Below are 72,089 nucleotides of genomic sequence, written 5' to 3' on the forward strand. Positions count from 1 at the left end.
TAGGTTGTTGCATGGCATCTCACCCAGATCAATCCTGAGTGAAAGTCATCGCCACCTGATTGTTTTATAATGGCCTATGTGAAATGAATGGGTGGCTGTTGATCGGTTCTAAATGGAAAGGTGTGTACAGCAGAGAAGGACGGATGGTCCAGTGGTTAGAGTGCTAACCTGTGACTTGGGAAAACCCGCCTCAGTTTCCTGCTCCACTGCAGACTTCATGTGAAATCTTGGGCACGTTACTCAGTCTCTCTGTTCGCCATCTCCAAAATGGAAATGATAGCACTTCCCTACCTCCCAGGGTGCTGGGATGATAAATACACTAAAGTTTGCGAAGGGCTCAGACGCTAAGGTAATGGGGTTGTAGAGAATCAGAACTAGCAGTGATGGCACTGTTTCTGACAGTTGCAGCCAAGAGGCCAAGGATTGAAAAAGCCATAGAGACAAAACTAACCTTCCCCCTCCCCAAGAACTAACCTTCCCCCTCCCTCCATGTCATGCTTATGGTCCACTGGTGGGAGGCCTCACACTGCAGTTCCTCATGTCGTACATGTGCTGTGGATTGATGGAGGATTTCAGTTTCCTCGCACCATCACTATAATTCATCTAGAATATCGACACCTATTTTCTGTCTCTTTACGAGGTGGTAAATAGGCAGGAGTTCTGTGTGGACTGGCGGCGAATGTCAGCAAGCATCTGTTTCCATGGGATGACAGAACCGGGCTGAAACGGAAGCTGTGGGCACAGCAGGGAAAGCAGTTGATAACACCCGCACAAAAAGTGAAATGCGTGAGGTTTAAAGATCACAGCAGCCTATTGGCTCGGAAAATAGATTTCTTCAGGGAGTGAAGTGTGTGGTGAGATGGGATGGGGGAAGTTTGTGTTTGGTGGCGCATAGATGGTGGGGTCGTGTTACATCTGTGGGGCGTGGTGGGGGTGGCATCGAGATGGCAGTGTGCAGGCAAGATCAGAAGAGAGCTTTCAGTTTGTGAAGAGAGTGGTGTTGGTGGGTTTTTTTGCAGCTAACTGTCTGGGTCAGGAGGGCAACTGTGATGGAGGCAGAGAAACAGCAAGCAAAGAACCGTACTCCCCATATAAAGAAGACTGGCATGCTAGGGCTCCCCTCAGCTGGTAGCCAGCACCAAACTCCCTTGTCTCCACCCCACCTGCAGCCATTGGGGAGACAGGAATTCACCCAGAAATCACTCCAATGCCTTTACGAGTAATAATCAATCACCTTTGTCAGCAACAGTCCCCCCTGTCAGCAAACAGACAGCCCCAGTGCCCTCTGGCATCAGCTCCTCAGTCACTGAGGAGGGAGCTTCCTTCCCTTTGGGCTCTGGCTGATTCTCACATGTGATTTAAGCTCCCAGGGGCAACAAAGACAGGCTGCATCCTGGGCCTGTTTCTAGGGTTGCCAACTTTCTAATCACAGAAAACTGAACACCCTTGCCATGCCCCCTTCCATGCCCCTTCCATGGGGCCCCGCCCCATCCCACCCCTTCTCCAAGACCCTGCCCCCTTCTCCATCCCCTGCCCCCCCACCACCATAGCTTATTCTCCCCCACCGTCACTCACTTTCACTGAGCTGGGGTGGGGGGTTGGGGTGTGGGTGGAGGTGAGGTCTCTGGCTGGGGTGCAGGCTCTGGGGTGGGGCCAGGGATGGGGGATTTGAAGTGAAGGAGAGGGCTCTGGGCTGCGGTCGAGGGGTTCAGAATACGGGAGCGGGCTATGGGCTGGGGCAGGGGGCTAAAGTGTGGGAGAGGGTGAAGGCTGGGGGTGTGGGCTCTGGGGTGGGGGCTGGAGATGAGGGGTTTGGGGTGAAGGAGGGGGCTCAAGGCTGTGACAGGAGGCTGGGGGCAGGAGGGGGTGCAGGGTGCGGGTCCCAGGAGGGATTTTGGATGCAGGATGGGGCTCAGAGCTGGGACAGGGAATTGGGGTGTGGGCTCCAGCCGGGTGGTGCTTGCCTCCCAGCCAATGGCAGCTGCGGAGCCAGCGCTCGAGGCGGGGACAGAGCATGGAGCCGCAGTAGCCGCCCCTGTGCCTAGGAGCTGGACGAGGCGGCTGCTTCCAGGAGCCGCGCTGAGCCAGGGCAGGCAGGGAGCCTGCCTTAGCCCCACTGCACTGCCGATTGGACTTTTAAAGGCTCAGTCAGCAGTGCTGACCGGAGCCGCCAGGGTCCCTTTTTGACTGGGCGTTCTGGTCGAAAACCGGATGCCTGCCAACCCTACCTGTTTCCCCTGCCTTGTACTCAGGTTCTTGGCCTGCTGTGTGCCAGCTGCAGTACATGGCCTCTCTGGCAGGCTGTGCATCCCTATCTCCAAAATGGCAAATCTCATCTTCCAATCATAGGAGAATTGGCAGTAGGAAGTAGGGCTGGAGCTGCAGCCAGCTCTTTCCAAGGGCTCTGTTGGGGTAGACAGACCAACTTCCCATGTCTGCTCATCCCCCTGCCAATCGGGGACCCAAGGACAGGGCCAGCATCCACAGCACTGGACTGGGAGTGCCACACATTTGCATTAACTATTATAACTCAGATTGCTATGGTTATCCATAGACGTGTCCGGTCCATTTTGAAGTAGTTGATGACAAATGCAAATCACTTAGTCTTTAGCTTTGTAAAAATAGCAATAAGAGTGGCAGGTTTTTACTGCTGATGAACACAAATCCAAGCATTTCTATCCCTCCTCTAAGGCAGGTACAAGTGTAAGCAAAGGTGGCCCTGGGCATTTATTTTTAATTAAAAAAAAAATCAATGTAAATGTAACATACAGACCATTAGTTGCCAAAGAGTCTCTCAGGGTCACAAAGTTATGGTATCGGTATCCTTGCTTTAGCCAGCAACCTACCAAAAGGCATCAGAGCCAATACTGCAGTGTCTGGCTAGTCTAGCCTTCGATGTATTTACGAGACTGCAGCCAGAATACTAGTCCTGAAAAGACAGACTCTGAAAGCCAACTTGCAAAATGAAATTAGAAGAGCCGTTGGCTAAATAACTCAGTGGTACCAGCCAATCCAAGAGAAATGGCTTCCCACTAGAATGAGCAGGTTTTGCTTTTAAAGCTGAAGGATCAAATTCCTAGGCCAGTTTAAGCGACTATAAGTGGAGTGGGAAGAAATTTTTCAGTTAAATAGTAAATTTGCTGAAAAATGCAGTTTGGGGATAATGGAAACTGTCATAGTTCAGGGCAACTGCACCTCTGCTTTCCGTCAGTGGCCCAGCAAGGGCACCCACGCTCAGGTTCCAGCTCCTCAGCTGTTCCCTTTCTGGGTGGTGACCCATGTCTCACTCCCTCCTGACTGGGTATTCCAGGCTGAAGAGTTGCCTGCCTACACTGTGTATTTCCAGCAAAGACAACCTGCCCAGACAGACCTGCTTGCTTTGGCTTCAGAGGCTGATAACAGAGTGATTGCTACTGATACAAGTTACCACACAGTTCCTTCTGAGCAAGCCTGCTCTATTCTTAAGTTAAACAGCATTACAGAGAAAACACAAGAAAAGAACACACACACATGTTAATAACCTTACCAGAATTTACCCTAACATGGATTCTAGGCAGGCCGAGTCCTTCCAAGCCTATCCTAAGGATTGGGGCCCCCTATGGACCAGGGTCCTGCCTGCTGGATTTGGAAGAAGGCCCTCAGTCCATTTAAAACCCAGGCTTCGCTTTATCCAAAACTCTCTTCTTTGTCTATTGGTCCCTGGAGAATCCAGTTTGAAGTAGTATATGCAAACCACTACTCCAGGGAGTGGCGTCAAAGGCTAATAAAGGAAGTTCATTAGCAGCCCTCCCCACTAGAGAAGGTACATACAATGCTACAAGAACACATACACAATTGCATTTTTAATACAACATACCCACAAGGTATTAATCCTAATTGTATATGGTTTAACTTAATTCAATAAAGTTTATCTTTATTCCATAGGGTTTACTTAGGACATTTCAGGATATTGTCAGTCTGTCACAGAAACTGTTTACAAATTCGCATCAATTTCAATGAATACTTTTGGCCATTTTGACATTTGGGAAATGAAACATTTCAACTTTTCATTTTGAAACAATGTTTTGTTTCAAAACTTAGCTAGATTGGTTTCATTTTTTAAAAAGGGCAAAAAACACCCTTTAACAAATTTAACAAATCACCCCCACTCCCCAAAAAATTTTTTTTGGGGTCAATCAAAATATTTCATTCAACCCAAATGAATCTTTTGTTTTGTTTTTGTTTGGTTGGTTATGGTTTTGGTGAGAAAAACAAAACAAAATAAACAAAAAATCAATTGCAGTTCAAAACAAACCAATTTCCCCCCCACTCCCAGATTTTTCAGTTCAGCCACCAAATGAAAAAATCAATTATTTGCTCAGTTCTAACCCTGAATAATGCATCTAAGTTTGTGTAACTTACATGTTCTTCTGGAACACCACATGGTTGTCACATCAACTGAGACTTCTCCTAAGATCCCTTAGGCTTTATAGTCTAATGCAAATATAATGGAGTGGGGACAGGTTCTCTGGACTGGCTGAGCTCTGCTTAACACAAGGCTGGGGTCAGTGTGGGACAAAGGTGCCACTTTTCCATGCCACACACCTTAGGCCCGACCAGGCTCCAAAGTGAAACACAGCATAAGTTAGAGCAGCTCAAAGGTGGTGGTAACTTAGTCTGGGCTGATCTAGACCCTAAGGACTGTTCTGCCAGCTGGAGACCACCAGGGTGTACTTTAGTAGAGTTATTCTGAGTTAACACCAGTGTATGTGAGAGGACAGGCAGGCTCAATATTCACAGTGAATTGTCTACTTTTTAATAATCAAAGATGAAAGCTTGATGGCTCCCCTCCTGCAAGGCCCATCAAAGAAATGTCTTCCAGTATGTCGTCCTTCCCAAGATGAAAGCCTGGTGTGTCCTTAAAAGAAAATGACTCTTAAATTCCATCCTCTTCCTTGGCTGAGAAATCAAAATTTTAAACAAAGAGTATAAAATAATCTACCAAAGGCAGGAGGACTCTTGATGGGAAATGTATGTGTGGAGCAGGTTCTGCCAATGCATGCAGTCATGTTGCAAAAACGTACATTGACAGCTGTCTGAACTGTGGTGCTCTTTTTTAAATTCTGATTCTGAATGTCAAATGTTCTCTTTTAGGGTGCCTGTTCCAAAGCCCATTGAAATTAATGGAAGTCTTTCTATTGACTGTAGAGGGCTTTGGATCAGGTCCAGGGTAAGAGGAAGAGCAAAGCATCAAACCAGAATGGCAGCCAGGGTGGCTTTTGGGTTAGAGTAGATAGGCCTCTGTGATGTTTTGGGGATCACTCAGACCAGTAAGGAGTTCTGTCGCTTCCTGCCTTGTAACACTGGGTGCCTTAATGCTGTACTGCAAGGGCGGAGAGCCCTCGCACCAGTGGCCAGCCCACAAACATAAAAGTCTCACCCTGGCTTCCATCAACCTACTGACTCCTCGCAGGGTGACTCCAAAAGCCTTCCTGGTCCTGAGTCTCTCCAAATCCATTTACTCCAGGTTCTTGAAAATCAGACGCTTGGACTCTGACCCTCTGGTTCATCACCCCCGAAGGTGTAAAACCAGCCCCCCAGTTATCAGCTCACTTTGGCACACACATACTCTACACAACAGAGACCTGCTTGGCATGAAAATTAAAAAAAAAAAAAGTGTATTTAATAGGAAAATTACAGCTTCCAAGATGAAATAGGAGGGGAAGCAAACACATGCCAGTTGCAGAGAAGATACACATAGAGACACAATCTCTGGCTTTACACCTCTATATCTGATAAAATCCCTTGTCTAATGCAAGTCAGCTATTGTCTTTGAGCAGTTTCCCAGCATGCCCCCTGTCACAGAGAGGATCCAGCATTCACAGCCAGTCCTCTGCCTTCAAGACTGTCCTTCAGTTCTGGATACCTTTCACTTCAAACCTCTTCCCTTTTAACAGGGGTTGCAGGGCTTTTTTCTCTCTCTCAGACTACGGTAATTCATGGTTATTCAGGTTCGGGGGAAGTAGGGGAAGGAGGCAGGGGGTTCCCTCTCAACTTGATAGCCAGGGCATCTCAGTGTCTTCCCTTTTAATTGTAATGGTCCTTCATTTGTCTTTTCCTGGGTTGTACCATAGATAGTTACTTGCATCTGGTTTTGTGTAAACACCTGGCTTGGAAGGAGCCCTTCTCTGCTGTGAGGTGTAGTTGAAATTGTAGTACAGGTCATGAGAATAGTATTCTGTACACAGAGTCATAACTACAGTCCATATACATCGCATAATCCCCATCAAGTTCAGAACATTACAAGCTTTCATAAAAGACCTTACTCAACATATTTTTATACACACTTACATTATGTACATCTGGTTGATTCAATTGCTTAATCTTTGGGGTCGAGACCCTTTGTTTTCCCTTGAGGCTTCTGGACCCTGATTGTTACAGCATACACCTAAGCCACAATTCATGGGCCACTGTGACTCTGTATGATTTTCGCTGCAAGAAGACATGTAGAGGACGTAGCTAGAGGACATCCAGCACTCCAAGGGTCCATCTTAAAAGCATGAATTAAAGGATGAAGGCTGCTCACTTCCTCAAAAGGGGAAAGGAAATGGAAATAGGGAGCTTCAAGGTAAGGAACCAGAGATGGGTAATTAAACGAAGGCCTTTTGGTTCAACAAAACACATTTTAACTCATGTTGAATTGCTGGAATTCTGCGTTCCCTATAACTTCATACTCTGCCCTGCTGCAGGCCTTTCCACACATCGCTAATGCTCTCCATGAAAATGTGTTTCGGGCGTCTGGAGTGAATTTGTGCTCTTTAAACTCACTCTTAATTGAATCCTCCTGATCTTTATAAGCTGGTTCAGCTCATATTGGCACCTTGTGAGGTCATCACCTAGACACACTGAGGATTTAATGTACGTTTGATCAGTTGACATGCATCAGTCATGACTGGCCAAAAGAAGCGACAGATCTGCCACCTGTTAAACGTGATGCCACTGAGTGCCACAGTGAAGAACCCGAGTATATAGTGCAGAGCAAGCCACCTTTGGCACCTGCATTGAATATGGTTTTGTCTATTTGCAGCTAACGGGGAGGCGGTCGGAAAGCTCAGCTGAATGATGTCAAAGTGCTGCTGTTCAACTAGGCCATCACCTGAACAATTATTTCTAGTCCAGTGATAACAATATTTTACTTACATTCAGTAAAACAACGGAGAATCAAGTGAGCCATTGAGCAACATGCTATATTAGCAGTATTTTCTCTGATTGATTAAACATCACTCATTAGAGCATTAAAAATAACCAGTAAGTCCTTATAGTCAATGTGAAACATAAGACAATGGCCTGTAGAAAACCTCTAAATAAATACACAATTCACTAGTACTAGTACAGCAGGTTTGAGTTTTGCTTATTTTTTAGACACCCGATGTGTTCAAAGCACGGGGAGCGTTAGAAGCAAAGAACCGGAGATCAAGCCTCCTGCTCTCTGTTCCTGGTTCTGGAACTGAGGTCTGGCTTGTGGGACCTGCAAAGCGCAGGGTCATAGGTTTTGGGGAACCTCTGGAGGTCAGCACTAATCTCACCCTTCATCGTAGTAAATAAATATAGTGAGTCTCAAATCCTTTTGGTTGTGGAGGGAGCCTCCGAAAATGAATCCCATCCCTAGAGGGTAAAGTTGGTCACCTCATGGGTTATTCACCTCCCCTGTCCGACCACAGTTACAGATTGCACAGAGCTGACCTGTGTGAAAGCCTCATGATGGCCAGGGGTCCCTTTATTTTTCAGGAAAGGAAAGTCTGGATTGGTTAGAGGCTGGGAATGGGAGGCACCCGGACTGTCACTGACATGACCAAGGCTACAGTGTTCTCTCTTTCTACACCTGAGCTGGCTCCTCCACACAGCTGTCAATGCCGTCTCCTGCCATCAGGGTGCAGACAGAGGAGGAACGGAGTCACCTGCAGACAACTGGCACAAAGAGGCCCCAATTATTTTCTTTCTGACCACCAAATGTACCTCTCTCCACCGATTTTTTACTTCCCTAATGTGGACTGGCTCAAGGCCGGCATGTTACAGAGCATCACAGTGGTTAGAGTGGGGAGAGACAAGGGTATCCCATCCATCCCCAGGCAAAGCCAGGAGTATAGTCCTCTGATGGACTTTGTCAGTTATTACACTTGGTCTCTCAGCCAAGCTCTGTTTATGTGGAGCAATGAACATCCAGACCATGGTTATTTTTGGAAATGCTCTCACATCAAAAGAAAGTGTATAAAGTAAAGGAAGGACATTGATTTTATAGGGTGCTACAAAAGATTATGCCCCTGGAATACTCACCATTATATGGACACTAAAGAGACACTGTCAAGACAAAAACTCAAGCTCATGGGATGAATTTGTCTCCATAGGTAGAGATAATCTTCATCTGGTTGATTATGCATGCATTATTACAAATGAAAGCTTTTTTACAAAAGAAAATTTACATTTTACCATATATGCTCTTTCTTTTACCTGTTTGTACTTCACTCCCCCGCCCCCCCCCCCCCCGCCCCCCCGCACAGTAACACTAGTCTGGTCTGTTTTACTTTTCATGCCTTGTTAAGAAAGCAGTGTCATCCAGTGGCTAGAGCCCTGGGCAATAGGATTCATGAGACCTGATATCTGTCTGATCTTGGACAAGCCACTTTGCTTCTTTTTCACTGTCTGTCTTGTTTTAGACCTGTGGGTCTCAACCTGTAGTCCATGGACCCCTGGGGATCCACAGACTATGTCTAAGAGGTCTGCAAAAGACTTAGACTGAAAACTGACTGAACAGAATTCAACTATATACACAGACAATGGATTTCCAAAGGGGTCCGCACCTCCATTCGAAATGTCCAAAGGGTCCACAAATGAAAAAAGGTTGACAACCACTGTTTTAGACTGTATAAGCTCGTTGGGGAAGGGATTGTCTTTTACGCTACATCTGTACAACACCTAGCACAATGGGGCCCTGATCTTGATTGGGACCTCTAGGTGCTACAAATTATACAAATAATGCTAGTCAGTTTCACCAGCTTCTGGTCTCAAGCAATAGGCCTGTGCTTAGGTCTCCAGCATAGCAGGGGAAAATTTAGGACCATCCCCCATTCCCAAACTGTTTTCATTTTAATTTGTTACAAATCCTATAAGCATGTTCTTATTGATGAGGTTTTAAAAAACTTGTTTTTCTTAACAAAACCCAAATGAAGTTGACTGTGTCCCTTTAAGCAGTTCTTTTTCCTTTTCCTTTAAAGAGATGTTTCTGAAAGGCATCAGACCTGATCCAACCACCAGAGAAATCAATGGAGGAACTCCTGCTGGCTTCGGTAGAGCTGGATCAGGCCCATTATACAAACAATAAATCCAGATGGACCATTTATAAAAAACATCCAGTAACATTTTCAATTACAGTGCAGTTGGAAGATATTAAAGCATAAAACACACATCTCAAAGTGCATCGCTGCCTGACGCCAGGTTCTGCCCTCCCTGATGTATGTGCTTGTACTCAGTTAATATGACTCACCTTATTATAAATGAACACTGATTATTAACCAACATTTAATGTAATTTTTTTTGTTGGCTACTTGTAGACAATGTCACTTCAGATTGAGCAAAACACACCTGCCAAGAAAAGGTAATTTCTGTGTGGTGAGAAGTTTCCTGCCCCATTTCAACAAGCAGCAAATATAGTGCTGGGCAAAAGCTTTAAGAAAGGTTTTGATCATCCCTTAGTAAATCTCAGAAGGTTTAGTTGTGTGGGGATTGGTTAGCCCGGTAATAGCCTAATGCCTGTAAGTCACTGGTTTGAGTTCAGCCCAGTGACCTATGAGAAAGGTAGATTGGTTTATGTATCTATCATTCTTGAGGCATTGATATCTCACTCGTTACTGGGGGAGCTGAGTGCCCAGTACTTGCTTAAGTTTCCAGTGGCCAAGTATCCACATAAACAAACCACCTATCACCACAATTGGAACCCTGTACCATTTTTGGCAGACTCATTAGCCAGGCCAAAGATAGAATGGGATTTTCCCCCAACCCCCGCAACCGCGCTGAGACATGTTGGAAGAGCAGGGACGATTTCAGTCTCGAGGGATGACAGTCCAGCCATTTTTGTGAATGTTAAATGTACATACACTTTATGATAATTTTTAAAGGTCAGAAGTTTTAGCTGAGAAGCAGCTGAAATCTATCCAAGCCTCTTTGGGGTCTAAAGTAGGGCTGGAAATCATGCAAGGATAGTTTTTCCTCTATTTTTCGATTTTTAGTTGTTTGCCCCCACAACTCCTATGGGGAGGCTGTTCTAAAACCTCACCCCCTCTGACCATTAGAAATCTTCTTCTAATTTTCAGCCTGAATTTGTTCACGGCAAGTTTCTATCAATTTGTTCCTGTGCCAACACTATCCTCTAGCTTAAATAGCTCTCCACTCTCCCTGGTATTTATACCCCCTTCTTCCCCCTACTCCCCAAGTGTATGTCTAGAGAGCAATCATGTGTCCTCTCAGCCTTCTTTTTACAAGACGAAACAAGCCAAGCTTTTCCAGTGTCTGCTCATAGGATAGGCCCTTCATTCTCCTAAGCATCCTTGTAGCTCTTCTCTGCACCTGTTCCAGTTTAAATTCATGTTTCTTGACTATGGGTGATGAGAGTAAAATTGTCAGAGTTGGCAACACTGAGTAGGTTACAGAAGGAAATGAGAGATGAGATGTGTCATGACTTCATTAGCAATACTGTACCCCACTCAATGTTGCCAACTCTGGCAAGTTTACTCTCATCCTATTGGGTGTTTTTCTTAAAGCTCCAGCTGCTGGAGTCATGCGATTATGTGAAAATCTCAGCTTTCATTTTTTAAAAAAGTAAGTTTCTAATAGCTGGGTGGGAAGTGATTTTCCTGTCCCACCAAAATTGAGATTTTCAAAACAAAAAAAGCAAACAAACAAAAAAATCCATCACAAATCAGGATGAAAATTCAAAATCTTCAACATTTTTGTGAACCAAAAATCCAACTTTTGTTTTGGTTTGGGACAATCAAACCATTTTGTTTTGATAATTTCAAAACATTTCATTTAGTTTATGACAATTTTGATTTTTAATTTTTAATTTTAGTTAAATTTCAAAACAAAAAGTCATTTAAAACCAGAAAATTGGTTTTTTTCATTTTGAAAATGTCAAAATGACACATTTTTGACAATTTCAAAATTTTCCTTGCCTCAAACATTTTTGAATTTTGGTGGGCGGGGGGAAAAATGACCTTTTCTTGTGAAAAAATTTGATTTTGATAATTTGTCATTTTTCAATAAAAAAGTGTTTTGTTGAAAAATTACCAACCAGATCTAGTTTCTTGCCCTCCTGGTTGTGGAGAATAGCTCAAAAATGTGATCAAAGAGAACCCTAAAAATTCAAACCAGTAGGCAAAGAAAAAAGACCCCAAATATATTTTAAAAATCTCATGCTTTTTTGGGGACCAACATTATTTTTTAATGTTGGGGTTGATAATGCAGCTGTCTGTGCAGTGTGCATTACGTGTCCCCTCTCCGCCAAGCCTGATCCACAGAGGGTATAGTCTGTGACTACTCTCTCCTTCAAAGGTTGTCTCTTTATCTCAAGATGGATGAACTGATGCTTTCAGCCTTAAAGGCTCCTAGTTTAATCCCCGGTGTTGAACAAGAGGAAGGCGGTCATGCTTCTACCCTGCCCTGCATCTGCTCTTTTCATCTTGTTGCTTTGTGGGGCTTCTCTACCAGCTCTTACCTTTCTGCCTTTCCTAGCGCTTCCCCATGTGCCTGAAACATTTCCTTTGCATCAGCTGGCCTCAGTCACCTTCTTCAGATCTCTCTTCTTCAAATACCTTCCAACCTTTGTGATGCTGGCTCCAACTCCTGTGCTGGGGATGCCTCTGCTCTCACCCCAATTCTGCCTCAATTTAAAAACATCAGAATGTCAGAGATTTTCTCACTGTGTGACATCATAGATCCTTATCTCTGTCTCAGCTCTCACTCCGCCTTTCCCTTTCTATGAGTTGCCTTCATTTCCTCTCTTTATCTGATTTAGACTGTAAGCACTTTGTGGCGGGGACGATATCTTTTTAAAATCTCTGTAAAGCCTATTCAGCGTTATGGTTATATGACTGTCAGTAGAAAAAGCAGTACGTTGGAAGCGGCTGCATAAACCAAGAGGAACACTGCAGTCAGCAGATTAAAGCTGGAATTTTCAGGGAAAAGTCCCCATGCTGTAGATGAGGCATGCTTTGAAGCTGTGTTCTGACAGCATGTTATTATTTCTGGCCCAACTTGATCAGCGAGTGATGATTTTTTCTTTGCTTGATGCTCCATGGAATGGAGCCGATTGAAAATATTCTGTCAAACCTTTTTTTTTTTTGGACGAAAAATTGGGTTTGCGACAAAATATTTTTTTTTCACAAAAACGGGCTGCTGTTCTCAAAACGGGTTGATTTTTCATTGCAAAACCAACCCCCTCACCCCAATGGATTTTTATGTATGTATTTATTTATTTTGGGGTCTTGGGCAATTTGTTAAATAAAAAGCTGAAATTTTCCTGTGAAAATTCAATATTTTTAAAATTTTTTTTGCCAAAGCATTCCACATGGACCCCCCCCTCCACATTTTTTTACCAGCTCTGCTATCAAATATTGTCTATGTGACTCTAGTTTTGGGGCAAATATTACGTGCTTTGGCCCACATTTTCAAACGCATCTGCACAAAGATGCTCATAACTAGGTAACGTGTGCAAATTCCCAATAGGTTGAGTGTGCATCAGGCATTTTGTTCTGTCTGCATGTATATTTGTGTGGCTGGCTTTGAAAATCTGGGCCATTACAGTTATGCGATGTAGTTATTGAGGAATTAAAATCCAGCAACCTGAGGGTTCCTCCAATTTTGAATGATGTGTTACTGGGTGTGATACCATCAGTTAAAGCTTTCCCAGGATGATTTCAAGTTACGGAGAAAAGTTGATGTTCAAGAACAAACAAGTCAGGGGACCCATTTAGATATTGCTAGAGGATGAGAAATATGCACTCCTAATAGCCATTTGCCCATGGAGCTGGGCCAAAAAAATTATTTGGCATAGTCAGCTCCAGAAAAATGTCTTCCAAATACTGTGCATACCAGCTGGTGATGGTACATACAGACTTAGCTGCTGCTCTTTGAGCTCAACAGACAGGAAACCAATGGGGATGACCAAAGGTGACAGGTGGGCAGCTTCTACACTTTGTCACCCATCTAAAATGGTACCCAGGTACCAGCGGTTGGTCAGATCCCTTTCAAACCTGCTAACATCTGAAAGAGCCAATCAGAATATTTGGGAAAAAAGATGAGGCAACTGAAACCAATGGAGGGACCCACCCTGTTTAACACAATTGAGATACATTTGAGGAGGACAGCTTTAGGGAGGAATACGGTGAAACAAGTTTCAGCGCTTTGCTGAGTACCTCCATATCTGACCTATCCGTCCTCGTCCTCAAAAGAAACTTGCACGCCTTCAAAAGATGAGTTGGGAACTTGAATTCATAACTCTGTATTACCCTAAGCACCCCTCAATGCCCACGAGCAAAAAGCCCACTGTACGGTAATTCATATCAAGGCTGAAACAATCAGTACCCCCAACACATTATTGTCATAATATTTAGGTAAGAGGTGTCATGTAGGGTATCATATGTAAACTGGTGACACAGCGGTCCCGAAAATCATTGTGTGATGTATGTATGGGTTGGGTATAAAAAGTTATGTATGTGTGCTGGAAATACATTCTAAAAATGTGTTTTGGAGGCAGCGCATAAATCAAATCTGTCCTCGAGAAAGGAACATGGATTTACTTGGCTGACCAGCTTGATTACGGGCAGAGGACATGGAGGTACATTTACACATAAGGTAATCAAAGCCAGCAAGCTAACAAACTGTGGAGGAAACAATTTACTGAGCACACTAGGGGTCTGAATCCGCACCCACAGGAAGTCTTCTTGGCTCTTGAGACACAGACATTGGACTTTGCGGGGGAAAAGGGAGCAAAAAGACACACTAGTGATCCATCACTTAGGAAACAAAGGGAGCAGCACCCTTGGATTCTGTGAACGTTGGATCCCATGGCCTGGAGCGGTAGAGATGCTGAAACCTTGATGTAAGTGAGAAAACTGCTCAGGCACAGATTGCAACTTGCTAAAAGTAAGTTCTAGTCCCTGGAAAACATGTTTTCTTTTGTTTTGTTTGTAACCACACCTGTCTCTTTTTCTTTTGCCTAGTATCACTTACATCTCTGCTCTTTGTTCATAAACATGGTTTTATTGTAAAGCATCTCAGTGCTGTTATATTGAGATAAAGCAAAATTAACAGGCTGGTGTGTTCTCTGTCTCTTTGGAGGCAGTAAACTTAATACTTTCTGTGAGTGCTCAGTGAGAGGGACTGGGCACTGCAGAGAGCTGTCTCTGGGGAACTCGGCAACTGGAGTTCAATTATGGTTACGTGCAACGCAAGGTAAGGACTGGCAGAATCTTGAGCAGTTTGCTGGTGAGGTAGACAGACTGGTGTGGCAGGGAACTGACATACAGGCTAATTTCTAGTAAAGCTAATTTTTGCTAAGGCAGAGGGGTAACACAGTGGTCTACAGTGCTGGGTGTCCTAAGCAAAGCGCCACATTCTGCTAGCTACTAAAAGTCATGGCCCCAACAGAGACACTGGTTTTATGGCTCATTACAAAATTTGTAACCTACTCACCCTCCTTTGTCCTATGACTGAAAAGGTGTTAATAACCTGCTTCTTGCAACATGTGTTAACCCTTATGCTTAACAATATGTCCCACCTTGTATTTAGCTGTGACACTCTGGTTACCTTATCCAGACCTGAATAATTGCCCTGTGGTGCTCGAAAGCTTATCTCTTTCACCAACAGAACTTGTTCTAATAACAGATATTACCTCACCCATCTTGTCTTTCTCATAGCCTTGTACCAACATGGCTACAACAACGCTGCAAACTCCTAAATGAGGACATTTGTCAGGTAAGTATTAGTAATGGTCTTAAATTAAAATCGAGATCTCAACACTTCCCAGCTTTAGGGTATTTGAGATCTGGATCTGAGTTTTGAACTAGCCTTTGTCTTTAGAACAGCCCTTGGGATGTTTAGAATTGGTATACAGATCTGAATTGTGCATTTTGGGCCCCTCTCTAGTTTGCATGTGGAAAAGTATATTTTAAAATTTGTTTGGTAAAGAACCAAGCGTGAAACCCACAGTTGTGCCCAGGGGTCACATTCCCAGAGATGGCTATTGTTTTTACATTTGTACTGTAACTGGGGAGTAGGGACAGGGGTTCCTCAGACCAAAGCACTTCCTTCTTCCTCTTCCACTTATGTCTCCCTATTACATAAAAGTGCTCATCCATGCTGTGTTCGTCAGCCACAGATCTTGCTCTTGTCTGCAGCCCTGTCAGGGATTATACTGTGTTTTTCCTACTGATAAGTAGAGCAGGTCAACCCACACACCGATAGCACGTTTGCTTTCTAAGGCTGTTCTTGAAAGTCAGACTCCTAGCACTGGAGGTGACAGCGAGAGTGATGATGCAAGAATATAGAGTGCGTGACATTTTAAAACATGCCTGAGAACCGTTCAGAAAAGAAACAAGGCTGACTAGAGCATCCAGAGGGGGATGGATCTGAGGAGAGAGTTTTCCTAGTCTTCAGATTTTATTTCGCAGTAGAGAAATCCATTAAATCATGGATTCAAAAAAAGTTGCATGGAGCAAACTCTCTGGAAAATGAAACAAACTTACCAGGGCCAAAACCATTCCTGGTGTAAAGCCACTTCAATTGATGGACTTACAGCAGAGATGGAATTGGCCAACTCTGTCACCATTGGGATTTTCTTTGTCCTTCTCTCTGGAGCTGTTTTGTCCAGACCATTTAGTTCATTTTTCTTGTGTGCCCAGCAAACCTTGAAAGGATGGGGAGGGGGTACGTGCTTATGAATAGGGCTGGTTGAAAGTTTTCCATCCATATGGAAAATCTTCTGTGAAAATCTTCACTTGGTTCTAAAATATTCCCGTTTTCAGGAAGTTATTTGGGATTCAATTCTTTGTCAAGAAAACTGGGAAATATTTGTGAAAAAAATTGGAAAAATCAAAATGTTTCATTTTTTCCCCCAAAATTCACGAGGACAACACTAGCTCTTTTCCAACCAGCTCTAGTTAGTGCTTCTCTTTGTGTCACTGTAGCTATTGTGGGGCCACAGACTGCCTGAAAAAGTGGTGTCTGAAATCTGTGTACGTGACTGCGTGCACCCAGCTATTCTCTGTGGTACTTATTATTTCAGACCAAATCTAGGTGTCCCTGAAATCAATGGCAACTGACTTCAAGGGACCAGGATCTGGCTCTTTTATATATATATATAACAGTACTGAAGTACACTGTGCTTCACAGTCAAATGAAAGGAAGGGCCCCTGCCCTGAGGCGCTCACAACTTAAGGGTCCTGCACATTCTTCAGTCACGAGAATAGTCCCATTGGCTGAGTGGAGTGTCTCTGGAGATGCGCTTGGCCCATGGCTCCTCAAGACCAATTCTAGTAGGTTACACCAGTACAAATGCAGAGGATCTCCATTCAACAGGATTATTCTGGATGTATATCAGTGTAACCATCATTATAGTCTGGCCCTTGGTAAGTCTAGATGAGTCTAGTCTTTAAGGTCTGTCAGATAACCACCAGCCTTTCTGCGTATATAGGTCCCGATTCAGCAAAGCACTGAAGCACATGCTTAAGGCTTACAGAACTGGGGATAGGGAATTGAGAATGGGTCTCTAGCTAGCAGGTGCTCCAGGGCTGCTGGAACAGCAGTGCCTTATGCAGCCGCAGGTCATGTAAACCACCATCATCCTGAATCATCCAGTTGCCCCAGCGACCATAATGGTGAAGGAACAAACGTACCTGGAGCTATAATTGACCAGTCCCCGCTGCAAGTTTGTTCTCCATTAAGCAGAACAAATGGGATTGATTGACCATTGTTTGATGGCTCCTCGCTTCTTCTTTTTTAAAGTGAATATAAGTCAGGGGAGGCTTGTGTTCTGGGAGCTGTGGGAGGGTGGGGATCCTGCCAGCTAAAAATCCCTTCACCAGCCAACTCCAGATGGTTTCCCTGGGCATGTTTCCTTAATGAAGCAGCCCCAGTTGCTTATCTGGGAAATGTGGTTTAATATTTTACTGGTGCTATTTGTTCTTTCTCCCTTGTCTGACCTTTCAGATAAGGCACCAGGCACAGATCTGAACTCTGAATGCTGCAGCAGGGGTATGCTCACAAGCCTTGGCCCTGGGTGTGAATCTCCCCACCTCATCCCAACCTTGCTCTCCCCACTTGTGCTGCAGGCCCATCAACGACCCCCATGCAGCTCTGACCCTCGCAGAGAGCAATGAAAGTGGGGGAAGGGAGCAAATGTCACCTGCCATGGGAGCAGGTGACACCCCTTTCTCCTATGCAGTAAGGGTCATATCACAAGGGGATGATGGGGAATTCATGGGAGGTTTGCCTGAGTAAAGACTAAGTAAAAACTACTGAGTAAGGAGCTCAGGGTTTGACCTTGGGTGCCTGTCTTTGCATTGGCCAGCACAAATCATCAAAGAGAAAATCTAAAAATAAAGGAGTTAAAATTAAATGATCAAAAAGAGAGCTACAGGGAAATAAGGCAAGCAAATGAAGCAGCCTTGGCTTGAGGCAGACTGTGTGTTACTCTGAACAATGGAGCAGCTGTAAGGTGTGATTGACCACATAAGCCCCCCATTCCTGCAAACTGTTCCGTGTGAGCAGAGCCCTGCACCCACACAAAGCCCCATTCACTGTACGGGGATGCCATGTGGGTGCAGAGACCCACCCACACAGTGCTGCTTGCAAGATGGAGAGCTGTGCAGAGCAGAATGATTGACAGGAGTGGACAGGGCTGGATAAAAGAACAGAAAAGAGATGCCGCCAACTAGGTGCACCCAGACTTCCAGCCCACCAAGCCCCACTCCCCCCAGCACCCAGATCCTCCTGCTCAGACCCCCACACCCAGATCCTTCCTCTGAGACCCGACCTCTTTCACCTGGAAGCCCCTGCAGAGTCCCATTGGCCCTGTACCTGGAACTCCCCCAATGAGCCTCTGTGCATCCAGATCCCCCCTCACCTAGACTCCCCACTGAGCGGCCTGCACCCAGGTTGTCCCACACAGCATCTCTCACCTTACACTGAGCCCCTCCACACTCGGATCCTGCCTGGTTGACCCTGCCTGTCCCACACCTGGTGCACCGAGGGCAGGGCCCCAGAGTGTTTCTGGGGTAGATCCAGACCTTGTGCTGTGTCAGGGTCGGGTGCAGCCTCACCAAGTCCATGTCCCAGGGGTGGGGGATGGGGAGGCTGCAGAGTGATCTCCCACCTTCGTGCTGCCAGTGGCCTGTGCTCCCCACTGCCATGCTGAAGCTTCCACATTTATTTATTGACAAATAAAGCTTGCAGAATTTTGCAACATTTTAAAATACTGTGCACAGAATTTTTAAATTTTTTTGGTGCAGCATGCCCTCAGGAATAACTGGTATCCTCAGACGAGAGATGCTATAGCAATTCAATCTAGTATAACTGTAGTACCTTACAGACTAAATCAAAGCACGCTTTTTTATTAGAACTGACTTCAGTGGCGCTCTGCTGATTTACACCGGTTGAGGAGCTGGCTGGTCCTTAGCATTTTTCTTCACCTTGCATCCTAAGCTGATGTTGACCATTGCTCAGGGGTGAATGTCACTGAGGACACTTACTGGTACGGGGCTGGGGCGGGGCTTCAGGAGGAAGGGGCGGGGCTGGGAGTCAGTATCCCCCAGCCAGCCCTTCCAGGCTGCCTGGCCCGCGCCGCCTGGGGCTCCAATGTTGATTTAAAGGGCCCGGGGCTCCGGACGCTGCTGCTGGGGTAGCAGCAGTGGCATCCGGAGCCCGGGCCCTTTTAAATCGCCGGCCCCAGGGCAGCTGCTCTCGGTGGGAGAACCGGTTGCTACTCGACATATGTGGAAGAAGTGATCCTTTGCCTACAGGCCCTCAAAAGGGACATTGAGACTACTTTTGTTAATGTGTCTGGGGTGAAAGATGCCGTAGAAATGCAAAACACTAGTAGTAAAGGCATCTTGTACAAGAGTTCAGAGAACAGGCCTGATGGCAGTTAGAGCCTCCTGTTTACTGTACTCTGCTGAACAATGGAGAACACTGAGAACAAAGCCAGCAGACCAGGTGTGGGTTTGCAGCATTGAGGAAAAACACTGAACTGGAGGGGGTTAAGAAGAGAGAGGAGTAAGCCCTTGGGACACCATCTCAGTAGCGATTCCATAAGCTGACAAAGGAAACACCAGTTCACCCACCTTTGGCAAACAACTGCAAATGGAGTTGTTATTCTGTTCAAAAGGCCTTTCTTGCTTCTCATTCGGAGGACTCCGATTCATGTTTGTTAGCCCAGCCACTCCCTAAAGCCCATCTCAGGATTTAGAAGGGAGAGAGCATTCCGTCTCCAATCATTGGAGCGTGGCTTGGGAAACTTCACACTCACAAAGCAAGTACGCATTGAATTGCCAGCTCCCCGAACACCAGCCCCCTTCTCGGGTGCAAAGGGGATGAGATGGCTGGAGGGACCCTGCTGGCGTCTTTCCCGCCACAGCCTTCCAATGCCCTCCCTCTCAGGGTACAGCTACGCTGCAGCCAGGGTATGTGTGACTGCAGCCTGTGCACACATACCTGACCTCGCTGTAATCTAGCTAGCTCAGGTACCAATAGCACGGAAGCCACAACAGCACGGACTCCAGCGCGGGTTGTACAAGCCTGCCCAGGACCCGGAGCGTGTATGCGGGTAGCTAGGCCGGGATGAAACCTGTGCCTCCATAGCTACACTGAAGGAAGCTCGGGAAGGTCTACATGCGCTGCAGCCACACCACCGATTGCTGTGTAGACATGGCCTTAGTCACAAGCCAGTGACCACAGAAACTAGCTCCTTTGCGAAGTAGCTTGGTCTTTAAACTGAATTTAGTGCTGTTGAAAGGCCCTAGACTGAGAGCCCTGAAGAGCTTCCTTCCTCCACAGAGTAAGTACAGCACGTGTGTCAGCGAGGCTGGTCCCCTGCCCTACCCTGTCAGCATTTCCTGAGCCCTGTCTGAGAGAAACCCCCTGCAGGAGCAAGAGTGGAGTTAACAGCGTCCCTAGTCTGTACAGTTCTTGGACCCTTGGCTCAAATGTGATGGTGGCTTTGGTGACATACCCACCAGTTCACTAGTAATTGGCTAGAGGCCCCCAGATTATTTCACACCGAAGGGCTGTCAGCTTGTAATGAATTTCAGTCACTGTTGACTCGGTGAATTCATACCAATGACACTGTGATGAAAATCTTTATATCCCATTGCCAGCCCCCTCAGCCGTCCAGCGTGCCAGTCCCCAGCTTAATCCAGGATCTCATAGATTCATAGATTCATAGATATTTAGGTCAGAAGGGACCATTATGATCATCTAGTCTGACCTCCTGCACAACGCAGGCCACAGAATTTCACCCACCACTCCTACAAAAAAACCTCACACCTATATCTGTGCTATTGAAGTCCTCAAATCGTAGTTTAAAGACTTCAAGGAGCAGAGAATCCTCCAGCAAGTGACCCGTGCCCCATGCTACAGAGGAAGGTGAAAAACCTCCAGGGCACTCTGCTGGTGCTAAGATACGAGTTTGTTATTTCCCCATTGCTCAAGGGATTCTTACCAGCTATTTCTGGCATCCACCGCAGGTTGTGCTTTGTAACTCTCCTCCTCCTCCTCCTTTGTTATTGGCACCAAATCTGGTCAGGTGCACCCTGTGTTTTCACAAATAATACACCACCATCACATCGGGGACATGCTGTGCTTTGAGTGGGAGAACCCCAGTGGAGTATTTAGCAAGAATCTAGTAGTAATTCAGGGCAAAAAAATCTGCTCAATGACACCAGGGCCAGCAGCACCAGCATCACCGAGAGCAGAGTGTAGCTCCTACAACTCCCCACGATCATTGCTTCAGCTGACAGGGCAAATGAACAACAGGCAATCTCAAGTGAAACACTTGGGGTCTAGTGGCTAGGTTGTCCCTTGTTCAGGGCTGTTTCCTAGAGCTACAATGTGTCTGTGTATCACCCTAGGGACTCCCTGAGAGACTCAGAGAGGCACAGTGCCTCCTGGAAGGAGCAACCCTGCATTGACTTGAATGGATTTACTTTGGGGATAAATTTGACCCATTGTCTTTTGACTTGTCATCTGAGCACATCTGACCTGGAGCCAGCGAGAGGGAAGGAGTGTTCTCATTACATGCCGTTCCTTGCAGTATTATCTCGGCCTGGCACCTCCTTCACTGTCCCATTTTACATAAGCTTTCAATGGCTCACTGACCATTCACTCCCTGTGCTAGTCTGCTTTTGTAGACTTTAAAGGATGGTTCTGGGTGAAGAGAACATACAGCTCGCACCACAAAGGTTGCCCATAACACCTAGGGAGCACAAGCACAAAGACACTCATGCATGCAACACTGTCCACCCCAGGCCTCCTGGCGAACCTTTTACACAATCCTTGGCTGAACTGGCCAGAGAACAGGAGCTGATATTTGTTTGGCCTGAATCATGAGATGAGCATAAACCCCCTAGGTCACCTAGATCTTCCAAGGTGTGACACTCGTTCCAAGCATCTGCCTTAGCTCTGCTGAAAAGAATTTCCATGAAAATGGAGAAATACAGCCAGTTCCCATAAATTTGGCTACTTACGCCTAAAGCCGCTGGGCCAGATCCTCAAGTCCTCACTCAGCCAAGCTCTGCGATTCAACCGCATTTGCTCCAACCCCTCAGACAGAGACAAACACCTACAAGATCTCTATCAAGCATTCTTACAACTACAATACCCACCTGCAGAAGTGAAGAAACAGATTGATAGAGCCAGAAGAGTTCCCAGAAGTCACCTACTGCAGGACAGGCCTAACAAAGAAAATAACACAACGCCACTAGCCGTCACCTTCAGCCCCCAACTAAAACCTCTCCAGCGCATCATCAAGGATCTACAACCTATCCTGAAGGATGACCCAACACTCTCACAAATCTTGCCCACAGACAGCCCCCCAACCTGAAGCAAATACTCACCAGCAACCACATACCACACAACACAACCACTAACCCAGGAACCTATCCTTGCAACAAAGCCCGTTGCCAACTGTGTCCACATATCTATTCAGGGGACACCATCACAGGGCCTAATAACATCAGCCACACTATCAGAGGCTCGTTCACCTGCACATCCACCAATGTGATATATGCCATCATGTGCCAGCAATGCCCCTCTGCTACATACATTGGTCAAACTGGACAGTCTCTATGTAAAAGAATAAATGGACACAAATCAGATGTCAAGAATTATAACATTCATAAACCAGTCGGAGAACACTTCAATCTCTCTGGTCACGCAATTACAGACATGAAAGTTGCAATATTACAACAAAAAAACTTCAAAACCAGACTCCAGCGAGAGACTGTTGAATTGGAATTCATTTGCAAATTGGATACAATTAACTTAGGCTTGAATAGAGACTGGGAGTGGCTAAGTCATTATGCAAGGTAACCTATTTCCCCTTGTTTTTTCCTACCCCCCCCTCCTCAGACGTTCTTGTTAAACCCTGGATTTGTGCTGGAAATGGCCCACCTTGATTATCATACACATTGTAAGGAGAGTGATCACTTTAGATAAGCTATTGCCAGCAGGAGAGTGGGGTGGGGGGAGAGAAAACCTTTTGTAGTGGTAAACACCCATTTTTTCATGCTTTGTGTGTATAAAATGATCTTCTATACTTTCCACAGTATGCATCCGATGAAGTGAGCTGTAGCTCACGAAAGCTTATGCTCAAATAAATTGGTTAGTCTCTAAGGTGCCACAAGTACTCCTTTTCTTTTTGCGAATACAGTCTAACACGGCTGTTACTCTGAAACCAGTCACTTTTTATTCAGCCAAATTCTCACTGATGCCAATGGGAGTTTTGCTTGAGTAAGGACTCAGTAAACATTGAGTAAAGATCTCAGGACCTTTTGCCCTAGAGATTAAGTTTCATCTAGTCCACCCTCTGGTGAACCCAAGATTGTTCCCAATAGCATATTCCTCACTGCTTTAGCCCCCTCCTGTTTTAAGTGACTCAAACACTGGAGCTTCCATGACTTTTCTTGGGGGATTTCTCCGCAGTCTAACAGATCCGTGCCATTAGGAAATGTCACCTGAGATTTAACCTACACTTTTATTTTGCCCAATTTCACTTGAGAAAGTTTTTACTTTTGTGGTATTTCACTCTCCTACACGGTGGTACCTTAAATCTGAGGATGTCAAGACGGTTTACAGGCATTAGTTAACTTCATACCACCATGGGGCTGACCCCGCTCCGTTGATGTCAGTGGGAACTTTGGGGATAAGAGCAGGGCCCCTGTGAGGTTGAGAAGGATTATTATCCCCATTTTCTTGGTGGGTAAACCCAGACACAAAGGACAGGATTTTCAAAAGCGCTCAGCATTGGCTTGACTCAATGGGAGTTTCACTATGGACTTCAGTGGGAGCAGAGGTAGGCCAATGTAGAGCAGCACCCAAAGAGAAGTAGTGACCTCTCAGAGGCCAGACAGAGCATCAGTCAGAGGCAGAGTTGGGACTGGAACACAGATACCACCACTCTACTCCCTCCCCACACACTGAGCCGTAGCTTGAAGGATTTTGGTTTCCTCTGGGGAACTTTAATTCATTTCTCAGCTCCTCAGATTTGCAAGGCAAAAAATACCCATGTGTAGGTTGGTTTGTTCTAAACACATTCTTCTAGTTGTGTCAGTGGTGTGGCAAGCTAAGGTCTTTTGTTTGTCTTGTCTGCATTCTGTCAGGGGTTAACTAATGATTTCATGCCTGGTGCATTGCTACAGTATGTCAGCCATGGGGAGCATAATAAACTGCTCTTAAATATTGGCTGAAAGCTCTAACTAAACAGGTGGGTGGGAGTGGTCATAAATCAATGCGGGGCTGCATTAAGAAAACATTTCAAACATGCCGTAAATGGAGTGTGCCCTCCTCCTCCATTGTTGTTTCCCATAAACCGCCTGGGGACTTATTTTTAGGCTCTCTGTAAGGTCTGCAATGCCGTTTTTTCGTTATAACCTTTGTAGATGATTCTTGCTTGCTTGCTTTTTTTTAATTTACTTTTGAGCAAGTTCTAGCACTGATGAAGGTTGCTGCCTGATGCTCCTGGCAACAGAAGTCCTCTGTTCAACTACAGAACCACGACAGCATGGTCAGGGGCAGTCCAAGATTCCCAGAGTCCCCCACCCTACCCCTACAAATGTTCTGGCCCAGAGACCACAGAGAGTGGCAAGAGTGTCACTCTATCCTTGTGGCCCATCATTCCCTGGCCTTTTTGCAGAGGCTGCCAGCCCTGCAGCCAGCTGGTGTCCACGTCTGATGGTGGTGTTAGTGATTTGGTTAGTGAGCACTGGAATGAGATCTATCAGCTGGTCTCACGCAGTCTAATGTACATGATCAGCATTAGAGGAACCATGAGCTCCTGTCAGATGCATTTTTTTCTCAATGAAACAATTGATCTGCTGAACAAAAGACTGATTGTGGCTTCACCACTCCCACTGTTTCCATTTGCTCCCTTCCAGCCTGCCCATTGTCATCAGTGTAAATGTCAAATGGCTTTAGAAATGAATCAGAATACTATTCCAACCTCCACTGGAAACTAATCACCCCCATCTCTGTACTAACCAGCTAAATTCCACCCCCACCCCCAATCAATCAAAAGAAAGCAATTTTCTCCCTGTGGCTGGACACCTTGCTGCTTTGTGAATGGCTGAAAACCTTTTTGTGGGGGCAAATCCAGCCCTCGCAGCTGCAGCTGCACAAGCTGCCCAGCAGCAGAAAAGGTGTGGGTCTACCACCCAGGGTGTGGAGGGCTGGATTTGGGAGACTATGCAGAGTTCACCTCCACCAGGGGCTCCCTACAGGGCAGTGTAAAAAGGGTCGGTTAGGGGCTGGTCAGAGCAGCGGCAGAGGAGGGACTAGAGCAGTGGTTCTCAAACTTTTTTTTTGGCGGACCACTCGAAAATTGCTGAGGGTCTTGGCGGACCACCTAATGATCTTTCCAAATGTTGTTTGTTCGGCCAGCTAACTATTGTAAAGTGCTTTGGATAAAAGCGCTATATAAAAAAACTTAATAATAATTAACTTTTTTTTGTTCTACAAATAAAAGCACACAACTCATATTTTAATATCAGTAGTCTTACCTTTCTAATGTGATGGATATGCCCTCTCTCCCCCACTGTGGCAGCCCCTTCCCTGGGGCTGGGAAGGAGCAGGGGGGTCTCTTCCTCTCTTTCCTGCTGCAGCAGCCCCCAAGCTGGGGCTGGGAAGGAGGGCTGTCTCTCCCCAGCAGCCACAGCCCTGGAGCTGGGGAAAGTTGCCTTTTTCTCTGGCCACCGCAGACCTGCATATCCCAAATCCCCTCCACCCCCTCTTCTCGCCCCATTGCCCCCTCCCACTCCTTTTCCCCCAAGGCCACCACCTCACCTTATATGTGCGTCTTCTCCAGGGTCCAGGCACCTAATTAGCGGAGCCACGCCTGCACGGCTCCACTAATTAGGTAGGTGGCCTTTCATTCTCTCGTGTGTGGCTGCCCAGGCATGCACCTTAGAGGGAACTATCCGCGGACCACCTGAATGGAGCTCACAGACCACAGTTTGAGAACCTCTGGAATAGAGGATTTGCTGCTGCTGGGAAAGTTCTCCAGGTCTCCCTCTCTCTGGGGGCATGCTGTGGTCATAGAGGATGAAGTTAATCTTTGGGCTGAAGTATCCTCTACAGAGTGGCTCTGCAGCTCATCATCTCTAGGAGAGAGGAGGCTCCCCATTCTCCCAGTAGGCCAATATTCAGCACACAGCCTGTTACCCAGGCTGGGCATTGGCTCCCTGGATTTGTCTCTTTTTTTTTAGAGGGTGGTTTAATTTTCTTGTCCATAATCTAGTACCTTTGGCATAAAGGTCAAGAATGTAGGGCCTGCCAGACACACTGTCAAGTAATGGGCATTTTTTGTGATGCAGACACTTGTCCATTAAGAAGGGGATTGAGAATACCATCTCAATTGACACAGGCCATTGAATAGCTATCAGGTATGCTCCAAAAGGGCCAGTAGTGATGTGTCCATGCCCAGCAAGAGAACTACTGTAGGTACATTGATTGCATGAAAGGGCTGGTTTTGCTTGGTCAGCAATGTTCACATGGCACCACTTGGTTCTGGCAGAACAATTCCGGCGTATCTATTTACAGCCTGCTTTAGACTGGGTGCATTCTGGGACTCCTTCTCCCAGAGTTCCCAACACAAATGCTGGGTACGGGGGCTTTGAAGGTTTTCCAGACCTGAGGCACTGAGCTATGAGCAGAGTTAGGAGGACCGGCAGAGCTATTGTAATACCAGCTCTTGTGGCTTCCTGTTCACACTGAGGAGGAACAGGTGTAGGCTGTACCATTTCAGCAGGATCTGAGCTAATGGCCTTATCCCAAGCATTTCAACCCAACAGAATAATCAACATTTGTAAAACACACAGGTGGTTGCTGTACAGGCATTGCAAGTGCAAGAAGTTCTAACAACATTTTTGCAATGCTGTTCTTCCTAAAAAGTAAGGGGAGCCCATCCCAAAGTGCCAGACTAGCATTGGGAGCTTCAGTCACATGGGGCCAGATCCTCAGTGTCATAATGCCATTGACTTCAAAGGAGCTATGCTGGTTTTACACGTGGTGAGGATCTGGCTATTTATTGCCACGTCCGCACAGGACAGTCCAGGAGAGGAAATACGATTTCTTTTGTTTGTATTTTTTAAATGTTCGAAACAATTTCAAGGTCTTTTGCTGGAGCTTTTCGAAAGCATAGGCCATCTTACACACCTTTCTCCCTGCCCACATCACAGAGGCTAGCTGTCAGAACGGAAACAGATCTACAGCCAGCGTAAGCATCGATTACATGCAGGATGGCCTTGTGAGTATGGCAAAGGCATGAGCTTTTTGGGAACTCGGTGTTCTAGTCCTGACTCCACCGCAGACTTGCATCATTTAATCTCTCTGTGCCTCAGTTTGCTACAGCTGTAAAATGGGGACAATGTTTGCCTACCTCACAATGTTGTGAGGCTAAACTGCTGAATGCTGAAAAGGTGAAATAGCATTGAATAGATATAATTCATCCTTTATGAGTTCAGAGCAGAAAATGTACATTATTTCTCAGGGGAAAAGGGTTTTCCCCTACCAAGAGTGGTGTGTTACTTATAGCACATTGTAGTGAATGAGCCAAACACACACAGAGTTTTAATAAAGCCTTTATACACAGATGAGTATTGGTTATGAGGGGAAAACCCACAGAACAAATAAACCCCAAGGATTCTCTTTTGGAAAGTTCAGCGCGTGGAACTTTTTTGACGAGTGGGTGTTCACTGCGAGCCATACCGGCTGATGTTTGTCTCCTGGCCCCAGAAGTTTTGTATTCATTTGCCTTCCCACTGACACGCCTCCACTCTCAATGGTTCACAGAGTGAATATCTGAGGAAAAAAAGCCCACTGAAAGGAAAATATTTCCTCTCGCCTTGTGTCATGTCCAGCGTGAGCCTCAAGTTACATTTCATGCACTAGATGAGGAGCAGTTGCTTGGTTTTGTTTTTAGCTGTACTGTAGTAGTTTGTGGAGCAGGATGTGGCCACAAAATGGCCAGCTCATAGTAACCAGCATGAGGCTCGGCAGCAGGCATCGTCAATGGCGTGGTTAGAAAGTGTGACAGCTCATCTTGTACCTCATTTGAGAGGTGAACGACAAAGCAACAGTTCGTTTTAAAAAAGATGTGCCTTTTACTGTTCTTTAGGAAGGGGAAAGAAGGCCTCATAAATGTCTGGGTTCTTTTCTTTTCTTTTTCCCAAAGAAGTCTTTCTTGATTATAATTTGTATTTTAAAGATCTGGGCCTAATGTCTCCTTCTTTTTGCTGGAGGACTTTGGCAAATCTTTGGAAGATCTGGATGGTAACATCACAGCTCACGGCTTCAACCTATGGTGGATCCATCCCAGCCTTCAACTGCGTGTTGTTCTGGTTTTGCTTACTCTGGTGTTACACGGCTGTAACTCAGTTGATTTTAATAGAGTTATTCCTGACTTACTCTACTGTAGGGGAGTTCAGAGTCTGGCCTGTTGAGTCTTAGGCAGTCAAAAACCTCACCCAGTCCCATCCTCAGTTCAAACCTGGGATTGCTGCAGCTTATTAGAGCTGTGATGTTACCTTTCAGGTCCTCCAAAAGTTGATCAAAGTCCTCCAGCAAAAAGAGGGATATCAGGACCAGATATTTCTAATATAAAATACAAAGAGAAAAAATGGTTTTGAAAAACCTTCATGAGGCCACTTTCATACATCATAAGGAGCAGGAAGCACCAGAAACATTTTTTTTCCATTCTCCTTTGTGTATCTCCACCCTCGCGCTTTATTAAAGGAGTTAACACTATGAAATCATCTTCCTTCCTTGCTTTAGTTTACTCTAGCAAACGGTGTTAAGAAAAGTTCAGTGCATTGGTGATAAATGGTATGTGCACCGCAAATTAGCCCAAGCTGCAAAATTAATTCTGAACTTCTACAAATCTTGAAAGAAGAGAGGGCCCATTACAGAGATAATCTGTTTCTGAACCTCCTTGTAAAGTCCATGGATGCTGAGATCTAGTGTGTTGGTTCATGTCCATCTCTAATTTCCACAGAAACTCTTTACACCTGGGTAACAAAGACTCAGTATTTATTCTGCACTCTATAGGCCTTGTTCTGTTCCCAATGAAAATCAATGGGATGCAAATTGGCTTCCATATCTCAGACATCGTAGAGGAGTCATGCAAGCATATATTAAACTTAACCTGCTTTCTCTGTCTCATTTGGAAATTAAAGAGAAAGAAAGAAACCCCACAAGAGGATGAGGGTGAGGAAGAGGAGAAAGAAAGAGGAATAAGATAGGATGAAAAAAGGAACAGGAGAAGACAGAGAAAGTAGCACCTTCATGGACTCGCTGTACCATTAGTTTTGCAAAGTGCTTAGCTAGCTTGCTGATGAGCACCTTGGATGTGCCGAAAGTAGTTCAGATTGTGTAAGATTAGCTAGATAAGGTATCTGAGACTTCCTCTTACAGACTTGTAGCAGCAGACTGTCAGACCACTCATCAAGACACGGTACTGAAACTGAACAAGAGAGACTGAAGATCTCTCTGGTATGGAAAAATCCATGTTAACGCCCGTACAGTGCTTTGAACATACAGAATGCTATATAAGCGGTAAGTATTATGTTCCAGTATAGTCACTTGACAATCTGTCAAGGGAAGTTATGGAATCACCGTCACTGGAGACAGTCACAGCTGAGATCGGACAACCATTGCAGTATATAGGAAGGTTTAGATGACTCTATGACCTGATTGAGGCCCCCTCCAAACCAGGTTATTCTGGGCCTAATTTTTCATACTTAAATGCCATACTTAAGACTTCAAAGAGACTTAATCACATGCTTAACTTCAAGGAATAGTTTAAGTGTTTTGCTCAGCAGGGATGGATTTAAGCATATGCTTAAAGATAAGCACATACATAAGCCCTTTGCTGAATCAGAGTCTAAATGGTGAGGAGTAGGACCTACAGCAGTGAGGCATAACAAGCCAGATGGGATGGTACAAATGGAATGTCAGCAGTGATCTTATAGAAAGGGAAGAAAAGGTGGAAAGGTGGAATTATACATCAAAAGCATTTACAAAATCAGTGAGATAAAATTTGACTGGAGGTGTCAAATAATGGAAGAAAGGAAAAATTGATATAGAGTTCAGATAATTATTTGACCAGTTATGAACTTGACAATGAATAATGCAGCCGCAAAATACAGTGATAAGGATACAAGAAATGAGAAAAAGGAGAAACTTAATTGACGTGGGCATCTGTAATAGGACTGAAGGGAGATGGCAGAAAGGGAAGGCAAGAGGAGTGGGGGAGAAAGAGAGAGACTATGAATGAATCAACATATAGAAAAAGGGCAGAACCTCTGCTGATATAAATTGGGGTAGGTATATTAACTTCAGTGAAGCTGTTCTGATTTACAACAGTTGAAGGTCTGGCCCAGAATTCCTAAACCAATTAATGAGGAACCAATTAACAAAGAAGTTGAAAGCAGCCAGGATGCCATCTTATGGCTTCGTCCTGCCCTGTTGAAGATAATGAGAGTCTTGCCATTGACTTCAACAGGAGCAGGATCAGACCCTTAATGGGGGGGCACCAATTACTCAGACATCATGTGGGTAACAAATACTGATCAAAGATGTTTTTTATGCAGAGGTTTGAATTGTACACAAGACAATTTAATGACGTGACATAGAAAGGAAAGAATCCATCCAGAAGAGAATAAAGAGGAAATGAATTGAGAACGTAATGGCATTACAGAAGATTGGTGCTTATGATTATTTAAAGAATCATAGAATCATAAAAATGTAAGACTGGAAGGGACCCCTGCACTCAAGGCAGCACTAAGTATTATCTATTTATTTGAATCTAATGTATTAAGCAGAGCTGATAGGAAATCATTTTCCCATGAAAAAATTCAATGAAAATTATTTTTTTTGTTTTCCTCAAAATTGTGCTGATTTTTATTGAAAACCCCCAAATGAAAATGGTTTTGTTTATCAGCAGCCAAGATTCCAAATGTTTGTTTTCATTTTTTTTTGCTGACAATGTAAATTTTTTTACGAAAACAGACATTTTTGCAAAAATGTTCATTTAGTCGAAAAAGCCATTTTCCAAAAATGTTTTGACAGAAAAATATTGACGAGCTCTAGTATTAACGCATAGGTTAAAAGAATAGCACCAGGATATCTGATTTCAATAAAGAACATTCTGGAATTTCAGGTGCAATGGAATTAAATATTAAAATCCAGGAGTGTGGAAGTAGGCAGATGGACACTTAAAGATGCCATAATGAGGAATATAAGTGAACTTGTTGATAGATTGTATAGTCAATTGCTTGACCACACATTGGTTCATTATGACATATACTCAAGAGACCAAATAACCAATGTCAGTCAGGTTTATTAATATGGTACAGGAGAATTTAGGCCACTTAGGTGCTCAGTTACTATGGTGATAAGTATGATATCAGCATCTATATAGAACAGAATAAAACAATTAAATTATTATGATACTAGGCCCTATTCTACTCTCACTTACACATAACATGAATGTTCCCATTGCCTTCAGTGGTGATGTTAATATGTAACTGAGAGTAGAAGCTCTCAGTTAAATAATAGTTATTCCAAATTTGCTTGTAATCTTAGTAAAAAATCAAAGCAGGGAGTGTGATATAGTGATAGAACAGGAATGATCCCAAAGACTCTATTACTGGTTCTGCCTCAGATTTGCTGTGAGATTCTAATCCCTTGGGTCTGATTTTCCATTTCCTTTTTCAAGGGCTGTCATGATTCACACCTTTGTGAAGTGCAAAGTAAGTGTAGCATGCTACCACATCAGATGGTAGCATTTTACACCCACATAACCTTTTGCCCTCACTTTGCATGCCACTCCCCACTCCGGGCCTCAGTTTCCTCATCTGTAAAACGGGGATGGTACTACCCTGCTTCACTTTGGGGATAAGAGGTTTGTTTTTGTTAACGTTTGTGAAGAGCTTTTCAAACCTAAGATGGAAGGTACTACAGAAATACAAGCTTTTTATGAATTATTAGCGTTATTGCTAGTCATTCTGGATACTGCCGGTAAGAGGTTGCCTTCTCTACTGTGGCTTCTGTGATTATGCTTTTTGGTGTCATGGAGGATTTTGTTGTTTCTGCTCTCCGAGGGCACTGTTGAATCTGGAGCTTTTCAGTTGCTGGCTTCTCTCTATAAAACTTTATATGACTGCTGTGTGTATGCACAAGTTTGTGTCTCTGTATTTCAATTAGTGTCAGTTTATTTCGATTTAGAATAAGTGCCCATACATCACTCTGGGTACTTTTACAACGACTTAAAATGCACAGTGCCAAGTACAAGTTAACCAATAAGTAATGGATTGATGATATCAATCAAATTATTAGCCACTGTTAATTAATTATTGGCATTTTTACTTATCTAGTGCTATTTATTAGTAATTGTTATGATCAGAGTCCCTAGAAGCCCCAAACAGAGATCAGCCCCATTGTGCTAGGCACTGCACACATTTATAATGAAAGAGGATCCCTTTTCCAAAGGGACAGATTTTTAAAGGTGTTTAGGCATCTAAAGATACAGACAGGTGCTTAGTGGGATTTTCAAAAGCACCTGTCTGCACCTTTAGGGGTCTAAATACCTATAGAAATCCGGCCCAAAGAGCTCAGACAATCTGAGTATATGATAAGAGACAATGGATGAATACAACAACCAGTCAAGGGGAGCCCACAGTAACAATGAGACCCATATTGAGCAGTGGTCACAGAAATTGCCTAGCTGTTGCTGAACATTTTGTCATTATCGTGGCTGAGGCGAGTTTAATAATTAACTACTTAGCAATTTAAGTAATTAAAGAGTCCTGCAATCACAGCATATATTTTTGTTCTCCCTCTGTCCACCTTCTCCCCAAATGTCTGTGTAAGAAGATATCTTCCACTGTTGTATGCCGTGTTGTGATAGCTATGATGGTCCCAGGATATTAGAGAGACAAGGTGGATGAGGAATATCTTTTATTGGACCAACTTCTGTTGGTGAAAGAGACAAGCTTTCAAGCTTGCACAGAGCTCCGAAGATGTTACCTCTGTTGCCTGCGGAAAAAGATGGTCTTTGAAATGTAGCCAGACTGTTCGTAAATCCAGGGCTAGTTGTCTCTTTTAAACTCAAATTTACTGGATATCCAGTTTGCTTTGGTAGATGTACCACATACTGGACATTGTCACTTTGCTTCGTGCCAGTGCATTTTCTGAAGCATTCCAAGTACACTGTGATTAAAGCTGAGTGAATAACTGATCTTTCAAGTTGCTGGCTGTTCTGAAAAATTGAAAAAAAAATTGGGTAAACCCAAAATGAAACATTTTAGAAATTTTTGATGAACTGAAAAGTTAAAAAAAATCATATCGGATTGAACATAACATTTTGTTTTGAACTAGAGCATTTTAAAACTTTTTTATTTAAAAAAAATCAATAAAATTTCGAATTGATAAAATCCTAACATGTTGCTTAGAAAATGAAATGTTGAAATAAAAATGTTAACTTTGGGGGATTTTTAAAAATCCCTCCCCACACACACCCCCAGGAACAGTTCAGCAAATCTGAAATTGCGAAAAATGTTGGTGTCTCTGTATCTACATTTTTTGCCAAAAAAATTTTGTCTGAAGAATTTCACCCAGCTCTATCTGGGTTGCGTGGCCTTCCAAAGTTTCATAGAAGCCTTCTGCAGTCTGGTTGCTTATATGAAACATACCCAGGTTTCTTGGGCTGAAAAGGAATATTAGGAAAAGTATTTTGTGTATTTGTAGCTGTCTTTTTAATGCAACTTAGCAGCTAGAAACAAGGAACTCCACAAATCTGGTTCTCCTTTATACCAAGCCCCCTTTACATCTTTCTGGCAGTGTAAAGTGGCCTTAGTGTAAATAAGAATTGAATCCCAAGTGTCCTACCAGATCCCCTCAGATCATAGACTATTGTCTGGGAATCTGTGCTTTGCATTGCATCCTGTATCAGCCTATGAAACTCCCCTCTGAAAACAGATCCCGGCTGAGGAACACCAGCTACACAGACTGATGGCCAAAGAGCTACTAACGCCTGCTGAAAGGGAAGAGTCTGCCCAAAGAGATGCATTTTGCTTCACAACTTAAAAGCGGTGAGACTTTGGCGCTGAATGAGCAATGACAGAAAAGGAAGACTTCCAAACCTCATTTCAGGGGAAGTTCTAAAAATGGGTAAAGGTTTTGGGGGAGGGAGGTTCTCTTAATCTTTCTGAGCTGGCTCCCCAATTCTCTGCTGGTGCCATACACTTTCAGAGGCAGCTGGTGACTCTACTAGAGCACACCTTTGCAAAGGTGAAATGGCTACACTGGGTGCAAGGTAGAGAAGAACCGGGCCTACAGCACTCAGTATAAACATGCATATTCACAGACGACAAATAATGTGCCCTCTAGTCGTAAGAGACCATAGTGGGGAGCAGAGGCGACCCATGCATGCTGATAGTTGACGGGGGATGGGGAGGCGGAGTGAGGGCAGCCGGCTTCAGCAGTGTTACTGAGCATGCTCTGTCCATGTGAGCATGCTCAGTACAAGCCAAGCAGCAAATGTGTGTGTGGGCGGGGAAACCTTGCCCACCCCCTCTCCAATGCGTCTCCTCTGTCGCAGAGGGATGGTCTTGTGGTCGCAGCACAGGGCTGGGACTCAGGAGAGCTAGGTACAGATCCTAGGTCTGTCACAAACTTTCTATGTGAGTTACTTAATCTCTAAAAAAGAACAGGAGTACTTGTGGCACCTTAAAGACTAAAATTTATTTGGGCATAAGCTTTCGTGGGCTACAGCTCACTTCATCGGATGCATAGAATGGAATATATATATATCTTCTTACTATATATTCCATTCTATGCATCCGATGAAGTGGGCTGTAGCCCATGAAAGCTTATGCTCAAATAAATTGGTTAGTCTCTAAGGTGCCACAAGTACTCCTGTTCTTTTTATGGACACAGACTAACACGGCTGCTACTCTGAAACCTATTTAATCTCTGTGTGCCTCAGTCTCTTACCACCAGGAAGGAAGATGCTTCCGCTGCTGCTAGGAGCCTGTCTATGCCAGTGTTATCACCATGGCTACCAATGGGGGAGTTTTAGAAATAGTGGGAGGGGATTTTGAAAAAAGTGTCTAGTGCAGGTCTGGGGCCCTCAGGGCATAGTTCAATTTCCAGAGCTGGCACAATCCTGGACTTCTTTGCTGAGGCTACAAATGGAGGTGCTAATGAATGTGAACTGGACGGACGACCATTTCCTTCCACCGGTGCAGCATAGATTCCAACGCACGGCTGTAGAATGTCTAAAAAAACCAAACAGTTGGTGTGGAGTAACGTTGCAAATGGGGGACTGTAAAATAGATGCAACTGCAGTGTAGAGAAGACCACGGAGAATCCCCAAAACATGGCAGTAATACTCTGCTTTAACAAGGATCTAATATAAAAATGTCTTTGTCCCCAGGGCTCTGGGAAACCATAGTTAGAGCCCTGTTATCAATACTGTGTTTAAATATAGTTGCAATGAACTTGGATTCTACTCCCACTGTGGACTGGGCCTATGAGCGATGAGAGATTCTCCTCTCTGACCCCACATGGAAGGTCTTTTGTGCTCCCTTGTTTATACCTACAGGAAGCATGACAGAAATGATTCCTAAAACTCTTTAAAGCCACTTTGGCCTAACGCTGTTCACTTCTGCTTCTGCCATCTCTGGTGAAGGAGGCAATGTGGCTGAGTGCAGCTATTGCTATTCCTCGGACCATATTCAACATAACGACATAAGAACAGACATACTGGGTCAGCCCAATGGTCCACCTAGCTGAGTATCTTGTCTTCTGACAGTGGCCAATGCCAGGTGCTTTAGAGGGAATGAACAGAACAGGGTAATTATCGAATGATCCATCCCCTATTGTCTACTTCCAGCTTCTGGCAGTCAGAGGTCAGGACACCCAGAGCAAGGTGTTCGATAATAGCCATTGATGGACCTATGCTCCATTAACTTATCTAAGTCTTTTAAAAACCCTGTTACAGTTTTGGCCTTTACAACATCCCCTGGCAATGAGTTCTACAGGTTGACTGTGCAGTGTGTGAAGGAGTGAGAAACCTGATAATGTCTGACACAACCATGATGAAACCAAATTAGAAACTGCTTCTGCCAAAACAGGACCCACGCCCTGCAAGTTTAGACTAGAGCCTGTTTGCCAGATTCTCCCACACAGGATATGGGTAACTCATATGGAAGCTAGTGGAGTTACTTGCATCTTGTTACTTTGTGCATTTGTTCTTTCTGTCAACATGCCCCAAACACCTAGGGACATAGGCGCTGAGTCTATGGGCGCTCCAGGGCTGGAGCATCCACAGGGAAAAATTAGTGGGTGCTTTGCACCCAGTGGCAGCCAAGCTCCCCTCCCCACCTGAGCCCACCGTGTCCCTGCTCCTCTGCCTACCTCCCAGCGTTTCCCGCCCGGCTGCTGCCAAACAGCTGTTTGGTGGTGTTAGCAAGCTCGGGGGGGGGGGGGGAGGGCAGGGGAGGAGCAGGAATATGGCACGCTCAGGGAAAGAGGCGGGGCCGGGGCAGGGATTTGGGGAAGGAGTTGGAATAGGGGCAGGGAGGGGGCAGAGTTGGGGCAGGAACTATGGGGTTGGAATGGGGGCGGGGAAGGGGTGGGAAGAGGCGGGGCAGGGGCAGGGCCTCATGGAAGGGGTGGAGTGAGGGTGGGGCCAGAGCAGAGGGGGGTCGAGCACCCAGGGAAAAGAGGGGAAGTCGGCGCCTATGCCTAGGGATATCAGTGTGGCGCCTGTACATGTAAGGGGAGAGCAAAATAGCTTTAACAAGATCCACCACACAGAATGGGCAGGAAATATCTCCCTTTTACTATACCTGCCATATCTTTAAGAGCCACTGTGACAGTCTGTATCCCTATGTTCACCCTTTTTACAAAACTAGAATAGATTTTGTACAAAGTATGCCTTGTGAGGTACCATACGAATACTCATAATTTGATGATCATTATTGTCCTGGTAAAATATGTGTGGCAACATTGTATGTAAAGTTATAATATTCTCCTCTATAAAATTATTGAGATATGTATGTTCCAAGTTTAAAAAAGCAGGCACAAACTGGTTCCTCAAAGACAAAAGGCAAACTGATACCTCAGCCAGATGTCAACAAAATCAAATGAACTATCATCTGGTTAAGTGGCCATTGTTCAGCAGGAAAAAGGGTATGCGTGAGAAATCTACATTTTTGGCAAAGAAACAGCTGGAGGTTCCTATCCCCACAGATCTTCTGTCTCCTGAACCTCAGCTGGAGATGATTTTCAAAGAAGAAGAGAACTAAAAGAAAGAGGAACAGATGCCCCCTCAAACACTCCTCCTTTTCCCTCTGCCCATGGCATCAACAACACCTGAGGGACAAGGAAATTAACACTGAACTGGGGGAAGGGTCCTGAGCTGAAAGGATTCCAGCCAGTAAGACTGCTGTAGCATGTGGTGTCAGAAACCTTTGCTTTGAATTCATTTAGCTTGTTAAATTAGATATTCATTGCATTTTACCTTTTATTTTCTTTGTAACCAATTCTGACTCTTATGCATCATTACCTGTAATCACTTAAAATCTATCTTTCTGTAGTTAATAAACTTGTTTTATTGTTTTATCTAAACCAATGTGTTTGGATTGAAATGTTTGGGAAACTTCATTTGGGATAATGGGATTTGTGCATATCATTTTCTATTAATGAAATGATGGACTTTATATGAGCTTGTATTGTCCAGGAAGGGGCTGGGCAGCACAAGACACACATTTCTGGGGGAAAGTCTGGGACTGGGCATTGCCTGGAGTGGCCCTGTAGTGTAATTCATGGGTGGCTGGCTAATGGCTATAGCATTCATACAAAAAAGCTGGGAGTGATTTACATGCTGGAGGCTGTGTGTGAGCAGCAGAGGTACATTAAGATTTATTAAAAAGAAAAGGAGTACTTGTGGCACCTTAGAGACTAACCAATTTATTTGAGCATGAGCTTTCGTGAGCTACAGCTCACTTCATCGGATGCATACTGTGGAAACTGCAGAATACATTATATGCACAGAGACCATGAAACAATACCTCCTCCCACCCCACTCTCCTGCTGGTAATAGCTTATCTAAAGTGATCATCAAGTTGGGCCATTTCCAGCACAAATCCAGGTTTTCTCACCCTCCACGCCCCTCCCCCCCCCCGCAACTCACTCTCCTGCTGGTAATAGCCCATCCAAAGTGACCACTCTCTTCACAATGTGTATGATAATCAAGGTGGGCCATTTCCTGCACAAATTCAGGTTCTCTCACCCCCTCACCCCCCTCCAAAAACCACACACACAAACTCACTCTCCTGCTGGTAATAGCCTATCCAAAGTGACCACTCTCCCTACAATGTGCATGGTAATCAAGGTGGGCCATTTCCAGCACAAATACAGGTTTTCTCGGGGGGGGGCGGGGTGAGAAAACCTGGATTTGTGCTGGAAATGGCCCACCTTGATTACCATGCACATTGTAGGGAGAGTGGTCACTTTGGATAGGCTATTACCAGCAGGAGAGTGAGTTTGTGTGTGTGGTTTTTGGAGGGGGGTGAGGGGGTGAGAGAACCTGAATTTGTGCAGGAAATGGCCCACCTTGATTATCATACACATTGTGAAGAGAGTGGTCACTTTGGATGGGCTATTACCAGCAGGAGAGTGAGTTTGTGTGGGGGGAGGGCGGAGGGTGAGAAAACCTGGATTTGTGCTGGAAATGGCCCAACTTGATGATCACTTTAGATAAGCTATTACCAGCAGGAGAGTGGGGTGGGAGGAGGTATTGTTTCATGGTCTCTGTGCATATAATGTCTTCTGCAGTTTCCACAGTATGCATCTGATGAAGTGAGCTGTAGCTCACGAAAGCTCATGCTCAAATAAATTGGTTAGTCTCTAAGGTGCCACAAGTACTCCTTTTTTTTTTTGCGAATACAGACTAACACGGCTGTTACTCTGAAACCTTAAGATTTATTGGGGCCCTGGGCACCAAGAACATTTGGGCCTTCCACACCCCAGGGGCCCAGGGGTGCCAGAATTGGAGAGGGGTCGGGGGGCCATGCCCACCCACTTTTTAATAATAATAATAGCCTCAGGCAAGCGCAGAATGGAAGTGGCAGGGGAGCCCCTGCTTCTCATCTTCCCCAAAGTCCATGCCCCCTGGCCCCGCCAGAAGCTGGAGCAGGGCAGTGATAAGAGTCGCCTAGGGAGCCTGGGCCTCAATGGGGAACTCTGGACCCTCCAACTGCCCTGGGTGGTACACCCCAGGCGGTAGAGACATGGGGCAGGGCCTGCTCTTAGGCATCCTGGCTCCCTGCCTAGGTGGAAGGTCCTGGGCTCCCCACAGTGGCTTGGTCTCCCTGGCTGGCTCTTACTACAGCCTGGCACTGGCTTCTGGCCTGGCTGGGGGCAGGGCCCCAGGGGAAGAGGAGTAGTAGGATAGAGCCACAGTTCCAGTGCTGATGGCCCCCTCACTTCTATACAGGTTCTGGTACTCTTATGGGGGGCCCCAAATTGACCAGGGGCACTGGGCACGGGGCCTATGAGTCTGTGAGTTAATCCATCACTGGTGAGCAGACTAAGAATGGTTGCTCTCACAGCGAAGCAGTGTAAAAGGCATCCCAGGTTGGAAAATTGAGGTGACACAGCTGTCCATCAATCCAGATTGTACCCAGGGTAATGTCACAGCCACCACTGACGTACAGCTGCTAAGGACAAACCAATTGATTCCTGTTTCCATTAGCAAATGATCCTCTCTTGTAACTCATGTTTCCCTTTTAAGTGGTCCTGGAGTGACCTAGCTCTGAGCCATCACTCTTTGCCTCTGTGGTGGGTTATAATTTTGAATGCTCATAGCCTAGATATCAAAGGACAGGAACATTACTGGTTTCCACTGCAGAAAGGTGACTTTTTTTTCAGCCTAAAATAAGACATGCTTTCAAAGTGTTAGCAAGAGGCAACCACAGCTCAGTTTGTGGCAGGAAAAAGCTTTCAGAGGGGTCTAGCAAGGGAAGGGAGGAGTTTTCTGCACCTTTAAAAAAAGTACTGATTGCTTCTCAAAATTTCCATCTCTACTCACCCCCACCATGACGCCCCTTTCATTGAGTTCAGGAAGTGAGCTGACCATTGCAAGATATATAAGCTCGGTGAAAGGGGCTCCGATTATCATTTTCAGCTCTGCTACTCCAAGGAAGCCATCAACAATGAAACTCCACGGCACAGACATCCTGGTCATTTTCTGTCTCGGCCTCTTTACTGTGAGCACCGTGAGAGGTAAGTTTTCAACTCAACAGAAACGTAGCAATAGCCATACTATATCAGCCCCGTGGTCCATCCAATCCAGTGTCTTGTCTCGGGCAGTGACCGGTACCCAATATGTAGGAGGAAGGAGTGAGAAAACTGATAGTGAACAGTTATGGAATAACTTGCCCACAGGAGAAGTTTCTTCCTAACCCCTATCAACTGGTGATTGGTTTATGCCCAAGAGGGCTTATATCCCCTGCAAACCTTTGAGCTTAACTAAAGCATCAATGGATGCTCTCATTATCCATATAAATGTCTAAACCTTTTTTGATCTTCCTGATATATTGCGGTAATGAGTTCCAAAGGTTGATTATGCATTTTATAAAAAGCATGTCTTTCAGGCAGTTTCAAGGCTGTTGGCTTTTAATGTTGTTGGTTGTGCCCTTCTTCTAATGTTATGAAAACTGAGAGCTCCCAGTTCATTTTCTACAGTCTGTTCATTACTGTATGTACTTTTGTCTTATTATAGCTGGGTTCAAAAAAGAACTGGATAAGTTCATGGAGGATGGGTAGAGCCCTGCAAATCTGTGGATATTTGCATCTGAGGGTGCGAATATCTGCAGATCATTTTTGCAGATTGGATATGGATACAAATTTTGTATCAGCTCAGGGCTCTAAGGCTAGGTCCATCAACAGCGATTAGCCAACATGGTCAGGGACACAATCCCATGCTTGGGGCAACCCAAAACTTCTGACTACCAAAAGCTGGGAGTGGAAGATGGGGTGGATCACTCCATAATTGCACTATTCTGTACTCTCCTCCTGAAGCTCTGGTATTGACCTCTGTCAGAGACCGAATACTAGGCAAGATGGACCATGGTCTGACCCAGTATGGCAGCTCTAATATTTATCATGTCACTTCTTATTTGTCTCCGCTCTGATTTATATAGTCCTGGTCTTTTAGTCTCTCCTTGTATGGAAATCTTCCCAAGACTCTAGTAATTTTTATTGACTTTCTGTGGAATCCTTGTGTATTTGTGCTAAATCCTTTTTGAGGTGGGGTGGCTAGAAGTGAAGACAGCATTCAAGACTACATGACACCATTCATTGATACAATGAAATTATGATATTTTCAGTCTTATTCGCTATTTCTTTCTTAATAAGGTTTACACACTTGTTTTGTTTTTAGGAGCACAGCTTCACATTGGTCTTTTAAATTAACTGTCCACAGCGACACTTACATCTTTTTCCTATTAATCATGAACAATTAATCGACCACGACACTTGTAATAGATCACACTTGTTGCAAAAGCTCATCCACACACACACAAGCACATGTACAAATACACATAAACAGATGCGTGCAACAAGAACAAAAAAAACACATGCATAACCACAGTCATACCCAGTTCAGGTAGAACCACAAGAATACACAATGATGAGTATAAAAAAAGTACCTTCACAAAACTCCACAAACCCCAAACACAACCCCACCTACACAAATACAAAATAATCTGCACTAGACATCCAGAGGGCTCACCCCTGTAGTGTGTGTCTGTTGTTGCTGTTCCAATCCTGTGTCCCTGACAGTATAATTTGCCATAAAATGTAGCTGAAACTTTCTGTAGAAGGACCGTGCATAGCAGGTGATATGTGGGGAGATGGGGCAGAGATCAAAAGTCTCAGGTGGTAGCCCCGTTAGAAGTGATTCTGTGGATGTGAGCAATTGGGTAGAAGATACAGAACTTCCAAAGGCAGGTGAATAGGAAGGGGGAGGAAAGAGGCAAACTGAAGCATTTGATCTTCCCCCCACTGTAGTTATTGGTCCTCAAAGTGGGTTTGATTTTTAAAAAATTATTGGAACAGAGGGAGACAAAGATTTTGCTGGGAAGGAGAGTAAGAGCCCCAGGGAATGGAGTGGAAGAAGCGGAGCAACAGCAGCAGCAAAGTGGGGAGAGAAATGAAGTGAAGAGGAAAACAGAAGGCAGCAGGAGGCAGAAGAAAAGAATGGAGTAACATAAGTATGTGGGAGACAGAGAGGAAAGCGGAGAGGGATGTGAGCTGCATAAGAGGGATCAGAAAGGGCAGTGTTAAGAAATGGGCAGACAAGGGAGTTATAGGCACACATCTTTGCATCAGAAAAGCGGATATCCACTCAGACCTCTTCCAAACCACTTAAAGAAGCTCTGCTTGTATAGGGAATACGCTTTAGAGCCAGGTGTGAGAGGGTGGAAATAATCCCACATGGGCAGGCAGTAAATCCACTGGCCACATTTGGGGATTGTAATTCAGAGTCCCCAGATTCTAATCCCACTCTGCTTCTTACACCTACTTTTTCAAAAGTGGCTACTTTTGCTGGTTGCCTGGGTTTTTGGGTGCTTTCAAGACTTTCTGGGTACTCCACACCTCTGAAAATCAGACCCAGGATGTCTCAAGCTTCATACCCTAAATCAGAGTGCCCCAGTTTCTTCTTCTGTGAAACGGGGATGATAATACTGATCTTCCTTGGTAAAGTAGGTTGAGATCCTCCCAGCAAAGGTGCTACGCAAGCACCAACTCTTAGGATTATTACATGCACACACCTGGTTGCAGCATGTGATGCACATCTATTTCCGAGTGAAGCTGACAGGCACACACGTGCTCACACTCCCACTTTTAATTAAAGTATCGCAGATTCATCCAGAACCTTACGTCCCAGAAGAACCCAAAATGCTTTAGATACTTTATGTACACAGATTGCTTCAAGCCATCTCTGGGAACCCAGCAGCTCTCTGACAGCGAAGCACTGCTATGTGACAGTTTAGGAGAAAAAGTGAAGAGCAATGGACGCAGCTGAAACTGCTGAGGCAATTTAGGAAGGCAGAATGTAATTACTATCCACACTGGAATTTGGCCAAGACATTTACTCTTACAACAATTGCCTTGGCTTTTTAATGATCTCAGATGATCAGGAGTTTGGTTGTATAGCTCCTATGTAAGAAGCATACTTAGGAAATGGATCCCAGTTCATACATCTATAGGTATTTCAATTGTAATTTAACATGCAATAATTTCCACTTAGTGTAAAGAATGAGTGTTCATTTAGCATTAATTTACCATCTATTTTTTTCCCCTGTAGGAAGTGTTGCAAGTCAAATTGCGCCCAGAAGCTCCTGTGTAGACCTGTCCACACAGCAGCTGGACATCAGACGACTTGTTAAATATGAGAACCAGAACATACCAGTAAAAGCTGTGATGTAAGTATCTGGACCACTCTTCATACTAATCTAGAGACACATGCTGCTGATAGCAGGAGAGGAAGGACAGGGGTAGAACTGAATCACAGCAAGCATGAGGGTCTTCAATCTGACCAAAACATACTACTGAAGAGCATTCTTTCATTTCAAGCATGTAGTAACTGTTAGTGGATGAACCTCCAAAGGTCTGGAGGATTTGTGCTGTTCAGAGGAGCATCCACAACTTTGATTGAACAGACAAACCTTTTTGATCAAGAAATTGGGAGGAAATCTCACAAAGAGCGAGAGCTGTTTTGAGTGGCATGCTGGGGAATAGCAAACGGTGCTGTGAATTGGCAATGAGGTGCATTGCGCTGAGCTGTGTGAAGGAAACGTACAGAACAGCAAAGTGTGATTATCCCTCCTTCTAGAGGATGTGACCAGTCCTTCAATCTCATGAGCATCTATTTAATTTTGGTTCTTGTGGGATAAATGAGGGGCCAACTCAGTATGCCAGGTGCTTAGCTCTTTTGAAATTTCTGGCTATACAGCATATGTCTATGTATGTATATGAATACACTATATATACACACACACACACACACCATGTATGTAGAGTTGATGTCCATACCATACTGCAGAACCAGCTCATTCCTGGCTTTTCCACTCTTTAGTGATGCAGCCATCCCAAATGCCTGCAGACAAAACCTTTGTACCACACCACATAGGCCACAGAATAGAAACATGCACAGAGAAGAATTTTAATGGCAGCCTGGTTTTCCTTTTCTTCCCCTGCAGGTTCATCACTAAACGAGGCATCAAGATCTGCGTGCAGCCTGATCTTAAATGGGTGCAGGATGCCATAAGATTCCTGGATAAAGGACCTGTCCCCAGAAGACCCAACAAGAAGCCCAAGTCCAAACCCAAACCCAAGGCCAAGCCCAATGGCAATTAACTAAATGGATGTACCAGCCCGACCCTCAGCAACTGCTTGTAACTTCTTCTAGGTGTTGATTGGAAATAAAATCTGTGAACTAACATGGGCACATTAGAATCCATTCATCATTAGGGCAGAGCTGACTGAGAATCATTCCCTTTTATAGCTGGACTTTTCTGCACTGTTTTCAGGTTTATTTTCTGAAATGTTCATTAATTATTTATTACTGTGTATAGGCATCCCCCCCCTCCACCTGGATGAACTTTTATACAGTAAGGACAAGGATGTAGGTAAAACTACTTCATAGAGGGTTTGATCAACCTGTGGAACTCACAGATGAAGGAGGTCGGTGTCAGACACTGGGGCTGGACTTTAAAATGGGTCTGGATAATTTTATGATAATTAATAACTATATAAGCTATAAGTAAACAACCCTCATGCTCCAGGGCATCATCTGATAACTGCAAAATTCAGGAGAGAATTAGCTGGATGTATTGGGTCTGATTCTCCTCCCACTTTGCAACAATGCAAATTCATTGGGACAGGTCCTCTCCCAGTATAAGTGATGATCAGTCTAGAGAGTGTAACCTGATGCAGATTTACACCAGTGGAGGATCTAGCCCACTGACTTCTGTGAAGTTATTCCTTATTTATATTGGTATGAGATAGATCTGAAACAGCTGCTTTATTTCATTCCTTTGCATTGCTCTGAAGCATCATGTGTAAGCCATGGCTGGAAGCAGGAGACTGTGTTTGATGCCAATCCTATATACCAATCTCTTATTCTCCAACTAGTGGAGAGCCCTGTCCAAGGGGCTCAAGAATATTCAGTGTAAATGTAAATTACATTTTAGAAATGAATGGATTCTAATAAATGTGGTTTCTTTTTTTTTTTGTAAATTAATAAAATTCTTGCAACTTTATGGTCAAATGGTATGTGTTTGCATGTATGTGACATGTATGGAGATCATGCAGTGGGGGTATGGAGGTTATAGCACAAATCCAAGATTTTATTGTCAGTCTAGGAGAAATTACTTTTCCAGCAACATGTTCTGCCACCTTCAATAGCTAACAGTCAATAGAGGCATCCAAGCTTTCATATACTCTGTATTCCTATATTGTATAGATGAGTTCACATCACTCCAGCTCTTCAATTCTCTCTAGTTAACACTGCAGAAAGCATTCCTCCCCAACCTCTCATTCTGTGTCACTGTTCTCAAACTGGGGGATGAAATGTGTTCTGGGTGGGGTGGGGGTGAGAAGCTTTCCGGGAAAAATGGTATTGTTCACATTTTACCCACAGCAATATGCCACCCTTACTTCTGCTGCTGCCTTCCGGCCATCCATCTCTGAAGGCAGAGACGAATGATGGCTGCTGACCGGGAGCCCCGCTCTGAAGGCAGTGCCACCACCACCACCAGCAGAGAAGTAAGCGTGGGAATACCATACCATGCCACCCTTATTTCTCCACTGCTGCTGGAAATGGCACTGACTTCAGAGTGGGTTTGATAGTCTGTACCCCCATATGCACACTTTTTACAAGACTATGATAAGTTTTATACAATACATGCCTTGTGAGGTATCATTTGAAAAACCTCATAACCTGCTGAACATTATTGTCCTGTTGAAATATGTGTGGTGACATTGTATGTAAAGATATAAACTTCTGTTGCATGGTCCTACTGAGACATGTTACAATTCTGAGGAACACACACACACCAGAACCTCACTGATGGAAAAGCTATCCAACGCCCCAGCCAGGTGTCAATGAAATTGTGAGTGAGAAATGTACATCTTGACAAAGGAACAGCTGGAGGTTCCCATCGCAACAGACTTGCTGTTGCCTGAACTCCAGCTGGAGATCACTCTCAAAGAGGCGAGAAAGGTACAAGAATAGAGAACAAACACCCCAGCTACTCCTCCCTTTCTCTTTGCTCATAGCAATATATACTGTTTATCATTCACTATAACAGCGATAGTGAGAATCAAGTACTCTGTGAGGTTCCTAGTCCAAGTCAGCTCTTCACAGCAAGTCTATAATCCTCCAAGGCCTGGTCTACTCTGGGGGTGGGGATCGATCTAAGATACACAACTTCAGCAATGAGAATAGCGTAGCTGAAGTCGACGTATCTTAGATTGACTTAGAATCACTTACTTCGCGTCCTCGCAGCGCGGGATCGACGGCCGCCGCTCCCCCATCGACTCCGCTTCCGCCTCTTGCCCTGGTGGAGTTCCGGAGTCGACGGCAGAGCGATCGGGGATTGATCACTACCCGCCGATCCGGCGGGTAGTGTAGACGTGGCCCAAGATTGGCTGGCTTTGCCTTCACCATTGTTTAATGAAGCACTGCTTACACTAGTCCTTACGCTGTCTCTAGCTCTTTCCACATAGGCAGTTGCAAATGATTTCCACCTCTGTTGCTATGCGCACCCTAGTGGTTCATAATGAATAACTACTTTGCCTTGCTTTGGCACTTCCAAGGCTCTCAAAGAGCTTTATAAAGGTCAGAACGATGATTGCCATTTTATAAAAGGGACCCTGCAACACAAGGAGATTAAGAGCTGGATTGGAGCATTACACTGCCCCACAAGCAGACCAGGGAGGAAATTTCAACTCAGAGAGACATTTTGCTCCTGGTTCCCCCTTGCTCTTGTGGGGAGGTAGCTTTCTTCTGCTCTGTGACAGCAGCAGATGAATTCCCCCTCCAGGCCAGCTCAGCACTGCTCTGCCAGCTGATGTATTGGAGGGGGACGGTGCCAGAGCTCTGCCCATTCCCTGCCTGTCCATTCTCTATATCCTTCCCCCCCTCCCCCGTCCATACCATGCTGTGACCTGTCATGCAGGTAGTCTGTGCAGGGGAATATGGCAGGACTTTGCATCCCTTACTCTCCTGTGTTCTGGTGTAAGGGCAGGTCACGATCTTACCCTAAGTACTCACCCTGGTTACATAACAAGTCAGCAGTAACTCCTGGCCCTAGGCCCTGGCTATTAACTCTAAAAACACTAACCGCCACCGGCGCTTGTAGCAGATAACACCTCTGGATATGGAGCAACCCGCTCACCCACAGTCAGACACCGCGCATGTGAAGGTCCTTCTTCTCCTGCAGGGGTAAACACTGGCAACACGCAGAGATCCTTCACAGGAACAACTGTGCTAGGTGACCGGAGCCCTGGACACAGACGGGTGCCATGAGGCAGCTCCTCAGCCAGTGTAAATTGTCAGAGCTCCATTGACTCCAACCTTTCCACCATCTCGCTGCACAGAGAGGGATTCGTCTAACTGTAGTCTGTTTCTTTTTCTAACAATTTCTTTAGGACTTCAGCAACGGTGGCATTGAAAATTTACGCACAAACCAGTACTAGTAACCAACATGCCTTGAAAACAATATTAAACCACTCAGTATCCGAGTCCTCCTATAACCACTGACGCTCTGTTGCTTCGGATGCTGATTAACCAGGTTTATTATGGTAGTGCCTAAGGACCAATCAAGCATGGAGCTCACTGTATGCACACAGGAGAGCAGAAAGTCTCTGCCCCAAGGAGTTTATAATCTAACTAGACTGGGCAGATGGGGGGGAAGGGGGAGCGGAGAAGGCTGAGCACACATGTTGATGGCTGTTTTAGTTGGCCAATGAGCATTTTATTTGAGTTTTGCTTTATGCGATTTCAGGATGTTTTCGTTGCTTTGTGTCATTATAATTTAACTGTTTGCTAGGCGCCTTATGTGGAGAAGCGTTGATAGATAAAGGTATGATGCATGGCTGAATAGCATAATAGGACTTGAAATTACATAGCAATAAAGACAAAGCTTCACTCCCCTCTCCCTCACTGCCCCCTGCACCAATGCAGATTGTAGACTTTAGAGAGAGAAGAATCTTATTTCAGATCAAGACTGAAAAATACAAGTTTTCGGGCTCAGTATAAGGGTAACTGGGTGAAATTTAAGGGATTCTGCAATACAGGAGGTCAGACTAGGTGATCTAATGGTCCGTTTTGGCCGTAAACTCTGTGGCGCTATGAAAAGCAACTTCCACATGATCTTTAGCCTATTTATTCATTTAAACATTCACCAGTAACCAGCGTGTGCTTTGGATTGTAGCAATCCAGTTCCAGCTGACTTCAGACCAGAGGGATCGACCTTGCCTGAGCAGCTTAATGATGGAGGGAAAGAGAATCGAGGTCAAACAAGCAAAAGTCAAGTTCTGGGCCTTGATGATACAGCAGTTGTGCCTCTGCGGCTCTTCGCAGCATGGTTACTCTGAGGGCCCAGTTCTAACTAGAGCTTTTCAGGACAGGAAAGTGGTGAACTGGAACACAGGTGGTTAAATATCGATGGAATGTACCAGCCAGAGGTAATGTGCTAGCTTCTTGGTACGGAGAGAGAAATTATTTTCAAACCAGTCAAGTAGAAAATTAAATCTACAGAACAAAGCACGTGTAGGAACCTTCTTTCCAACACAGCAGCAGCTGAGTGTTAGGAGTCATCACCTTATCAAGCTATTATTTGATACAAATGCTCATTATGTCTGGTTTACATTTACAGTTCTGAGATATTAGAAATCCCATTCTCCTCAACTCATTCCAACAACTGGGCATAATATCCAGACTTCATCTTGCAGTGCCAGCAGCATGCTACAATGTCAAGGCTTAGTAAAGGGTAGCTTACCCCTGTTTCAAACTGGAGTAAACTGCAGAGGTACTTTCCCCATCTATACTAGGAGTGTGCAGCTACCAAAGGCTGAAATCCCCAGGGCAGACGAGGCCTAATAAACAAATGACACAGCTACAGAACAAAGTCAGGATCAGTAAGTTTGGGGGAAACCATTGTTAATCCCACCAGAGTGATTTTCACTTACATTCCCATAATGCAAGCACAGGTTTTATCCCGTCATTTGACTCATGCAGAACTATCAATGGATACACTGTGTTCACCCTGTGATCAACAGTGTCACAGACATTTTCCCTAATAAACCAACCAGTCTAGCCTCTATCTACATACTTTTAAGGCACTTAGCAGAATGGCATCTAATCTGCTCCAGAGGCAATGTTCTGCTCCTTCTTCATGAGTGAATAGTAACCGCTCACAAAAGAGAGAGTGTGCACCGAATGTCACTGAGAGTTATTCATATCTGAAGAGGTTTCTCAGCCTATCCCTTCAGTTGCTTCATTTTTGTCATCTGCACCTGTATGTATGAGTTCCGGAATGCCAGGAATGAGACAAGTGCTTGAGATTGCACCTGGCATCATGAGATTTGAAAACGCTTTACAACACAGTGGCCTGTTTTACTGCCCCATTTTACACAAGAGTAAACGGAAGCATGAAGGAGATAGGACTCAACAAAGGTCACTTTAAAAGAACAGGAGTACTTGTGGCACCTTCGAGACTAACAAATTTATTTGAGCATAAGCTTTCATGAGCTACAGCTCACTTCATCGGATGCACTTAGGGTCACTTAGTGACTTAGTGAGTCACTTAGTGAGCCAGTGGTGGAGCTGAGGAGATAACCCAGCTCGCCAGACTCCTCTCACTCCCCTGCCCTAACTACTAAACATGCTGCCTCCTTCCATAAGGTGGAGGTGCTAAAAAGTGTGTAGAGAAAGGCAATTTGACTTAGTATTTTCAAGTCGTCACTTGCAGTCAAGTCACTTGCTTTCTTTATGCCTTAACCTCCCCATAAATTAAATGAGGACAATGATACTTTCTTTACCTGTCTTCTCTATTGAGACTGTGAGCTCTTAGGGGAAGGGGTTGTCTTTTAACATGCGTTTGTGCAGTGCCCAATATTGCCAACCCCACACATTTAAAAATCATGAATGAGGCCCCAAAACCATGAGATTAGGTTAAAAATTTGATTTGTTTTTAATGAGGAGTTCTTTCTCTTTGCCTTCTGGGTTTTGAGATTTCAGGGTTACATTCAGTCACATTTTCAAGCTTTTCTCTACTACTGTGAGGGCAAGAAACTTACATGTTAAAAAAATTAAAGCTGAACTTCTCACCTGATCAGATGCCTCCAGGAGCTGGGGCTTTAAGAAACACACCAAATATCATCACACTCATGATAAAAGCGCGAGAGCAGGCAATGCTGCGTGTCTAGTGGTAGGGGGTCTATAGGGGGTCTATAGGGGCTCCTGTTATATAAAAAAAATTACAGCTACTGTATCCATGGGGTTCCCTGTAGCATTGCCTGAGCAAATAGATCCAAATGACATAAGAACTGACGTGAATCTTAGCCCCCCCAAACTTTCATCTTCCATTATTAATGGTGCCTCAGAAATACTCCGAGGTGGATATTTCCATGCACATCATGCCTTGGCGCCGCCCAGTAGAACAGCTGTGTTGCTTTGGGTTCATTTACATTGCAAGTAAAATGTTGTTTTGAGTCGAAGATGGTAAAACCTGGAAGGGCTAGAATTCTGCCATTAGCCACAAAACTAGCCAGCAGGAGCTCAGTCTTCCCTGGGGCCTGTGCTTCTCCTATCACCTGCACTCTAGGGTTCTCCGGGGCTGGCTGATTCACTCATATTCCAAGGAGAGGCTCTCCAGAGGGACAGCTGCTTGAGGAGTAGCCAGCCCTAGGGAATGCTGGGAGCCCACCCCCAAGGATAGGTACTATGAGGAGACTGGCTGCTTATATAAAAGCTTATGCAAGAGATTATTAGAGTGAGGGTTCAAAGCTGACATTCCTCCCACTTGTAGCTATCTGTTACACATTTGCCTGAGTGTTCTGTGCCTGCCCTTTTTATTCCTTAGCGAACTTAATACCTAAGCTACTGTGCACATTAGTGATGCTTCACTGCAGTGCTCTGGTTCTGCATTTCAGCTTGACAGCTCTATTACTAAAGGGAGAATGCCCTTGGTCTGTTTCTCAGCTGCTCCCTGCCTGGGAAACTACATCTTGTGAATATCAGTTACCAACCAACCAATGATTGCAAAGTGTCACTCTGTGGAACGCTAGAAAGAAAAGGCCATATTATGGCACCCAGCATAACGACTGGGTAATCCTACCCTGACTATAAATAAACTTGATTAACAGAAATTGCTACAGTGCAAGTTGTGATGAAGGGATCTCTCCTTCAGAGGCATTCACTTAGCTGGACTTGACCTACTAGAGTCAATTAACTAAGACATGCGCTAAGAAGCCATGCTCCATGGAGTGTGCTACATGGGTGGCCTCAGAAACAGAGGTGAGCTAAATGGTTCTGACAAAATGAGGTACACTGCCTTCCCCAAAGAGAGCAACATTCCCAATGCTGTGCACTAATTCCTTCCTTGCACTTTGATTGAAATAAGTGGCTGGATTGAGTTATCTGACCACCAGGGGGCACATGGCCACTTACAGAGCAAACAGAAGCACCTGAGCTGTCAATCACTTGTGACTTTTAAGTCAGGACTACACACAATTTTTATAATGGCATAATTATTTCCATTAGGGTGTCATTTTTTACCAATATACTTATACACGTACAACCTCTAGTGAGGATGCAGTTACACGAATATACATGGGCTTATACTGGTATAGCTTATTCCCCTTCCTGATGGAAATAAATTATACCACACTATGCACATTTATACTGGTATAACTGCATCTACACTGGGGTTGGGGGTGGAGGTGTATAACTAATTATACTAGTATAGTTAAAATGGCACAATTTCTGTGTGTAGATAAGCCCTTACACAGCATTTTAGTTCTATTATTATTATCATCATCACCATTATTATTAACATTTATACACTTACATTCCTGTACATAGAATCATAGGATTGGAAGGGATCTCGCGAGGTCATCTAGTCCAGTCCCCTGCACTCGTGGCACGACTAAGTATTATCTAGACCATCCCTGACAGGTGTTTGTCTAACCTGCTCTTAAAAGTCTCCAGCGACGGAGACTTTACAACCTCCCTAGGCTATTTATTCCAGTGCTTAACCACCCTCACAATTAGAGAGTTTTTCCTAATGTCCAACCTAAACTGCCCTTGCTGCAATTTCACTCCATTGCTTCTTGTCCTATCCTCAGAGGTTAAGAAAAACAATTTTTATCCCTCCTCCTTGTAACAACCATTTACATACTTGAAGACTGTTATGTCCCCTCTCAGTCTTCTCTTTTCGAGACTAAATAAACCCAGTTTTTTCAATCTTCCCTCATAAGTCATGTTTTCTAGACATTTAATCATTTTTGTTGCTCTTCTCTGGACTTTCTCCAATTTGTCCACATCCTTCCTGACACAATACTCCAGTTGAGGCCTAATTAGCGCTGAGTAGAGTCGAAGAATGACTTCTCGTGTCTTGTTTACAATTCTCCTGCTAATACATCCCAGAATGATGTTTGCTTGTTTTTGCAACAGCATTACACTCTTGACTCATATTTAGCTTGAGATTCACTATGCCCCCCCAAGATCCCTTTCCGCAATACTCCTTCCTAGGCAGTCATTTCCCATTTTGTATGTGTGCAACTGATTGTTCCTTCCTAAATGGAGTATTTTGCATTTGTCCTTATTGAATTTCATCCTATTTACTCCAGACCATTTCTCCAGTTTGTCCAGATCATTTTGAACGTTAATCCTATCCTCCAAAGCACATTGTGACCCCTCCCAGCTTGGTATCGTCTGCAAACTTTATAAGTGTACTCTGTATGCCATTATCTAAATCGTTGATGAAGATATTGAACAGAACTGGACCCAGAATTGATCCCTGCAGGCCCCCACTTGTTATGCCCTTCCAGCATGACTGTGAACCACTGATAACTACTCTCTGGGAATGGTTTTCCAACCAGTTACATATAAAAATCCCTCTTTTCCCACAGTTAGTTTTTGCCCTGCAGGCTGAATTCCAACAAAAAATGAGTTCCTAGTAATAAAAATCAGACATTCTGTCCTGAAAAAAAATCACAAATTACTTCACCCACCATTGAGATGCTGCCACCTCTGTGTTGGAATGTGGCAGCTGTTTAATAGCATATAGCAAAGCAGAACAGTTATGAAAAAAAGTAAAGAAGACTATTTTAATGCCCAGTCATGATAAGGAACTTGCTTTTACAGCTCACCAGAAAATATGAACTGCCCGCAGCACCACCCCCTTTAATATTTTACAGAGGTGCTGGTTCAATGTTTTTTCTGAAGGAAGAGAGCTACTCACTAAACCACCAACACTTCTGTTTGCTGTGCATTGGTTTTTCTCAGAGGTCTCCTCCACTTACTGCCACATTTAATCTTCCTTTGTTTTTGAGACCTGAGCAGATCCCAGACTAGATCTAGTGTATTGGAGTATTTTTTAGAAGGTTGTCTGACTAATTCTGAATTTATTTATTTTTGATTAATTCTGAATTTATTTATTACAGGTATTTGAACCTCTCAGATCTCTGTGTGGAGTTAAAAAATTTCTTGATGGTGCATAATGGAGTTGAATAAACTTCTCAGGCCTTGCGTGAAGAGTCTGTAAACTCTTCAAACCGAATTGCTTTGATTCAACGAGGGTACAAGTTCTGCAGGCATTGCCAGTATAATTTTGAAAGCCAAAGTGTCTGTGTAAAGGAAATTAGGTAAGTTTTGAACACCAGAAATTGAATAGCTTTTGTTCAAGTTTACAAAACTCTCCCAATATAGCCAGAAGAGTTTTTAAGCTCCTTAAATGAAACCAAGGAACTCAGGATCAAGCAACACAGAAGCATAACAGACATGCCAAGCACAGCTTGCAAGTTAGGAGAGCCAAATAGCAGGTGCCTATTTGTACTCAAGAAGTGAAGTATCTTGCCACTAGAAACGTTCAATTTCCACAGCCATAGCTGGTCTTTTATGAAGTCCACAGGCTTATCATTCATAACAGTATTGGGGCAAGGATTGTCTTTTTTCTTCTGTGTTGGTACAGCACCTAGCACAATTGGGTCCTGGTGTATGACTGGAGCTCCTAGGCATGATGGTCATAGAATAAATACATAAATAAACTAATAATAATAATAATAATGTAAGATGTAGAATTCAGAGCACTCCATACGCCAAATCTTACTTATTTACCACAGAGGAATGAAGAGAGTCAGCATCTCTGCAGAATGTATAGTATTTCCTTCTTACCTGTAGTGAACAGAGCTGGACGAATAATTCAACAAATCTTCCCTGTGTGATGGGTTCCACCAGGGGTGCCACCTGGAACTGAGGTACCCCTGAACCCCCTGACCCACCAACCTGGGCTCCTGATCACACTGTACTGCTGTGACAAGCTACAGAGCCCTCGAGCTTTCACTTTCACCAGCATACATACAGGTAGGGACACACCCAGCTGCAGTTACAAGCAGGCTCACTGACTAGCCCCTGCAGGGGAAAGCTACTACCAGCTCCTCAGGCACACACCCCCTCTGGAGTATAAACCCAAGATTATACCATTTTGTGCTGCACAAGGAACTGCACAGCATAAGCTCATAAAATTCACCCCCTCCCTCAATGTGGAGAGGAACATGCAACAGCCTTTTGCCCCTGAGTTATGATTCCCACACACTGGTTTAGATAAAGCAAAAATAAGATAGATTTTAAGTGATTATAAGTGATAACAAATGGATCAAAGCAGATTACCTAGCAAATAAGCAAAAAACACAAACTAAACTTAATATACTAAATAGATTGGATATGAATAGCAGTTTCTCACCCTAAGAGATGATACAAGCAGGCTGCAGATTCTTAAGGCACAAGCTGTACTTGCTTGCAGCTTTGAATCCTCAGGTGTTCCATTCACAGGCTAAAAATCCCTTTAGCATGGATCCAGCACTTTCCCCAGTTCAGTCTTTTTTCCTCAGGTGTTTCCAGGAGTCTTCTTGTGTGGGGAGTGAAGAACCCCAGATGATGTCACTTCCTGCCTTATATAGCTTTTGCATATAGCAGGAACACTTTGTTTCAAATCTTGGTCCCCAGATTGGCCTGTGGAAAATTACTTGACATCCCAAGATGGAGTCTAGAGACATATGGTCTTATCACATGTCCATTACTTAGAGGCTCTCTATAGCATTCTCAGGAAGGCTTCCAAGGTGGGAGATAAGCTTTTCCTAAGGCCTATTGTTTTCCTAATGGCCCACTCCCCATCCACTGTATAGAATGATAGCATCTTGTCTAGTAGGCATTCCCCAGGTGTAACTACATTTGAAATGCGGAGACATAGTCAATATTAATAACTTCAGATACAAAAATGATACATGCATACAAATAGGATAATCATATTCAGCAAATCATAACTTTTCCAATGACACCTCACATGACCTATCTTGCATAAAATACATCATAACTATGTCATAATCATATCATAATATCACTGTGAAGAATATGGGGTGCAGGATCACACCATGAATATTTATTTCAGTTTTTAAATGAATTTGTTTTAACCGTGTGCATGCCTCTTTAGCATTTCTTGTCCACATATATTTGTGGGAGAGATTTTCAAAGGCAATATATTAGGGAATATTTGTGCTGACAGAAATGTGAATTCATACATGCAAGTATTAGTGTTGGAAAACTAATTTTAGGAATTGTGTTTATCCAGCAGGGGGACGGAAACCTAACATCTGACTTACATTATGTGTCCAATCAAAATTACAACACAACTCAATTTTTGAATATTGCATGCTCACAACAAACTGCTTGCAAATGATCTACAGATGAGGAATTGCTGACCAAAATGATTCAATAAATAATAATATCAAATGATGGATACATCTGAGAAAATCAGATGTTACTCATGAACAATCGTCAGACTATAAATTAGGTAAAATTCATCAAATTAAATTATTTGCTACAAATTATTCTGTTAGTTCCAGAGTAGACTGATTTAAGTCATTTTGATTTAAATGACTGATTTCAATCATGATTTAAATCAGCAAGCAGAAAAACCTTTATTTAAATCATCAATTTTAATTGTGTTTTCTGTTTGTGCTTTTATTTTCCCATTTCATTCTTATCAGTTAGTATAATCATTAAAATATGTAGATTTTCTTATTTACTACTAAATATAACCTTTTCATGAGATTAGGAAAGTCCTTTTGCTAACCAAGAGGATACGCTATAACTATACACATTTAGTCACGCAATTATGTAGCTTAACATACATTTATTCAGATTAATAGTTTCTACATTTTTTCATTATGTTAGAAAATGTGATGGATGCATTTCTTCTTTACTAGATAATGATTAACTTTTTATTCATTTTTAGTGTCAAGCTGCATTTGGATAGAAATTGGAATTCAATGAAAAAAGCACAAAACCAGCATTTAAAAAAAGTAAAAATGTTTCCCCCCCAACTTTCCTGTTGTTGACATCTACAGTAGAAGCTATGCTGAAGAATGCTAGATGACTCTGATGAATAGAATTGACTGCAAATGTGAAATTAAAAGTATTTCTGCTAAACTGAAATAAAAAGTAATTAAGACAAAAGCTTTTCTGCACAACAGAGACTGAAAGTGCTGACATTTGGAATTCACTCCATTATAAATACTGAAAATGATATAGATACTTAATTTAGTTCATGTTATATTGTGCCATCTTAATAAAGCTTGACGTTACAAGTTAGTGAAAGATCTTTTCCCACTATTTTTTAATATAAAAATAAAGCATTAACTTGAGGACAGCTCGTTAATTCAGCATATTACTATGTTATTTATTTAAAGGATTTTAATAGATGATAGCAGGTTTATATCTTAACATAAATTGTCAAATTCAGATTGAGTTTTAAACAGATTTATTTTAAAAAAAGAAAAACATTGTAATTTAAATAAAAAAAACAAATTTAAATGAAAAAACAGTGCTTGATTTTTATCCACCCCGATTAGCTCTAGTGGGTGAAAGTTTCAAAAATGTTTACATAGAAATATTGTAACACTTCTGAAATAAAAAATACAGAAGAAGAATAGTTAGTAATGGTATAGCTATTTCTGGGAGTGATTTGGGGGGTCAGAGTTAAAGTTGACAGCAGAAACTTAACTGATTTTCCTTACTTTAAATTTTTTTTAAAATAGAACTACAGTATTCTAATATTTTGAATTAATGGATTTATTTACAACCTCTGATCCTTCCAACATGCACATGCTTGACTTTATACATGTGAGTAGCATCAGTATGCATTCAATGGGACTGCTCTTGTATGTAAAATTAAGCACATGTGTAAACTTTTGCACAATCAGGGCCTTAGCTCATATCAAAGATTTTTGCCTGTTATAAACTATACAGTCTAGTGTCAGCTCTGGTTTTGTCAGCCTGGCTTTGTATTAGTAGAAGGATAATGGAATAGAATTCTTACTTGCCTGCATCATCATCAAAATCATCATACCTAGCTGTTATATAGTGCTTTTCATCATTGGGTCTCAAAGCCCTTCACAATACGATGTTTTTATTCTCACTATATCCGGTGGGATTTTGTTCCCTGTAACTTTTAATATATCATCTCTCTGCTTGTCTGATTGTAAAATCCTATTTTTCTACTTGTGCTGCTTTTAAGACTGATAACCTCATAGCACCAGGCAGCTGACTCAATGAATATAGACACCAACATCCTCCCATTAAAAAGAAACCACACTTCTCAGTATGGGTATGTGCCTTCTCACTGAGACTACATGATGGATATAATATGTGCATCTTGTTTCTTTTTCCCTTTCTCCTCCCCTCCTAAAATTGTGGCAAGGTAGCCTCAATCCTACAAATCTAATCTGAATCTCTCTTTCTTTCTCCCTAGGTACCTCTAAGGCACATACCATCCATGTTAGAGCTCACTGTACAGACAGATTATATATGACGATATATGTGACATTACAGTGAGTTTCCATTGCACATGTGGGGAGGGCTTGTTTTACAGTACCTCTTTCTTTTTTGTTATCTATGGAATTAGTGACGGGCAAATATTTATTATTATTAATAAATATAACAACAACAATAATAAATTGCATTGCAATAGTTTCCAGGAGTCCCTGTCATGGACCAGAACCCCATGGTGCTAGGTGCTTTACAAACACAGAACAAAAAAGACAGGCCCTGCCCCAAAGAGCTTACAATCTAAAGTAAAACGTTTGGGAGGTTCAGATCAGATAAGCACCCAAACAACTGATGATAGGTGCTGATACGGGGAGTGTGTACATAGAGGTCTATGCACACATATATACATGTTCTAAATAGTCCTTTGTTTGCTATAGTACAGAACAAAAGAATGTACACAGTGTAGAACGCCCCTGCCCCCATGACAAAGAACAAGGCTCTGCAATGTTTTCTTGACAATGGTTTTCCTCTAGTGTGGCTTACATGAGCCTGATGTGCTGCACCCCCTGTAGTTTGGTGTGACTGCAATAAAGAATGGATTCAGTTATTCTCAGGTGTTTCTGTCTGTACTGCCCTAGCATAGTCAAGGGGTGGGGTGGGGTGGGAAGAAAGCAGGGAAATAACTCTTGCCAGCTAAAGGCAAGCCGCTGTGGAGAACTCACAAACAGTTCCACTAAGAGAATGAAGGGCACGATACTGCTGAAACTCAATAACCTGCTTCTCATAATAGAAAAACATCCAGTTCTTCTGAGTTGTGCTGGTACCAACTCCCTTCCAATCAAAAGTTCAATCACTGGCAGCAGGGCCCTGGAGGGATTGATTTAAAGATTAAATACGACGTACTGTATAGCTTGGCTACATGACAACTAAGAGTACAAACTAATGTCTATAAGTAGGTGAAGTGTGCAAAGAACAAAGAGGAAAGGGAATTATTTAGGATGGTCCAAGGTGCTATAACTAGGGATTAAATCCAACAAAGGAAATTTTATGATAAATACCAAGAAGAACTTGCTAATAATGAGATGTATTAGGCCAGGGAATAATCTCTAAGGGAAGTGGGAGAAGCTTCATCCTGTGAGATATTTTACACTAGACCAGATAATGCACGAGAAGAGAGGCAAGGTGGGGGCCAGAATGGCGCCCACTTTACATCACTTTGCCCTGGTGTAAATGATTGTACAAGGTGCAGGATAATGGAGCATCAGACCCTAGGAAATGGTAGGGATAGACTAGATAACCAAATAGGCCTGTCACATTGCTAATTTCTACCATTTTAGGATGGGGGGGGGTGTGTGTGTGAGAAAGAGAGAGAGAGAGAGAGAGAGAGAGAGAATCTGGAAGCTACTGCTGCTCCAAAAGAAAACCATCTTGAGCTGGCATTTTTTTTTTTTTAAAAGGTAAGCTCTGGTGAGGGATAGACTGTAGCCTAGTACTGTCCAGCTGAGGTGAAAGGTATTTTCTGGAAATTAATGAGAGGCTAGGCCAAGATCTGTCTAAAGGTCACCAGCCCCAAAGGCTGCTAATCACAGGAAATGCCCTGCACCTAGGTCATGGCGGGCTATTTGAAACTGAACATGGAAACAAAAGAAACAGAACAGGCATCTGGATCCTTTGTGCGGATGATGCAATTTCAGTTGCTCTTCTCGTATAGACAAATTCTGGCACCCTGACTCACACTGAGGGTACGCCTACACTTCAAGCAGGGGCTGTGATTCCCAGCGCGAGGAGACATACCTGCGCTAGCTCTGATTGAGCTAGCACGCTAAAAATAGAGTGCAGACGTGACAGCACGAGCTGTGGGTGGGGCTAGCCACATGAGTATGCACCTAGCATCTTGGACGGGTTTGTACTCAGGGCAGCTAGCTGCTCACACCCCCAGCTCAAAGTGTAGACATAACCGGAGTTGTACCTTATTCCATGTACCTTACTGCATAGACCTCCTGGAATCAGGCCCTTATTCATTTCTAATGCACAACGCTCTGGATATAATACCTGGGATATTGTTCAATCTTACACAATATTAACCAAAACCAGGGCAAAATGCCTGGGGGAACCAGCTGTTCCTTCAGATGAAGACTGACAAAAGAGACAGTTCAAAAGGGGGTGGGCCTGCTCAGTACTTGAGAGGGAGAGCTCAGAGGGAAACTAAGAAGGATGCATAAAGACTCTCAGGGATGGATTCTCATGCCTTTACTCACACTGAGCGAGACCTGCGTCTACCAGTAGTGCCATTGTGTGAGTGAGGATGACAGAATCATCATTATTGTTAGTAGTATTTATATTGCAGAAGTGCAGGGAGTCCCCCAATCTAGAGCGGGGGCCCCATTGCGCTAGTCACTGTACGAACACAGAGTAAGAGGCAAGGCTCTGCCCTAAGAAACTTTTACAATCTAAGTCATCATGACAGACAAAGAGTGAGTTGGGTTCCGGCACATTAATTTGGTTTCTTTAATATTGCTCTGCTCTTTTTTTAACAGCATACACTGTATGTGTGGGCAGGTTTCTTTCAAATCTAGGGCTTTACACATTGTACAGTTGAATAATTAGGTCATGGTGCCTACTGTGGTGCACAGCACCTGGGAGGAGGAGAGCATTTCAAAGGGCTGGTTTCTTCTCCCAGCTCCACCTGTGGGATCTCACTTCTAATATTTACCTCTCCCTGTTTGTGCCGACCTCCCATTGGCATGAAAAGAATAGCAGAACTGAGAGCTGGCTCTTACAGCAGAGAGGAGAGGGTTTAACTGAGGGAAGAATCAGGCACATTTACACTCTGTCTCCCCTAAGCCTACTTCCACCCACTTGCTGATATGTAAGAGAGTCGAAGTTGGTGTGACTCACACACCAAGGAGGCAGAAGATGTAGGGAGGTATAAATTAATGGAGAGGATGAACATCCTACATTTACACATCCTTGCACCCTGTTGTTAGTTGCCTTTCTTGCTTGAGCCCTGTGTGTGTGAATAACGCCTTCTTAGGCTCGGTGGGCCAAATTCCAAGGTGATGTGTAAGATGGCGGGGTGAGTTAAGTGCTGGTAAGTGGATATTAGTCTTAGACCAGGTCTGCACTATAAACTTATATCGGTATAACTGTCTTGCTCAGGGGTATGCAAAATCCACTCCCAAGAGCAATGCAGTTATACTGACCTAACTCCTAGTATAGACAGCGCTGTGTCAACGGGAGGGCTTCTCCTACCAACATAGCTACCACCTCTTGTGGAGGTGGATTAACTACACTGACGGGAGAGCTGCAGCATTTTAAGTGTAGACCTGCCTTAAGTAAGCCAAGTGGAATCTAAGTAGGTGTAACATGCTGTGGGGATAGAAGCAGGTGTAAGATACCTCAGAACTCACAAAGTACCCAACTGTACTTACTACCTTTGCTGGCAGCCATCCCGCTGCAGGCTGTTAACATGTCAGATCTCACAAACTACCCAAGGTTGGGTCTGGTTTGGGCTAGGAAAGGTTTATTTAAGGTAACATATCCAAGGTTCTCCTACAACTCCAATTTGGTTCTGACAAGAAAACGTACAGTTGTCCCAGGGTTTTTATTTCTTTTTACAGCCAGGTGTCTTTTCCAAAATTCAGTCGTGAGTGCAACTGGTGGCGTGAAGCCAAAGAAATGCAGCTGTGGGGGTGATTTTTCTGATGTAGTCACTTGTCCATTGAAAAATGCACTGAGGCCATTTTCTTGTTTCACGTTTGAACAGATTACAGAAGTTAATTATAGAGCTGGTTGGAGCATGGGGGGAGGGGAAGGGTGGAGGAGAAGAATCCCATGGAAAATTTCAGAGGTTTTGGTGAAATGTTGAAAAACGAAACATGTTGATTCTGAAGTGCTATCGCAGTGCCTCAGGGGGAGTTGTAGTTCGGGTCCCTCATGGTCCTCTACTGGCTGAGGTCTCTGGTCAGGTTACACCCCTCAAGAATCACCACCATCTCCTGTTTTGGTGGGGGGGAAGCAGTGCCTCATGGCAGTTGCACAGACAGAGTGCATCCTGGGAGAAGGAGTCTGCTGGGGAGCTGGGTTTTGGGCATTCGGTTTTTTGACAATCAAATTTTTCTTTGGAAATTTTTTGTGAAGAATTTTGTTTAGTTGAAAACCCAATTTTCTGTCCAAAGCCAGTTTTGATGGATATTTTTCCAGACAGCCCCAGTTAGACTTTCACTTTCTGGTAACCTGGGCTAGACTGAGTAATACGCAGTGCTTTTCATCCATGGCTGTCAAAGGAGAGTAAACATCGCTTTCCTCATTTGACAGATGGAGAAACTGAGGGTCAAAGAGGGGACAGTGACTTGCCCAAGGACACATGAGGTAATAGCACATCTGGGGAACAGAACCCCAATCATCTGATTTCCAGTTGAGTGCACTAGAGCAGTGGTTCTCAACCAGGCATCAGGGCTCCCCTAGGGGCCACGAGCAGGTTTCAGGGGGTCCATCAAACAGGGCCAGCGTTAGACTTGCTGGGACCCAAGGCAGAAAGCCAAAGCCCTACTGCATAGGGCTGAAGCCTGGGGCCCCAAGCCCTGCCATCCGGGGCTGAAGCCGAATCCCGAGCAACTTAGCGTCACAGGGCCCCCTGTGGTGTGGGGCCCCAGGCAATGCCCTGCTTGCTCCCCCCAACGCTGTCTCTGGCTTTTATATGCAGAAAACCAGTTGTTGTGGCACAGGTGGGCCATGGAGATTTCAAGGCATGTTGCCGGGGGGGCGGGGAGAAGGGGCTCCGAAAGGAAAAGGTTGAGAACCCCTCCACTAAAGCAGGTGAAAGGCTGCAACCCTGAGCCAGCCAGTCCTCCTTGTTTATGAACTTTTGATGCGCCCGAAAAGCCCCTGCCCAGGCTAGTGTCAGAGAGTCATGATTTACTACCTGTGAGTGTCTTTGGGCAAAATGTTATTTGCTAGCTGAGATAAGCTTGGTCCTTGCAATTCTGAATTTCAATCTATATAATTTAAAGTCTCTCCTCTATCTAAATAAGCATCATTCTAAGTATCTGAGTGGAGCACCTGGGACATAGCATCCTGTCCGGATGAAGTAACCAACTCAGAGCCATAAGCCTAAATAGGACAGCTACCAGATCGCATGTTATAAACAGAGCAATCAGGTTTGTTGGTTCTAATTTAGTTCCTTCCCACGCTGAAACAACTGGGCAATTTTAGGCAGAGGCTGCTGCTGCTGCATCAACCAAGCTTCCCTGACAGCAGTCATTTTGCTTTCCCTGCTTGAGTAACAAAGCACCTCCCCTCTTAACCTCAGAAAAGCTAAATATAGCCCCTACAGAGTGCACGTTTTCTATATTTAGCGCTTGGAAAGTCAGAGTTCAGTGCATAACTCACCAAACCATTAGACTTGCCACAATCCAGCTGATAGATATCGAAAGGTAGCTAAGTGCTGCACTGGGTTTCTCCCCCTACCCTGGGAAAGCACCACTAATAATGGGAGGACGTGTCCAGGGCTGCATGGTTTTCTACCGCAGTTATCACAGGGTTGCTGAACACAAGCAGGTACAGAGGTATGGAACTTAGCACTGCTGGAAGGTGTCTGCAGATCGCTTCTGCCTTTACAGTACGAGGGAGAGAGCATCAGGCTGCCAATGGTTGTATATCTTGGCAGGCTAGTTGCGGCACACACAGGCAGTCTATCTCCTCACATACAAAGTGTGATTGCTCTGACATGCTGATGCATCATGCTCTGATTTACTAGGTCCACTGTGGATAAAACTCAGGCCTGATTTTTCCATGCTCACATCAATGCAGCCAGCTGTATTACAGTACAGATTGGGCCTGATTCTCCTTTACACTAAGGTTCTTTTACATCACTCTGACGCAGTACAGGGCCCTTAAGGTGGGTTGAAATGTGTTGTATCTTTTGCTCTTTACGCAACCACCATCATATGAAGGAACCACATGAGCATAATGGGGTCAAATAATCATATTTACTGAATATACACGATACACAAGGCCTAGCTGCACATATACACTCCAGATTGTGCAAGTTTCTGATGGCGTCTTAAACACAGAACATGGTGAGAGCCACTAGCGGTCTCACAAACTATTTAAAGGGATACTACCCTATTCCTATACTCAGATTGAATTTTACAACCATGTTAAGGCCCCTTTATGTGGCTAGAGCAGTGTTATAGGGACTTACTGTAAATGAGAATCAGACCCATTTGGTCAAATCCATCCCTGGTATACCTCCATTCAAGTCAGTGGATTAATTTGGGCTAGACACATCAGCTGGTCCATTACACATGCAAGCCTGCATCATTATGGTCAATGTAAGTTTTACTATTTATTTTGATTGGATCAGAATTGTTTCCTAAATGCAGAAATGCTACTGAAATACCAAGAGAGAGGTTGGGATGCAGCCCTCCACTGTGAGCAGTAAGTACCATGGGGACCTGTTCTCAAGAGAATTATAAATGCTCTCAGTCTTCATGCTTCAGGATGTGATTTGATCACCACCTAGGGTCAGGAAGAAGTACTTCCCCTCATGCACATTACAGAGCATTGCACAATTAGGTGCACTATGGTGAGGCAAGATGGGGCATTACATTTTCCTCTGCAACATGTGGTATCTGACAGTGCTCAGAGACAGGACACTAGACTAGACTGATCATTTATCTAGTATCTATGGGAAAAAATTATGTTAGTGCAGAATTAAGGTTGTTTGGTGATATGCAGAATGTTGAGTTGAGAAAAACTCAGACTTCTGAAAGCCAGGAAATGCACAGTTAAGGTTGCCCATGTAACCTTAACTCTGTCCTCTGTCAGCAATGCCACAATAGGCCTCATTAATATATTTTTGCTCTGCCAGAACCACAAGTGCTGAAATGTACAAACTCTTCACCTCCTTTTACACCCATTTCACTCTCAACCACAGGATTCCATCTGACAATATTAAAGGAGAAAAAGAGAAAAAAAAGTTTTACCATGCCATCTTCCCTGTACCCTCTTTGAGCAATGCCTCAGTATGCACATAGCACATACTCACACCGGCCCTTGTCACCATAAGACTCAAGAGGTTCCAGATCCTGGCATACACTCACACACTCCGCCATCTCCCCAGGAAGTATACCATACATGTACAATTTAAGAACCACCTCACAGCCTTTTACAACTCCCTTGTTGTACTCACAGGATACCATCTCAACCAACACTTTCACTTAACCTGCATTTAAGCATTAGAATCCTCTCAGATTTCACCCCACTGTTGACAATATCCTTTGGAATCAAAGCCCTATGCCCTGCTGCCAACTTAACCTACACAATTCTGGATAAAAATGATGCATATTGGATCCTGAAGGTACACAGAAATGAAAGGGTGGAAAACACAGATCGCCTCATATCACAACCACAGCTCTGTCGCACATCTCAAACTAATCCACAGATCTCAAAAACACCCTCTACCAAGCAGAGCTAGCTACTGCCTCTGCCACTCAGTAGAGCTGCACCTGACACCGACCACACTCACTTTACCAGGAGGTAATAAATGCTTAGACTGCTATCATATCCCAGCTTGCTACTGACCTTTGTAATAAAACCTCTGCGCCCTGCTAATTATATAACTTACAAAGTTCTATATTGAAACACTATATACTGGATCTGTCAGAGACCCATGAAGCATTTCCCTTTCCTCACACACACTGCAGGGAGCAGAGCAGAGACGTCCTCCTGTCACAGTCACAGCTCTGTCACGCTCCTCCAAGGAATGCAGACATGGCCTCATATCACAAACACACCTTTACCAGGCAGCCCGGACTACTGCCTCCACCAGTGGTATTTTCCACTGAATGCATCTGATGAAGGGAGCTGTAGCTCACGAAAGCTTATGCTCAGATAAATTGGTTAGTCTCTAAGGTGCCACTAGTCCTCCTGTTCTTTTTGCGGATACAGACTAACACGGCTGCTACTCTGAAACCTGCCTCCACCAGTTAGTGTAGGTCAGTGGTTCTCAACCTATTTACCATTGTGGGCCGCATGCGCAGCTCTCTATGTGTTATGTGGGCCGCATGCACACACTATACATACTACCTGTATGGCTCTGAGAATGTCACATGGGCCGCAGCTGTGTGCTGACTGGGATGCAAGTGGTTAAGAACCACTGGTGTAGGTACACCTAACACCCTGACTGCAGCTGAAGTGTATGCAAATAATTCCCATTGGTTACTGCCAGATAGAGGTGAACAGAGGGTAGGTGGCGTGGGCGACATTTGTGGGTGTGTGTCCTTTAAAAGTGGCAGGTGGAATCCTGTGGGTGAGCGTGACTGGGTGGTGAAAGGGCGGTGGGGCACTGACAGACCTGTGAGTCGCGGGGGGCTGGGATGCAGCAGCAGAGCTGGGTGTGCAGGAAGGTTGGGGTGCAGGGGGGTTGGGATGCACTGTCAGAGCTGGAGGTGCTGGGAGGTAGAGTGCAATCGCAGAACTGTGGATGGTTGGGGTGTACTGGCAGAGCTGCGGTGTGCAGAGGGTGGGGGTGAGAGGTGGGTGGAATGCAATGGCAAAGCTGGGGTTGCCGGGGGGTTGGACTGGGCAAAGTTGGGGTTGCACTGGCAGAGCTGGGGGGTTCGGGGGGCTGGGGGTACACTCAGTACTGGTAGGTGCCACACCTCCCTCATCTGAGCCCCCAACCTCTCTCCCCTCCCCTACTACCCATCCCTATTTATCTCCCTACCCATAACGCCCCCTCATGGCAGCCCCAAACCCCTCTACCCCATTCCCCTGCTCCTCAGCCCCCTAATACCCTTCCCCTCCCCAGAGGCATTCACATGTTTCATTTTCCCCCAGATACTTTGATTACATCTCCCCCAAAATAAAACTGCTCCCTCCCACGCCTCACAAATTGTCGCCAACCTCCACACCTCAGTCCAAACCACCTTTTGTCTTAGCTGGGGGCTTGGGATTAATTTATCCCAGGGGTGGCCAACCAGTAGCTCCGGAGCCACACGCGGTTCTTCAGAAGTTAATATGCGGCTCCTTGTATAGGCACCGACTCCGGGGCTGGAGCTACAGGTGCCAACTTTCCAATGTGCCGGGGGGTGCTCACTGCTCAACCCCTGGCTCTGCCACAGGCCCTGCCCCCACTCCACTCCTTCCTGTCCCCTCCTTTAAGCCTGCCATGCCCTTGCTCCTCCCCTGCCCCTCCAGAGCCTCCTGTATGCCACGAAACAGCTGATCAGGAGGTGCGGGAGGGAGGGGGAGGCACTGATCCGCGGAGTTGCCGTGGGCAGGAGGCGCTGGGAGCTGGGGGGAGCTGATGGGGGGCTGCTGATGTGTTACTGTTGCTCTTTGGCAATGTACATTGGTTAATTCTGGCTCCTTCTCAGGCTCAGGTTGGCCACCCCTGATTTATTCTTAGTTCTGTTATTGAAGGGTGAGGTCACAGCCATCAGTTTCCGTGAGGCCTGTGTGATTACTCCAGTCAGTACCTCTCACTTTAACAATCCAAGGCGGCAGAAGGAAACAGTTTTTTGGGGGGTGGAACTCAGGAACCCCTTGGTCAAATGGTCCCAAATTTGGATCACTGACACGACCCAGAATCCCCATGAAACACACTGTATTTCAAAGCAAGCTGAATAACCATTCAGATTTTAGAGCACTAATAAGAGTTGAGCTTTAAAGTATATACAGTGGGGTAAATGGAAACCCTCTAGACATTTTTCTGTATTGGCACACGCACACAGTAAAACGTGCATTTTCTTAAATACTATTTACCGTTTGGGTTCCCCAAGTATTTAATGGGTGCCATGCAATACCTTAGGTAAAACTTGACAGATTGAGATTATTTTGACTTATATCACATCAATAGTTTGATCTCTAGCTCAGTGCAAAACAAACAAACAAAAAAACCCAACTCCAACCAAACGAAAAACCTAGACAATTTTTGAAAAAACTGTGGTTTTGGTGGGCTTATCTCCACAACCCTTAGCTCAAATGACTCCAGATTTGGATCACTAACCCTACTCGTGCACACCAAATTTCAAAGGAACCTGACTAAGCATGCCAACTTTAGAGGACTTAGAAAGATTGACCTTTAAACAGAGGTCGTGATGCAACCTTAACTATAATGGCGCTGCCACCCCACTACAGTACAACAGACAAAGATGGGAGAAAATAAGTACTATTATCTCTGTTTTAGACCCAATTTTTATTCTAGAAAAAGGCTATTTTACAATGAAACAGGTTTTCAAACAAAAAGTTTTAACGTTCCTGTGTAGTAGCAGAATAACTCCGAACATGATCCTACAGTCTGACTCCAGTTAAATTGATGGAGAAAAAGAGACAGAGTGATTTGCCCATCATAACTAAGCAAGTTAGTGACAGAGCACAGACTAGAACTTGCGATATCCTGATTCCCAGTACCGTCCTCCAGATCCCACTGCCTAAACCTGACCAAAACTAAAGGCTGAAAGCATAGCCCCATTGAAATCAATGGCAAAATGACTTCAGTGGGACCAGGATTTGGGTCCTATTATTTCCCTTGGTGTTAATACCCATCAGAAACTGATATCCCACCCCTTATTGTACACAGGATGGGAATCATTTGTGATTTTTCCCTCCATTTTTTGTGTTCTGATTAATGTGACAATCAGCAAGTGAATACACCTCTCCCCTTTTCTACCTTTCAGACATTTGTCTCTGATGCTGTTTGTTTCTTCCCTCCTTGAGAAAATGTTTCCCTGCCCGGCAGGCTGCCTGAGGAAGGAATTCCCCCGTCTCTTTCCCCAGGTGGCTACTGCTCTTCTCTGCATACACCAACTGCTGAATGTGAAAGATTCATGAGATGAGCGTTGACATAGTGAGAGGCTGAGAAATTCCGCAGCGCTGAATGGCTTGTGGTGCTGTCCTCAGCTCGACCTTCCTCTTCATCTGTACTTTCACTCGCCTGACGAGGCGGCGCAGGGATGGAAGGGGGGTGGGGGGGATATGACTCATCGCAGCGCTGATGACTAACGTTTTCAGTTAGGCTTAAGTGTACCAGGCTGTGCTGAAGGTCTTCTCAAAATGTGCACAACCTTTATGCCCGGAAGCTGAGGGAGGCTCTCCTATTTTGAGCATAAATATGGGTTTTCTCCCAGTGATTCTGACCTCTGCTCTCTCTCCCTGACCCCGTCTCGTGCTATCTTCTACTCTGATGCGCTCCCTCCTCCCTCCTTGGCCTTAGTGCCATAGCTTCCCTGGTACCCGCGCTGCCTCCCTCACTCTCCGATTTCATTCCAAAATTTCCTTGTAGCAGCTGTCCCTCTCCTTTCTGTCAAGCAGAGAAAATCCATTGGCACTGAGAACAAATGCCAAGTGCAGCAAACAACTCCAGCCCAGCCTGAAGAGTCTGTGTGAATAGGTTGTGCTAAGAATTCCCAGTTTCCTTTTTCATCCAAGTGCCCGGGTACCGTGTGTTACCTAGAAACCCCCGGCCGCTTATGTGGCCCAGGGAAATGAGCGGCCCTCCAAGTGCATGTTAGGAACGCTGAAAACACCAGCACAGCCCAATATGTGAAGCCTGCCTGTCATCAGCATGTTGACTGGCTGGAGCAGCTGGCATGCCAGGGAGTTACTGGTCTCTTTTCTTCATCCCCTAGTTTGGCCTTCATCTTCAAATCACACTGATGTACCGAGAAGGGAAGCAAAGGAGCTCTTGGACTATGGGAGGCCAAGAAGCTGGGTAACTGCCGAACAGACGCCTTTTCGAAAAAGAGATGGCACAAGGGAGGACAGTCAAGAGATGGCTGATAGAGAGTCGGGGAAGGTTAAAGAGATTGGTGCTAGAAGAAGGAGGTGAATGATGAGGGACAGGATACAAAATAACAGTATGGAAAATGGGATACAGCAGGGGCGGCCAAACCGCGGCTCGTGAGCCACGTGAGGCTCTTTTACAGTTAAAGCACGGCTCGTGGAGCCTCCTCCATTCTCTGCCTACCAGACTGGGGAGGGGGAGCTCGGGGATCCTGTCCTGTGGCAGGGTGGTGGGGCTACGGGCTTCTGCTAGAGACGACTGGTGCCTGCCGAGAGTGGGGGGAGGCACAATTTAAAGGTTCAGCCCCCCAACAGCTTGAGTCACACCCCCCAGGCACACCCTCTCTCTTACTCTCAGTGGCCCCTCCCTGCAGCTCCCGGCTGTTTGCCACTGCCTCTCCGCATAGTCATAGCTCCCAGCTTGCCAGCTCCAGCAGCTGCTGTGCAGGCACCATATGGCCCAGTGGCACCATATGACTGAGCGGGGCCAGCAAACACTGGCAAAAACCAGGGGGGCACATGGCCCCACATACCCGCCCCACACACATTGCCTCTGGCTTCTGCCCAGCAGGGATGGGGTCTCGGGGCTTCAGCCCCACAGCGCATGCCTGCCAGGGCTCAGGGCTTTCGCAGGAGTGTGGCTGAAACCCCAAGCCCCAGCAAGCGCCTCCTGTGGAGCTGAAGCCCCGAGATCTCCCCCCCACAGGCTAGAAGCCCCTAGGCCCACTATGGGGTGAAGCCCCGAACCCTGGCAGGCGCACCCCAGCTCTCGAACATCTGGAGATTGCCATGTGTGGCTCGGAGGGTCACTAAGTTTGGCCATAGAGAATGGTACGGAATGATATAGAGGAGATAAATTAAGAAATCCTATTTGTACTCTCTCATAATTCAAGAATAAAGGGACATGCAAGGAAACCAAAAAAGCAACAAAATTTAAAACGATAACAGGAAATATTTTGCATAACACACTATTAACCTGTGGAACTTACTGCTGCTAGATGGCATTAGCTAGAGGGCAAGAGTTTTATAAGGTTCAAAAAGGAGTAGATATCTGTGTGAATAATGAGTGCTGCAGTTATATTAGAATAAAAAATACAATCATTTTTATGAGAATCAATTCTCTTTTCTAGCCACGGATTCCTGGGGCTCAAGAAGATATTTCTGTTATGGGCAGGTTACTCCACAGGGCTAAGTTGTGGCTTTGCCTTGAGCCCTTATCAAGGGACAGAGTGTTGTTATGCTGCGCCACGAGCAAGCTGGGAGGCAGATTGTGACTTGGAGAGTCACGATCTATCTCCTCGTCACCCTCTCGCTCTGGTGGGGAGGTGCCCTGTGTCAGATCTATACCTGGCACAGCATACATCACCCAGTGCAGTCATGCTGACTGGTGTATTGAGGCCAGACTCGAGGCTTTGCCCATTTCATGCCCCTTCCCATCCACATACATAGTGCGGAGAGATGGGGACATACCAGTTCAGCAGAAGCTGCTCTCCCCACCCAGGCAGCTATCCACATTATAAGTAGACCTCATAGGGGCGTTAGACGCTGCCTGGGGCCCCATGGGGTAGCTCTACGCTGCAGCTGGAGCCTGCATGAGCGAGCCTCCCTGTCCGGGTCACAGTCTAAAAATAGCTGTTTAGATAGTGCTTTGCAGTTGTGGCTTGGGCTGGACCTCAGGCTTTGAAGCCGCTCCCCCATCCCCACCTTACTCCCCTGCATGTCTGCACAAGCCAGCTACAATATAGTCCATAACTGTTCCACTCCGGGTTTCCTAATACCATTCCCTGAATTATCTGGCACTGGGCACTGTTAAAGGCAGGACACCGGATGAGAGAGACCCTCCACCCCCCCAAAAAAACCAAAAAACCCCTCTTTATTTTTCTCAAAATTTTTGCATATTTTGCTAGCTATACTGCAGTTCAGCCAATGTTTTGTGGGAAGGTTTTAGGTCTTATTAGCTCTGAACCAGTTGACACATTCATCATAAATAAGAGATTGTTGGGAATGTAAAATCATTCTTTGACTCTTTCAGAAAAGACTGATTTAGCGGGATTGCAAAAATGAAACAATTCTCATGCTGTCTGCGAAAAGTTGAATGTTTTTCAGGAAGCAGCTATGTAATGCTGTGAGATCAAAGTGTCCCCTGTAGAGAATTGCTGATATCAAGTGTGTTCCAGAAACTCGGATAGATGCAACGTAACTAGTGCCAAGTGCTCAGGGGGGCTGCCAACAGTGCTGTGTGTCTATTGGCATCACCGCTATGCACTTAAATAGCTGGAGACCTTTCTTTAGCCAGGAACAAGTGAGAGGGGAAAAGTCCCTGTTTCTAAATTTGAAAAGAAAGCTGTAAACAACAGGCAAGCTGACTGTA

The 72,089-nt window shown here is 44.6% G+C and overlaps 1 protein-coding gene and 1 long non-coding RNA gene across 2 annotated transcripts; one reads left to right on the forward strand and one right to left on the reverse strand.

Moving 5' to 3' along the window:
- Positions 1-27,361: 27,361 nt before the first annotated feature.
- LOC122464161 lies at positions 27,362-55,453 on the reverse strand. The gene is made up of 2 exons (XR_006288083.1): positions 54,846-55,453; positions 27,362-33,055 (listed from the first exon to the last, which is right to left on the reverse strand). It is a non-coding gene; the product is annotated as an uncharacterized LOC122464161 (long non-coding RNA).
- Positions 39,888-45,131, forward strand: LOC102943199 (cytokine SCM-1 beta). The gene is made up of 3 exons (XM_007061626.4): positions 39,888-40,089; positions 43,178-43,295; positions 44,073-45,131. Exons 1-3 carry the CDS (start codon positions 39,903-39,905, stop codon positions 44,227-44,229), a joined length of 462 nt encoding a protein of 153 aa, XP_007061688.2. The 5' UTR covers positions 39,888-39,902; the 3' UTR covers positions 44,230-45,131.
- Positions 55,454-72,089: the final 16,636 nt, after the last annotated feature.

The sequence above is a fragment of the Chelonia mydas genome, chromosome 1 (genome assembly GCF_015237465.2).
Source record: "Chelonia mydas isolate rCheMyd1 chromosome 1, rCheMyd1.pri.v2, whole genome shotgun sequence".
Taxonomy (NCBI): domain Eukaryota; kingdom Metazoa; phylum Chordata; order Testudines; family Cheloniidae; genus Chelonia; species Chelonia mydas.

Excerpts from the sequence above, each read along its gene's own strand:
- LOC102943199 (XM_007061626.4), top strand. The coding sequence starts at position 39,903 with ATGACGCCCCTTTCATTGAGTTCAGGAAGTGAGCTGACCATTGCAAGA. Across the intron at positions 40,090-43,177 it reads TACTGTGAGCACCGTGAGAG|GAAGTGTTGCAAGTCAAATT; the intron begins GTAAGTTTTCAA and ends TTTCCCCTGTAG. Across the intron at positions 43,296-44,072 it reads ATACCAGTAAAAGCTGTGAT|GTTCATCACTAAACGAGGCA; the intron begins GTAAGTATCTGG and ends CTTCCCCTGCAG.